The sequence below is a fragment of the Dendrobates tinctorius genome, unplaced genomic scaffold (genome assembly GCF_039654945.1).
Source record: "Dendrobates tinctorius isolate UK_male_01 unplaced genomic scaffold, ASM3965494v1 ptg000129l, whole genome shotgun sequence".
Lineage (NCBI taxonomy): Eukaryota > Metazoa > Chordata > Amphibia > Anura > Dendrobatidae > Dendrobates > Dendrobates tinctorius.
In genome coordinates, this window is record NW_027361797.1 from 31,858,922 (window position 1) to 31,931,010 (window position 72,089).

Genomic DNA, 72,089 nt, shown 5'->3' on the forward strand with positions numbered 1-72,089 from the left:
GAAAGTCAGTGGATCAGGGTAAAGGAAGTTTCATTATACAAACCCCAAGAAATTCTATTCATTCAGCAATTTACTAGTAATCTTCCCAATGCTTATCGCGCGTTCTGTTTGGTATGAATTTTTATATTTTCTAGAGCAAGCAAGACAAATCTGCAATGCACTTGAGTAATAACCCGCGCTGAATATCTATCCAGAATTTTCTTGTTGTAATTATTAAAGTCTTTCTTCTTATCTCCTATTAAGGTTCAGATAAGAACAAAATTGTAGTTTGGGCCACAGTGTTTAATTTAGATAAGCCATAGGCAGCCATTTGCTTCGCGCATATGGCACTGGCTGCTGGTATTAAAGTAAGACACAACTGCTTGATATGCAACCGATATTCTCACTAATAAATAATAAGACACAAAGAGGACAGACGCAAAAAAATAACTTGTTGTCTCCATTTTTTCCTGCAGTTTTAATGAGTATATAGACTCAGACTTGCATACTGTGCTACAGGTAGAAAAAAATGGGAATGTGGATAATAGTAGAAAAGATTTTTTAAAATAAAAAGCAAATTGTAAAATTTAGTGTTGACCATATATTGTTGGCACTCTATATGATTCGATTTGGGCTGATCTGGTCCGACGTCTATTCTAGTCCTACCTAGGAGCCGGTATTCACTTTCGCACACACCATCCTTGGACTGGCACCCTGGTCATCTCTGTAGCTCACTAAGCTTGATAGCCTAGTAGTCACCCACAATTTGTAGAACTTAATGGGTTGTCCTCTACTAGAACAATCCCTTCTCAACCTGAATATTTGCCCCAGTTGGAATAAAAAACTCACCTCCTGTGCCGGAGTCGTTCCTCGGGTTCATGTGAAGTTGTTATGTCAAGTCATCCCTGAATTCAGTCAGCGCCGGCGTCACCGTTCCTGTCTTCAAATTTCAAAAAAGTGACCAGCACATCCAAACATAAACTAGGTCTGAACAGGTGCTTACCTAGAGTCACCAACTCATATACAATCAAGCAAATAAAGCAGCACTCTGTAGAGTGATAGAATGCAAATATGAACTATGAAAATTGAATTGCATTACTGTACTGGAAATATAAAAAATTTAAAAAATTTGTATGCATTAACCCCTTAAGCCCCAAGGGTGGTTTGCATGTTAATGATCGGGCCATTTTTTACAATTCTGACCACTGTCCCTTTATGAGGTAATAACTCTGAAACGCTTCCATGGATCCCGGTGCTTCTGACATTGCTTTCTCGAGACATATTGTACTTCATGTTAGTGGTAAAATTTCATTCAAATAACTTACGTTTATTTGTGAAAAAAAACGGAAATTTGGAGAAAATTTTGAAAATTTTGCAATTTTCCAACTTTGAATTTTTATGCCCTTAAATCACAGAGATACGGCACACAAGAAACTTGATAAGTAACATTTCCCACATGTTTACTTTACATCAGCACAATTTTGGAACCAAAATTTTTTTTGTTAGGAAGTTATAAGGGTTAAAAATTGACCAGCGATTTCTCATTTTTGCAACACCATTTTATTTTTACGGACCACATCACATTTGAAGCCACTTTGAGGGGTCTATATGATAGAAAATACCCAAAAGTGACACCATTCTAAAAACTGCACCCCTTAAGGTGCTCAAAACCACATTCAAAAAGTTTAATAACCCTTTAGGTGCGTCACAGGGATTTTTTGAATATTTAAAAAAAAAAATGAACATTTAACTTTTTTCACAAAAAAAATACTTCAGGTTCAATTTTTTTTATTTTACCAAGGATAACAGGAGAAATTGGACTGCAAAATTTATTGTGCAATTTGTCCTGAGTACGCTGATACCTGATATGTGGGGGGGAACCACTGTTTCGGCACATGGCTGAGCTCAGAAGGGAAGGAGTGCCGTTTGACTTTTTCAATGCAAAATTGGCTGGAATTCTGATCGGACGCCATGTCACGTTTGGAGAGCCCCTGATGTACCTAAACAGTGGAAACCCCCCACAAGTGACCCCATTTTGGAAACTAGACCCCCCAAGGAACTTATCTAGATATGTGGTGAGAACTTTGAACCCACAAGGGCTTCACAGAAGTTTATAACGTACAGCGGTACAATTAAAAAATCACATTTTTTCCACAAAAATTATCTTTTCACCCCCAATTTTTACTTTCCCATGGGTAACAGGACCCTAAAAGTTATTGTGCAATTTGTCCTGAGTACGCTGATACCCCACATGTGGGGGTAAACTACTAATTGGGCACATGGCAGAGCTCGGAAGGGAAGCAGCGCCATTTGACGTTTTTGGCTGGAATTGAGATCGGACACCATGTCGCGATTGGAAAACCCCTGATGTACCAAAACAGTGGAAACCCCCCACAAATGACACCAACAGGAGAAATTGGACCCCAAAAGTTGTTTTGCAATTTGTCCTGAGTAGGCTGATACCCCATATGTGGGGGTAAAACACTGTTTGGGCGCATGGCAGAGCTTGGAAAGGAAGGACCACCATTTGACTTTTTCAGCACAGAATTGGCTGGAATTGAGATCAGACGCCATGTTGCATTTGGAGAGCACCTGATGTGCCCAAACAGTGGAAACCCCCAATTCTAACTCCAACCCTAACCCCAACACACCTTTAACCCTAATCTCAGCCCTAACCCTAGCCCCAACCCTAACCCTAGCCCTAACCCTAATGGGAAAATGGAAATAAATACATTTTCTTTTAATTTTATTATTTTTCCCTAACTAAGGGGGTGATAACGGGGGTTTGATTTACTATTTATGGCGGTTTTTATGTTTGGCAGCTGTCGCACGCTAAAAGACGCTTTTTATTGTAAAAATAGTTTTTGCATCACCACATATTGAGAGCTATAACTTTTCCGTATTTTGACCCACCAAGTCATGTGAGGTCTTATTTTTTGCGGGACGAGTTGACGTTTTTATTGGTACCATTTCCGGGCAGGTAACATTTTTTGATCGCTTTGTATTCTGATTTTTTGGATGCAGAATGAACAAAAACCAGCGTTTCATGAATTTCTTTTGGGGGGGTGCGTTTACACCGTTCCGCGTGCGATAAAATTGATAAAGCGTCTTTATTCTTTGGGTCAGTACGGTTACAGCGATTCCTCATTTTGGTCGTTTTTTTATGTTTTGTCGGTTTTATGCAATGAAATCTATTTTATATAAAAAATAACTTTTTTGGCATCGCTTTATTCTGCGAGCTATAACTTTTTATTTTTTCGCTGATGATGCTGTCTGGCAGCTCGTTTTTTGCGGGACAAGATGACGTTTTCAGCGGTATCATGGATATTTATATGCGTCTTTTTGATCGCGCGTTATTGCACTTTTTGTTCGGCGGTATGATAATAAATCATTATTTTTTGCTTCGTTTTTTATTTTTATTTTTTAAGGGGTTTGCTAAAGGGGTTAACTAATGGGACAGTTTTATAGGGCAGGTCGTTACGGACGCGGCGATACCAAATATGTTTACTTTTATTTTATTTTTTTTTATCTCCAAAAAATGAATTTATTGGGGGAATATTTTTTTTTTTTCTAATTTATTTGGCGATTTTTTTTAAATTATTTTAAAACTTTTTTTAACTTTATTACATTGTCCCAGGTGGGAGATCACTGTCGTGTGACAGATCGCTGATCTGTCACATCACAGATCACTGTGACAGATCAACGGTCTGTCACAGGCAGTGCAGCAGGCTTCCTCGTGCTTGCGCTTTGCAGGCACTGAGGAAGCCGGCTCCCTGCAGGCCCCCAAAGGCCCCCGTCGCCATCTTGGATTCGGGGGCCTGCAGGGAAGGAGCCCCCGCAGCAGCGCTGCACATTGCGCTGCCGTGGGGGGCTCAGGGAATCACGGAGGGAGCCCCCTCCCTGCCGATGCTTCCCTTTAACCCCCGGTACACCGCGATCGTGTTTGATCGCGGTGTGCAAGGGGTTAATGTGTCGGGTGCGGTCCGTGACCGCCCCTGACACATTGTGCCGGGTGTCAGCTGTGATAATCAGCTGACACCCAGCCGCGATTAGCGGCGCTCACCACGTGGGCGCCGCTGATTGCTATGACGTACTATCCCGTCCCTGGGAATTAAGTCCCAGGGCACTTGGATGGGATAGTACGTCTCATGGCAGAAAGGAGTTAACCTTCTGACTGAGCACTCCGCCCTTTAGCCTCAGGTGTTTTTAATCACAGTAGGACCCTACCCCTCCACAGAGATATAGATTTCAGTCCAAGAGAGGATTCACATTAGGTTCCCATACAGATGAAGACTTTAGTCCAAGAGAGGATTGGCATTAGGTTCTGGAAATGAGAATCGCCTTAACGTGACTTCCAGGTACACATGAATTGGCCAATTTATGCGCTAAGCATTTTCAATTTTTCATATTTTTAGTGCAGTAATGCAATTCAATTTTCATATTTCATATTTGCATGCTATAGCGCTACAGAGTGCTGCCTTATTTGTTTGATTGTTCTTGCCTTCAGACGTATAAATAATGAACAGGAAGTGAGTGGCCATGTGCAGCACTGACTTCCTGTTCGTTACTTATTCGCCTGAAGACAGGGAAAGTGACGCCGGTGCTGATTGGGCACAGGGCTCAAGTGACATAACGTCCTCACGCGAGCCCCTGGAACATGAGTGCTGACACTGATGGAACGACACTGGCACCTGCGGTGAGTATCGCTGTTTTTATTTTAACGGGGCAAACGTTCAAATTGAGATGTGGTTGTCCTATTAGTGGACAACTCTGTTAATGTTATAGCCTGTTGTATGTGGCTTTAAAGGCGCTGTCTCATTTTTCTGAAACAAAACCAGCTCATTGCTAAGCTAAGAGCCACAGGTCCATCTTCTACATTCCCTGCTGATCAGCTCCAGTGCTAAGCAAAGGTCCACTGACTATACATTTTGCCTACAGTAGTAGAAGCAGTGAAAGGTGGCCTTTTAAATAAATTGCCATTGGCCACATATATATTATGGTACATTAAACAAGCTTGGTCCTTCAATTTGGAAACAAGTTATAGAAGGAGTCCTAAGTAGAGTTGAGCGAAACGGGTCGAAAAATTTCAAAAGTCGCCGACTATTGGCAAAGTCGGGTTTCATGAAATGAAACCCGACCCTAGGATGAGGTCGGCCACGAGGTCGGCGACTTACGCGCCAAAGTCGCGTTTCAAAAGTTTGTTTTGCGCTCTTTTTCAGCCAATCAGGATCCACGGACACTGTGGGCAACGTGATGACATAGGCAGGGGTCACCACCATCTTTCAGAAGGGCATGCAAGTGATTGGCTTGCTTTGGTGGGCGTCACAGGGGGTATAAAAGGGCGTGCACGCCGACCGCCATCTTACTTCTGCCGATCTCAGTATAGGGAGAGGTTGCTGCTGATTCTGTAGGGAGAGCGTTAGGCAGGGAAGAAGACAAAAAAACTGCTTCTGCTGCTAGCGATTTGGCCTGCACAACACACCAGTCACTGTGTGTGCAGTGCAAGGGGAGGCTATATAGTGGTGTATCAGTGGTGTTGGTTGTTGGGCTGCCTTCTAAGGCTTCCTGACATTCCTGCATTGCTGTTTACCCACTGCTCCGCAAACTGCTTTTTTAAAAGCAATCCCAATTTTTTTTTTTGTCCTGCTGAGAAGAAAAAAAAACTGCTTCTGCTGCTAGCGATTTGGCCTGCACAACACACCAGTCACTGTGTGTGCAGTGCAAGGGGAGGCTATATTGTGGTGTATCAGTGGTGTTGGTTGTTGGGCTGCCTTTTAAGGCTTCCTGACAGGCTGGCATTGCTGTTTACCCACTGCTCTGCAAACTGCTTTTTTAAAAGCAATCCAATCTCCCTTATCCTCTAGTCACTTTTGTCACAGCTGTGCCATCGAGCCTGTGACATAGCGCTCAGATATCAGTGGGCCTCACACAATCCAAAAGTGTCCAGTGTCCACAAGTGTCTACAGAAATTCAAAATCTCCCTTATCCTCTCGTCACTTTTGTCACAGCTGTGCCATCGAGCCTGTGAATATAGCGCTCAGATATCAGTGGCCCTCACACAATCCAAAAGTGTCCAGTGTCCACAAGTGTCTGCAGAAATTCAAAATCTCCCTTATCCTCTAGTCACTTTGGTCACAGCTGTGCCATCGAGCCTGTCGCATAGCGCTCAGATATTCATTGGGCCTCACACAATCCAAAAGTGTCCAGTGTCCACAAGTGTGTGCAGAAATTCAAAATCTCCCTTATCCTCTAGTCACTTTGGTCACAGCTGTGCCATCGAGCCTGTCACATAGCGCTCAGATATTCATTGGGCCTCACACAATCCAAAAGTGTCCAGTGTCCACAAGTGTGTGCAGAAATTCAAAATCTCCCTTATCCTCTAGTCACTTTGGTCACAGCTGTGCCATCGAGCCTGTCACATAGCGCTCAGATATTCATTGGGTCTCACACAATCCAAAAGTGTCCAGTGTCCACAAATGTGTGCAGAAATTCAAAATCTCCCTTATCCTCTAGTCACTTTGGTCACAGCTGTGCCATCGAGCCTGTCACATAGCGCTCAGATATTCATTGGGCCTCACACAATCCAAAAGTGTCCAGTGTCCACAAGTGTGTGCAGAAATTCAAAATCTCCCTTATCCTCTAGTCACTTTGGTCACAGCTGTGCCATCGAGCCTGTCACATAGCGCTCAGATATTCATTGGGCCTCACACAATCCAAAAGTGTCCAGTGTCCACAAGTGTGTGCAGAAATTCAAAATCTCCCTTATCCTCTAGTCACTTTGGTCACAGCTGTGCCATCGAACCTGTCACATAGCGCTCAGATATTCATTGGGTCTCACACAATCCAAAAGTGTCCAGTGTCCACAAGTGTCTGCAGAAATTCAAAATCTCCCTTATCTTCTCGTCACTTTTGTCACAGCTGTGCCATCGAGCCTGTGACATAGCGTTCAGATATCAGTGGCCCTCACACAATCCAAAAGTGTCCAGTGTCCACAAGTGTCTGCAGAAATTCAAAATCTCCCTTATCCTCTCGTCACTTTTGTCACAGCTGTGCCATCGAGCCTGTGACATAGCGCTCAGATATCAGTGGGCCTCACACAATCCAAAAGTGTCCAGTGTCCACAAGTGTCTGCAGAAATTCAAAATCTCCCCTGTCCTATAGACACCTTGTACCTTGTTTTACATTACTATATAGTTTGTTGGATTTTGTCTACATTTATACCAAAAATGAGGAAGGCTGGTGGAAGAGGCCGTGGAACTGGGCGGGGGTTGGCAGCTGGTAATGATGGTGTTAGTGGTGGATCTGATGGTAGTGGCAAGAGCAAAATAGGACCGAATGCAGGAGGTGTTGAGCCTGCATCATCGTCTGGCTACATAAGGCCACAAACGCTTAGTTTTCTAGGAGTTGGCAAACCGCTTTTAAAGCCAGAGCATCAGGAAAAAGTTTTGTCTTACATTGCTGACTCAGCCTCCAGCTCTATCGCCTCCTCTTCTTCAGTTGTAAAAAGTAAAAGCACTGAGTCGTCATTGGAGGCTCATGTTCATGAACCACACCTTTCCTTGTGTCCTTCACCCCCAACCAAGATTGAAGGATGACGCAGGCCATACTACTGATTACTCCATGGAGCTGTTTTCACATACCATGCCTGGATTATCAAGTCAAATGGTGAATTACCCAGGCCAAGATGAATCTGACATGGAGTGCACTGATGCACAGCCGCTGATGGATGATTCTGCTGGTAGATTCACTCAGAGCACTACATTGTCCTCGCAGTGTACAGAGCCAGATTCTGACCCTGATGAGACTCAGGTGCCCCTTCCCGCACACTATACCACCATACACGGTGACACAGAGGAAGGTGCACATGACATAGAAGAGGAGGTGATGGATGACCCAGTTGTTGACCCAGATTGGCATCCATTGGGGGAAGAGGGTGCTGCTTCCAATAGCTCAGATGAGGAGCATCCACAGCAGACATCGACATCGCAACAGCTGTTATCTGGCAGGCCCGGAGCACTCCAAGACAGGTTCCAAACATCAAAAGAGTTGCTGGACAGCTTGTCCAGAGGGTCAAAAGATCACAGCGTGCTAGGCCGCAAAATGTCTGCCAAAGTAGGAAGAGTGCAGTGTGGCACTTTTTTGAACAAAATCCTCATGATCAGGCCAAGGTTATCTGTAAGAAGTGCGCAAAGACCTTTAGCCGAGGGAAAAATCTGAAAAATTTGAATAACAGTTGCATGCTTAGACATTTAACCACCATGCACTTGCAAGCGTGGACACAACACCAAACCTCAAGTGCCACATGTGCAACTGATCACAACGAAGGTAGTCAGCAACGCTACATTGTTTCCCCCACTGTAAGCCCACCGGTTAGCACAGCAGCAAATGTTGAGGTGTCGTTGCAAGGCCACAGCAGTCAGGGAATCCCACTGTTATATCAACGAAAGACTGATTCTAGGCCATCAGAAAGAACACCAACTCCATCACCATCATCAACCCTCTCTCAGTCCGCCCTGTCCACCGCTACTTCCACCATATGCAGCTCTCAAGTCCAGCTCACCCTCCCAGACACTATGAGTAGGTCAAGAAAGTACTCAGTCTCTCATCCGCGTACACTGGGTTTGAACGCCCACATTGCCAAACTAATCTCGTTTGAGATGATGCCCTTTCGGTTGGTGGAAAGCACAGCTTTCCGCGAACTCATGGCCTATGCAGTACCACGCTATGACCTACCCAGTCGCCACTTCTTCTCTTGCAAAGCCATCCCAGCCCTCCACCATCATGTGAAAGACCGCATTGTCCATGCACTCAAGCAGTCAGTGAGCGGAAAGGTGCACCTCACAACTGATGCATGGTCCAGTCGGCATGGCCAGGGCCGTTACGTGTCCATCACTGCGCACTGGGTTAATGTGGTGGATGCAGGGTCCACAGGGGACAGCGGTGGTGGGACAGTGCTGCCTAGCCCGCGGTATAGGAAACAGTTGGCTGTAGGCATTCGACCCTCCTCCTCCTCCTCCTCCAGAAGCGAAAGCTCGTCCACAGAGCGCAGTCGTACGAGCACTCCATCTGCAGCTGCCACTGTTGCACACGATGTGTCCCCCTATCGAGCAGCTAGTGGAAAGCGTCAGCAGGCTGTGTTGCAGATGATGTGTTTGGGCAACAGACACACCGCCGAGGTGCTGGCCGAGTACTTGAAGCGACAAACTCAGTCATGGCTGGGCAGTGTACACCTTGAGGCAGGCAAGGTAGTTAGTGATAACGGCCGTAATTTTGTGGCAGCCATAGCCCTTTCAAAACTCAGCCATATACCTTGCTTGGCTCACACCTTGAACCTGGTGGTGCAGTGCTTCCTCAAAAATTATCCGGAGTTAACAGCCCTGCTCCAGAAGGTGCGAAGACTGTGCGCGCACATCCGCCGGTCGCCTGTACACTCCGTTCGTATGCAGAAGCTGCAGCGATTGCTCCACCTTCCCAACCACCACCTCATTATCGACATTGCAACAAGGTGGAACTCCACCCTGCACATGGTGGAGCGGCTGTGCGAGCAGAGGCAGGCCATAATGCATTTGTGGGAGGATACACGGCCAGGCACTTTGAGAGCAGACATGGAGTTGACAGGTGTGCAGTGGTCGAAGCTGAAAGACCTCTGTAAAGTCCTTCAGTGTTTTGAGGAATGCACACGGCTGGTAAGCGCAGACGACGCCATCCTAAGCATGAGCATCCCACTTATGCGTCTGCTCATGCAAACTTTGACACACCTTAAGGAGCAGGCGTCTGCAGCCAATGTTGATGAGGAGGAAGAGGAGGAGGGAATCCTTGATGACATTCAGCCATTGCCTGCTCAGGGACCTCTCCTGGACGAGGTGGAGGAAGAAGAGGAGGAGGAGGAGGATGATGGGGATGATTACTTAGGGGAGGAGGATGCATCTCGTGGGGCAAGTGAAAATATTGGCGTGGCAAGGTCTGGTACAGGGTTTGTGCGTGACTGGAGGGATGTGGATTTGCCAGAAAGTGCTCCTCCAACCAGCACTCGCAGTGCATCATTGACACCGGGAACATTGGCCCACATGTCAGATTATGCCTTGCAGATCCTAAAAAGGGACCCACGCATTGCCAAAATGATGAATGATGACGACTACTGGTTGGCCAGCATCCTGGATCCACGCTATAAAGGCAAATTACAAAACATCATGCCACAGGAGAACCTTGACCTAATATTGGCTAATAAACAAGCAACTCTGGTAAATCGGTTGCTTGAGGCATTCCCAGCACACAGCAGCGGTGATGGTTCTCACACGAGCCGTACGGGCCGGGGGCAGCTTGGCAGAGGTGTTCGTGGTGCACACAGCAGAAGTGGCGTTGGAGACAGGGGTTTCATGACAATGTTGTGGACTGATTTTTCAAGTACCGCTCACACAACTGGTAATACTGCATCGATGGAAAGTGACAGGAGACAGCAGTTGTCAACTATGGTTACAAACTACTTTTCCTCCCATATCGATGTTCTCCCACACAGGTCATTCCCCTTTGACTATTGGGCCGCTAAACTGGACACCTGGCCTGAATTGGCACAATATGCCTTACAGGAGCTCGCTTGCCCAGCTGCAAGTGTGCTATCAGAAAGAGTCTTCAGTGCAGCTGGATCAATCCTGACAGAAAAAAAGGACCCGTCTGTCAACCCAAAATGTGGATGATCTAACCTTCATTAAAATGAACCACGCATGGGTTTCCAAGGATTTTGTCCCACCTTCCCCTGATGACACATAGGGTGACAGAAAAATGGCTTGCTTTGGTCCACCTCTTCCTGGGACTTGACCTATTTCACCTTTTGCATCAGCTGAATGTCCAACATCAACATATGCCACTTTCTAAAACTCCCTATCTGTGCTGCCTCCCCCCCCATGGCCGGGGTCACCACCTAGCGCATGACACCGTGCGAGTGCCGTTGCCCTGGACAGGTGGGTAGGCCAACTCTTGGGCGCGGGCACTGGCACAGGGTCCTTCATAGTGCAATCAAGTGTCTCTGACGGTGGTGGTGCACACCCGCCATCAGACACACCGCCGTACTATGAGGGGCCCAGTGCCAGTACCGAAGCCCACGAGTGGGCCCCCCTTGCTTGGGCAGGGCCCCAGCATTTGCAATCTTTACCTCTCCCTGCTCCGCTGTGTAGTCTGGGCCGTCAAATCCATACTGTGCCTGACACCGTCTGAGCCTGCCTCCTGATGTATAGACATATATTTTGAATGTGTACGCTATCCATACATGTTATCTGGGGATACGGTACCCTTTCTAACCTTTGTGCAATCACGTGCAATCCATACTGGGCCTAACACCGTCTGAGCCTGCCTCCTGATGTATAGACATATATTTTGAATGTGTACGCTATCCATACATGTTATCCGGGGATACGGTACCCTTTCTAACCTTTGTGCAATCACGTGCAATCCATACTGGGCCTAACACCGTCTGAGCCTGCCTCCTGATGTATAGACATATATTTTGAATGTGTACGCTATCCATACATGTTATCTGGGGATACGGTACCCTTTCTAACCTTTGTGCAATCACGTGCAATCCATACTGGGCCTAACACCGTCTGAGCCTGCCTCCTGATGTATAGACATATATTTTGAATGTGTACGCTATCCATACATGTTATCCGGGGATACGGTACCATTTCTAACCTTTGTGCAATCACGTGCAATCCATACTGGGCCTAACACCGTCTGAGCCTGCCTCCTGATGTATAGACATATATTTTGAATGTGTACGCTATCCATACATGTTATCTGGGGATATGGTACCCTTTCTAACCTTTGTGCAATCACGTGCAATCCATACTGGGCCTAACACCGTCTGAGCCTGCCTCCTGATGTATAGACATATATTTTGAATGTGTACGCTATCCATACATGTTATCTGGGGATACGGTACCCTTTCTCACCTTTGTGCAATCACGTGTAATCCATACTGGGCGTGAGAACGGCTGGCGAGCTGTTAAGCAAGCTACAGCACCTGTGGTTTGCACACGTAAGTTTTTCATTTTTTCAGGAATGACGGTTAGGCCTAATTCCGGAACTGCGGTTGACCTGCACTTACTGGGAAATCATTGTTCGCGGGTAATAATTGTAATCAGTGATCCCCATCACTAACGTTGTTCAGCGGGTTATGTGCACCTGTAAGCGACAAACGCTGGCCTTTTCAGTGTAGCGCACATGCAGCCACGGACATGTAAGGGCATGACACACCAGTTATTGGCCAATCTCATGTGCCAGAGCCTCACGTGTCCCTCTAGTAAGCCGGACTCGGACCGCGGGGCATGACGGAGTCTTGTTCGTTAACGGAATTAAGCTTGCAATGTGTGCATCTGTTCTGTAGCTGGCATGGTTGAGGTTTCCCAGGTGGAGTCGAATTTAACCGTAGGCTCCACTCCTGGTGGTGCCCTTCTGGACATTCTTTTAAGGTTCAGCTTTGCAACCATACTGCCCACGTAAAACAAACATTTTGCCTTCATGAACGCTGTTTGGAGGGTCATGACTCGTGGGAATAACGCCGCCCAATCAGTTAACCTGCTAGAGAGATCGTTCGTTGCTCCCAAGCATGACATCACACTCCCTAGGAAGAAGGTAATGCCACTGTGGCGACCGTACTCCTGGGGGCGACACAAGTGCACTGATGCCCAGCCACTGCTCGATGAATCTGCTGGTACATTGACCCAGACCACTACATTCCCCTCGCACGCTACACGACCTGAATCTGACCCTGATGAAACTCAGGTTACCCTTCCCATATACAGTTCCATCTTACACGGTGACAAAGAGGAAGCTGCAGATGAAAGTGCAGGTTCGGCCCACCCGCCATCAGACACACCACCGTACTATCAGGGGCCCTGTGCCAGTGCCATCGCCAACGAGTGGGCCCCCCTGCTTGCTCAGGATCACAGCACTTGCAAAGTTGAAATACTGTGCAGTGAGATGGAAGATGGGGACGACGAGGAGTCCAGACAAGTACAGGGATTCCCTAGCGAGGAGACTTATTTGATTGTTTTCAATGTTGGGACAGCAATTTTTGGGGAGCACTATACTCTGGAGAATGATAGATGGGGCCCACCATACACTGGAACATTCCAAAGGTGGACATCAGACACTGGAGCAGCATTTACAGGGCCCATTATACACTAGAGCATTAGAAATGGGGCCCATTATGTTTGGAGCATTATTTGGGCCCATAAGACAGTGGAGCTTCATCCATGGGGACCAACATATACTGTAGCATTATGTGGAGCTCATCATATACTGTTTCAAACATTATATGGGACCAATGATTCTGTATGGAGAAATAGATGGGCCTCGTCATGAGATGTAAAAAGTGAGGTATTTTTCATTGTACTATACCGCTATTTCTCTGCCGTATCGGAGCATGATGAGTTGTGGTATGTGTTAAAGGGGCGCTCTTTCGCCCAGGGCACATGAAAACCTGCAGCCAGCCCTCCCCCCCCCACAACTTTAGCCAAATAACCCCCATTTTTCAGTGCGTAACTTGTATTATGAAGTTAATTAAGGTTGACAAGCTTAAGAAAGAAGAATTGATGCTTTTGGCATTCAAATGGGCACTGTAGGTGTGTTTCCTGTCCTCCTCTCACTGCCGACTTTTATTCCCCATTGACTTACATTGGGTTTCGTGTTTCGGGACGACCCCGACTTTTCCCTATAATCGGACGATCTTGCTCGACCCGACTTTTGGAAAAGTCGGGTTTCACGAAACGAAACGCGACCCTAAAAAACCAAAAGTCGCTCAACTCTAGTCCTAAGTACTGGATCCCACTTCTTTTAGGCCCATATGCTCTAATGTGATATTTACCTTTAATATTGTGGCTTTCAAATTTGCAGTTTCACATTTTTTGTCACAATCCAATGTAGGTCAATGTGAAGATACCACAACATTTACATTGATTTCTAATAAATTGCAACAACTCAAGAGAAAGAAAATTGTGTTACTTCAACCATAGACAACAGCATTGATTGACTTAACTCATAAAGCGTTCCTACTCTGGGAACAAGAAGGCATGTATAGAAGACTAGGTCTGCTCCCTGGAACTTGGTGTGAGGCACTAGAAGAGACAATAGGCCAGGTAATAATAAATGGTAATAAGAAAAATAATAAAATGAATGACTTAGGGAAATAACATGATAGATAACAATAGTTTATGACATTTTTACTGGTAATGTCCTACTTTTATCTGTGATGTTATGTTTGGGGATTTATTTATTCTTGATGTATATATTCCCTGGGCCTGATTAGCCTGCCAGAGATACTGTATATAGAACACTTTTTATTACTTTTTTTTAATATAAAAAAGGTCATGACCAGGCCTCTGTAGACCTGCACCCATGTATTGACTCCTATCGTCTACTGATGATTTTCTTTCCTTTTTTATTATCTTCTTTTTTGTATCTAGATAAATATTAAAAACAAATCAGAGGGTAACATTTTGTGAAAATTTGAGAGGTGAGAAAGTAACAGAAAAACAAAAGTAGAAGGCTTATGTGAATTGCAACTAATAAGACAATCTACTAATATCATTCATAGAATTTTCTATTTAAATGGGTCTTGAGAATTTCAAGACTAGAAAAATGTAAAATAAAGGGCCAAAAATATTGACAGCAGGAAACAGTACTGTTATTCAGCTACCCCAACTCCAGTGCAAGATCCTGATGAGCGGCCATGGTTCTTGCTAAAAACATGTCTGGTTCTTAGAACCACATTGGATTTCTTTGCCTATCTCCATCTTCTGCCACAGCTTTGCTGGTTCCAGCTCTGGCGCTCCTTCTCAGGCTGTTCAGAGCCTTAAAGCCTAGCCGTCGCTTTAATTTCTATTTAAAAAAATCAATAATACATGTGAAAATAAGAAGCTTTGTAATGAATCTCATCAGTCAAATCTGCTTCTCCTTCAGGACTGAACTCTCATTTTTAAAAGTCTCAATTCCTGTGTAAAATCTGACTTCTGTGAAAACAGATTTTTACATTACTGATATAGGAGATTACAAATACTACTGATAGATTTTGAAATAACTGACATAGAATCTCGTCAATAGCAACTGCCATCTCCTATCGCTGTAACGTACAAATCTGTAGTCACTGAATACAGATTTTACACACGAATTGAGACTTTTGAAAATGAATGACCAGTTCAGGAGGTGAAAGAAGCAGATTCATCTATTATAAAGTTGTTTATTATTGATTTATGAAATAAAAATTAAAATGGCACCTACTCTTTAAACTATCCATACACAACAGATATCTCTCTCCTAAGTCCCCATGCATAGGAAAACTTGGTTGATCTGATCTCTTCTGTGTTCTCTGTGAGAAAGCCGCTGAAGGACTCTTTCTCGGCCATCGGAAATCTAATATGCTGAATCCTTCTATTTTCCAAAACAATCTATCAGAGAAGAGTAGGGAAGCCTCCAAACATATTAGAATGTTGGACGATTCTTCTAATATCAGGGTCTTTGGGCAATCTCTGGCTAAAATGATGTGTGGCTTGTTCCTCTATTTAAATGGGAGTCATCTTGCCATGCCCAGTCTGCAAATTAAGGTTCATACATGATTCCTATTCCAAATAAGAAACAATACCATTGCTTCTGAATTTCACTCTTCATTGACCTTGACTCGGATCTTGATCTTGTTCATGAATACCAGCTCTGCTTCACCCTTAGTGTTGTTTGTTTGGCACCAGTTGTTCAACTCCACGATCTAACCCTTGGATTCATTACTGAATACCCTCCACTCTCCAACCTGATGGTTCTTCTGGTGAAAGAGCTTGGCTCCCATTCTTTACTTTGCTTTTGCTTCATTAGTTCTACTCTTTCCAATGCATGTCTATTCTGGAGACCATAACCAGAAGATTCTTCTGCAGCAAAGTCCATAAAAATGTATAGGGTCCAAATATCCTGTACATGACTAAAACAAAGAAATAGGGTGGGGTGTTAATGTTAACATGCCTACATACTAGGAATGTAAGGTCTATCAATTTTTTACAGTGGATACCCCTAAAGGTCTTAAGGGGTCTTTACACATAGTGATATCGCTAGCAATATCGCTAAAGCGTCACCGATTTTGTGACGCAGCAGCGATATTGCTAGCGATATCGCTACATGTGATACTTACCTCCGACCGGCTCCTCCGCTGGCTATCGCTGATCGCGCGAGAACGTCCTGGGCCGTTTCTTGTCGGCGGCTTCCTACTGGCACCGACGAGCGACGCGTGGACGCGGGCGGAGAACGTCATCATCGCCGCCTCTGACAGGTAAGTAACGACTGCTGCTGTGTTGCTGTGTCGCTGCTGAGATCTGCCTGTTTGGCAGCTCACTAGCGACCATTTAGCGATGCACCAGCGATCCTGACCGGGTCATATCGTGGTCGGGATCGCTGGTGCATCGCTAAATGTAACAGGGCCCTTAGATATGATTGTCATTGCAACCTTATACACATGGAGGCTCTGTCTGTCATACAGTATTTAAATCTAACAAAGACAAAGTGGGATGCAGAGTCCAAGGGATTATCCATTCTTTACTTTAAATCCTACTCACGGTTTTGATTTCCTTGGAATAATTGTCAAGTTGCTGCCCTAGAGTAGTCTGCGTTTGCAACACAAGTCTTTGCAAGCACATTTGCACTCTGAAGTGAAATACCTCGATTTAGGCATAAGTGTAATTGTACAGAAGTGAGGTGAGAGCTAGTGGAACACTTGCAACATCAGGAACGGGCAAAATTGCGTAAGCATGAAAAATCAAGGTCAGACATGTCAGGCTCACCTGTTGAGGTGGTAACACAAAGCCCCAGGTTATTGTGGACAAACGAAACCAAGACAATGGCACAGCAAGCTGCATGGCATGTGGAACAGTAAATTTTGAACAACAAACTATGCTGGGTGGGTGAAGCAAGACACGTCGGAAGCCACATTTCCTGGAGGGCAGATGAAAAGGAAAACATCAGGTGTGAAGAAGCACTCAGATGAAGAAAGGAGAATCAACAGAAGAAACTGCGTAATGTGAACAGACTCTACAGTATATTGATGCTTGCAGCAAACGATGGGTTATCTATCCGCAGATGTGAACAGTAGAAATCACAGGAGTCTGAGAGATGATGGCAACAGAAGGAATGGGATGGCGGCAATCTTGAAACAAAAGGCTACTGAACACATTACAGTCTCAACACTCAGACATATGGGTATGTCTAAATGGGACTTAAAAAGCTTTGGGAGATGATGTCACTGAAGAACACCTGACCTCTTGTAAAACAATGGTCGATGGCTATAGGGAAAGGGAGCAAAGCTTGGGCCAGGAGACAGGTGTGTAACAAGACACAAAGTAAATGAAAATAACACCATCACACATGATCCATATGAGATAAGGTAGTCTTTCTTTTAACCAGGCTTCTCCTCTAAGGGATCAAGTGTTGCATGTACCTGATGGTGCAATGCAGGGCCGGACAAAGACTTAACCACATTGGCCATGTAAGTTGTCATTGTCCGGTTATACCATCCTTCATATGTAGTTGTACGATATACTGGAATATAGTGTCCATAATATTGTAGGCTGCTCCCCTTTTTAGAGTTGTACCTGCTGACACTTGGCATAGTTGCGATTTTTTAGGTAGTATTAGCGCAGATCTATATCCTGGTATGTATTAGTAAATTTACTTAGGAATTTACTTTAGAATTTAATCATGTCTTATTTATGGTTCAGTAGGCAAAAATGAATAGAAATATGAAATATATGCTAAATTAAATTCCTGTATAGATAGGGCAACCTTGATTATTCTAATTTCTTTTGGGATGCTTCATTTACTCTTTCATTAATGATTAAATAGGGTTAATGATTTTGTGCCTCATCAGTTGTCTTTGAACTGTAGTGTCCCCCTGTTGACATTTATAATTATGCAATGTTTTTAATGTAATGGTATATTAAATTCACCCTCTACAAAATCATTCATTTGCTATTGTTTATGAGTAGTACAGAAAACATTTGTATGTAGAAGCAGCCAACATTTAATTGTCACTTGCCTTTGCACGATTTAGCACCATATTCGTTTTTTGTGCATTGTCCGTATTGTCATTGTCAAGACATAAGTAGACACAAAAGCGTCTGGTTCAAAATGGATTTTTAATTTTTCAGGTGTGATCGTGGCAAAAACATTTAAAAATGCTAGTTAGTGAATTAAATATAGACATGTAGATTGTGATCAAATACCATGTATGCTCTCATGTTTTTTTCTTAAATGATGTGTCTATTTTTATATTTCTATTTATTATTCCAATGCACTTCATTAGATAAAAAATAAAGCTACTTTGGTAAATTATCTTAATGGAAAGAAAATATACAGTGGGGCAAAAAAGTATTTAGTCAGTCAGCAATAGTGCAAGTTCCACCACTTAAAAAGATGAGAGGCGTCTGTAATTTACATCATAGGTAGACCTCAACTATGGGAGACAAACTGAGAAAAAAAATCCAGAAAATCACATTGTCTGTTTTTTTTCATTTTATTTGCATATTATGGTGGAAAATAAGTATTTGGTCAGAAACAAGCAATCAAGATTTCTGGCTCTCACAGACCTGTAACTTCTTCTTTAAGAGTCTCCTCTTTCCTCCACTCATTACCTGTAGTAATGGCACCTGTTTAAACTTGTTATCAGTATAAAAAGACACCTGTGCACACCCTCAAACAGTCTGACTCCAAACTCCACTTTGGTGAAGACCAAAGAGCTGTCAAAGGACAACAGAAACAAAATTGTAGCCCTGCACCAGGCTGGGAAGACTGAATCTGCAATAGCCAACCAGCTTGGAGTGAAGAAATCAACTGTGGGAGCAATAATTAGAAAATGGAAGACATACAAGACCACTGATAATCTCCCTCGATCTGGTGCTCCACGCAAAATCCCACCCCGTGGGGTCAGAATGATCACAAGAACGGTGAGCAAAAATCCCAGAACCACGCAGGGGGACCTAGTGAATGAACTGCAGAGAGCTGGGACCAATGTAACAAGGCCTACCATAAGTAACACACTACTCCACCATGGACTCAGATCCTGCAGTGCCAGACGTGTCCCACTGCTTAAGCCTGTACATGTCCGGGCCCGTCTGAAGTTTGCTAGAGAGCATTTGGATGATCCAGAGGAGTTTTGGGAGAATGTCCTATGGTCTGATGAAACCAAACTGGAACTGTTTGGTAGAAACACAACTTGTCGTGTTTGGAGGAAAAAGAATACTGAGTTGCATCCATCAAACACCATACCTACTGTAAAGCATGGTGGTGGAAACATCATGCTTTGGGGCTGTTTCTCTGCAAAGGGGCCAGGACGACTGATCCGGGTACATGAAAGAATGAATGGGGCCATGTATCGTGAGATTTTGAGTGCAAACCTCCTTCCATCAGCAAGGGCATTGATGATGAAACGTGGCTGGGTCTTTCAACATGACAATGATCCAAAGCACACCGCCAGGGCAACGAAGGAGTGGCTTCGTAAGAAGCATTTCAAGGTCCTGGAGTGGCCTAGCCAGTCTCCAGATCTCAACCCTATAGAAAACCTTTGGAGGGAGTTGAAAGTCCGTGTTGCCAAGCGAAAAGCCAAAAACATCACTGCTCTAGAGGAGATCTGCATGGAGGAATGGGCCAACATACCAACAACAGTGTGTGGCAACCTTGTGAAGACTTACAGAAAACGTTTGACCTCTGTCATTGCCAACAAAGGATATATCACAAAGTATTGAGATGAAATTTTGTTTCTGACCAAATACTTATTTTCCACCATAATATGCAAATAAAATGAAAAAAAAACAGACAATGTGATTTTCTGGATTTTTTTTCTCAGTTTGTCTCCCATAGTTGAGGTCTACCTATGATGTAAATTACAGACGCCTCTCATTTTTTTAAGTGGTGGAACTTGCACTATTGCTGACTGACTAAATACTTTTTTGCCCCACTGTATACAGTATGTCTACAGCTCATTTCAAATCCTATGTGTTTCTGTTGTGAAATAATACATGCTTTATGTAGTCTTTTTCTTGTAGTCACGTTGCCTTCCATCCTCTAATCCTTAAAGCACCACTTCAGTGGGTTTTTTCATGGCTGGAGTGGTGCTTCTAGTGGAAGGTCCCGGTCCCCGATTTTATAGTCACCCTCCGGCATCTTCAGCTTTTTTCGGCGCCGCTTTGTTTCCGAGGCGCAATCTTGTGACTATAGCTTCTAACTGTCCGAAAGTCAGAAATCATGTTACAAGGGCTGAGTGCAAGTATATGAGATCCAGAATGAAGCTTTCATAGACTTACATTGAAAAGTGGCCTCTGGTGCCCCAGGAAATACTGGAGCAATAAGGCAGGTCACAAACTGCTGGTGACTGACGGGTACGGCTGCGATAGAAGAGGAAGACGGCAACAGGTGAGTTTAAGAGTAGGGTCAGGGAAATTAGAAGTACAACTCCAAAGGTAAAATAAAAACAAAGAAAACCTGGAGTGGTGCTTTACATACTGTACATTTGGCACATTTGCAATAAGTATAGATTGACATATAGAAATATGGCTGTAAGATTTGCCTATTGTGTTAGTAATTTGTTACATAAACCTGCTCACATAGACGAAAATGAAGTTGCAAAAATGAGACCTAACTTGCAACATATTCACGTGTTCCACCTCCAGCACCAGCCGCCAACACTGTTGGGCGCTGCTGTGATTCTATGGGAGTGCTGACGGCAGGGCAGGCAACCATGAAGTCATCATGCACTTGGAGTGAGTGCCATCCAGCCTTGAATAATGATAAAATCAAGCATGGTCTTGTTGTACAACCAATATCTAGGGCAGGTCATCGGGCGGTGCCCTATTTATATTATTTCTCCCTATCACTTGTGAGTTATTGCTTAGCATTGCATTTCCATTAGCTCTTTGTGGTCTGACTTGGATCTTGCAACTTGGCTAGTCTGCTGACTAACAGTTTGATTGCCTTTTTAATTTGAACCTGGCAAGTGTGATTATTCTTCTGTCTCGAGTCTTTGGACTAGCCTATGGGCTTGACCCTGGCTGCCCCCCGACTATACTTTTGCTTATGATTCTATTATTGTCCCTGGTACTAAACCAGTTATATGACCGTTGTTCACTCAAGTCACTCCACCAGTTAGCAGCTACTTTTTGGGCACATCCCCAACTTCTGCAGTGAAGGCCAAATTCTTTATAGATGTGAAAGGTTGAAAATGAGAGAAAAGCAGAGTGGCTCTCGCCATGTCTGTCTGTGTGAGCCCTTTGGACTTTTTTTAGCTTGTTAATGTTGCAGATTAGGCTAATTTTGAAATCCATTTGGGTTCTCTCTGGGAAAATTACTGCAATGTAAGGAGTGACCCACTAATGAGAAGATTGTACTCCTTCGTTGAACATATGGACTTTATCTAGAAGCCCCTACAATGTTCCTTACATTTTATGGTCATGACCATGATCATAGAACAATTGTCCTCATATTAATAATTACTCATTTATCTGTAAATTACAATGGAACATTGGGTGCATTTATCGCATGTTGCGGTGGTGGATGGCCTCCCTCAATTCCAAATAAAGATGCAGTTTGTCTTTTGTCCTACAATGGAAATCAATGAACCCTAATACTTTTCTGCTGCCCCAGAGTAGGTAGGAAGAATGGGGAGAAAACAAAAAATCTCACTTCTCTGTTGTGCAAAAACACACAAAAATTGAGCTTAGTTAAAGTTGATATACATGCAGCATATAAATGCATGTTCACTTTGGCCCTAAAACATTGAAAAAACCTACAAGAAGCAAAATAAAAATCAACCCTGCTATAACTAAATAAGTAAAAGGGAAAAGCAGGATTCTCTGTTGTGTGTAGTTTTCTATAAATCTGAGTGCCAGTTATCGTAGTTCCAATGTGACCTTACGTTGTGGAAGCAATGACCATAAACCAGTGAGCATGTAGACCCCTGCATGGGAGCTTATGAAAGTAACACAAATTACCTCCAGCATTTATCTCTGCTAAAGTGGAGAGAGTCCGAGTTTGCAACTGGTGGAATGGAAATAATTGCCTGTGTCTCCAATTTGCTTCCTAATTTGTCCCCTATTTTCTAAAAGTTCTGCTTTGCCAAGTTCCAAACAAAAGAGACAGACCCCCAGGTTGCTGTTTCCATCTCTAAACATAGTTGAAAGTTCGTGTTTTCTGTATGCAGGTCAACAAGCAGACAATTTTTAATAAAATGTTAAGTTACTTGATCTTTAACTTTAGCTCTAGAATTTATTGGATATTTCTTTTACAATCATAACTCATAACACCTAAATTATGTATTTCTACACTATAGAAGCTCTAGAGCAAATTTCCCTAACAATTATTTGATGATAATTGCTATTTCATGCTAAACATCAGAAAGGTGAACTAAACACATCTCTAGGGTCAATGCCCTTTTTACATTATGCAGAAATATTCACAAGTATCATCAATATTTGTGTGGCTAAAGAAAACACAGTGGTCTTAGGACTCACCAAAAAGGGATGAAACCTAACTTTTATTCATAGCAACAATTAAGCAACCCCAATAATTTACTACAGTTAGCGCATTAAAGTACCCCAAGTCCTCGTTAGACAATATGTCACTCATCAAATGACTAATGCACATAAAAAACGACGTACAAAGAAATACCCTAAGTCTCTAAAACCTAATAGGTTGTGTACATGAAGGCCCCAACTCTCCTTTAAAGGTCTCTGCCCGCTTCACGTTTTGTCATCCCACTGGTGGACGACTTATCAGGAGACATCTACTGTATAACGAAGACCTATTATAATATTTGAGACTATCTTATATCTCTTATAGTATTAGAGACTATCATAAAATACCATTAAAAAAATTCTAAAGAGAATGCTCCTAAGGCGCAATAATATTAGATCCTATACACATTCTCTTTAGGATATTGTAAGGGTATTTTATGATAGTCTCTAATGTTATAAGAGATGTAGTATATGATAGTCTCAAGTATCATAATAGGTCTTCACTAATAGATATCTCCTGATGAGTTGTCTACTACTAAATACGTACAGACCAGAGACCTTTGAAGGAGAGATGGGGCCTTCATGTGCACAACCAATTAGGCTTTAGAGATTTAGGGTTAAACCAGAGACTTTTGAGTGAGAGTTGAGGCCGTCATGTACACAACCTATTAGGCTAGTTTCACACTAGCGTATGGAGAAGCTGCGGAGGGATGTGGGCATCCTACGTGAAGCTCCGCCCATGGCCGCACCTCCTCCGGTCGGCTCCGCCTACGTCGGCATGCAGCCTGCATACCCTATCTTTAGCATTAGGTACGCAGGCCATGCCGATGTATGCGGATGCCTCCGCATGCATCGTTTTGATGGTGCGGCGACCTGCGCCAAACGCAACATGTTGCATTTTGGTGCGGTCGCTGCACCGTAAAAACGACGCATACAGAGGCATCTGCATACATCAGCCGACTCCCTGGATAAGGCAAGTATTATAATGCCCCCTTATTACCCCTTAAAACAAATTATGATGCTTCCTGAGCACCTCATACAAAAATAATAATGCCACCTTTGTGCCAAAAAAAGTACAGACTGGGCTGACACAGATTGAGCAATGCTGTTGCCTCCTGTGCCAGGATGCCAATGTCGTATAGACTGTAGGCCTACAGTCTGGAGCATGAAAAAAAAAAAGTTTAAAATTAATTAAAACATGACATTTATTTGTAGATGAAAAAAGTAAAGTTTTCCAAACATGTTAGTGCAACGGTCAACGCGCTTCGAGCTACACTACCTCTAGGTCATGATTAAGAGCTAGCGTAGCTCAAAACACGTCGACACTTTTTTTAAAACTTTACTTTTTCATGTTTTAATCTACAAATAAATGTGATGTTTTAATGAACTTTGTGGTTGCAGGATTTTCCATTGTTCACTAGCTCACCAAACCAGCCTGAAGCCTCCATGCACCGCACCCTCATTCCAAGCATTTTGCAACCCGGTGAGCTGATTATTGCTTCATTGTGTGTTTCTACAGCCTGGAACATGCACAGTTGTGGGACAAGTAGTCAACGGTTCTACCACAAAGTGAAGATCTAGGGCATCCGGCCAAAACTCCAGGGCATGTGCACTGCTCCAGATCTTTCGCACCAGCTATGCGTCTGCTGCTTATTTTATTTTTTTAGGTATGAATCTACTACTTTTTTCTAATTTCGCAACCCTATGAAGCACCCCTTGTGCCCCAAGGGCAACCACCTCTGTAATCTGTACCCCCAATCTACAGCAATGCAGTGTGGTGACCACTTATGCAGCCTATGGGTCTAGTAAAATATTAAGCTGTTTTTGTGAAGAAAAGATGAGAACTATGTGACCTGCAGAACAATTCAGGGGGATAAGTCATTGTCTTTTTTTTAATAAGCGGAGTCAATATGTGCTCTTGGGGGTTTGGAGGGATAAAGTGATGGCTCTCCTCCTATGGAGGTTTTACCGCAGAAAACGAGGAGTCCAGGTCTTGTAACGAATCACAAAGAACTACATTACGCTGCCATTTCATAAATTCTAAACTTCTCTTCTATACAAAAGTTAAGGAATGTACAACACTTCAAAAGTCTTTACGTGAAACACAGCACACTACTGGGAGAGCCTAGTCAACAGCCCCAGCTTTGATCTCCTGTAAATCCAACAGCTAGCTGCAATCAATTGCCCTGCCAAGAAAGAATCAATGATATTTTACTGTCTCTGCAGGGAAGCTATTAAATATAAATGCAAAAAAAAAATGTACTTATGCTATAAATAAATAAAACACTACAGGGACCCTATTTCCATGCAAGACATGTATGTGGACTCAATCAAATAGTTTCACGCATGTAAATAAAAAGATATATAGTACCTGGAGACTTAATTAAAACATAGAGATGCTGAGGAAATAAAAGCAGGATTTATTTGTGGACATTCATTAAAAAGGCAACTATTTTTTTTTGGAGGGTATACACTCAGCCTAATTGGCGTGGAAGAATAACAAGTAGTTTCACTGCTGTGTAAAGGGCTGGTTTGTGAAAGAGGTAAATAGTTACAAATACTGTCCCTATATAGCAATGACATTATATACTGTACACATAGCAATTAGCTGCATTGCCATTGGGAAGGCAGAATGTGAAGAAGTATAGGATGATTGATAAGGAAATGATGGATTTACAATCCAAGGGAGGTGAAAAATGACTCTGGATACATGTCATTTGCATAGTAGAATGCATAATATTATTTGTTGGATATCCTTGATTGAACCAGAAGGTCAGTTGACATGGGGATCGAATAGTAAGCGAGTCTACAGGTTGTTAAAACTAAACAAAATGCCAAAATATTCATTTATTGAACTTGCCCTTTATTCAGATTTTGCAAAATAAAATGCAGAAATTCTTAAAACAAATCTATTGGACCTTATGGGGCTGGTGTAGTTACTTAAAAAAATTGAGGCAGTATGATCATTTCTAAAAGTTTTACTGCCTGATGTTAATATGAGCATTTTATAAGTTCTGTTCTAGCTCTAGACTGATTTAATATCAGCAATTATGCCATGGATTTTCAAAGTAAATACATCAAGCTTATCAGGTCTAAGAATTATTTTTAATGTATGCAGCTAGTTGTCCCTTCTAACACCACCTGTTGCTTGACAGGCATAGCCATTTTCTTACAGTGCATTCTTACAGTTCATTAAACATGACAGCAGTGATCCTAAACCTTTTCATTCCTTTGTGATATAAATAATAATACTGAATTAAAATGATCACTAAAAAAATAACGAAGTCACATGGACTTTATCTTAGTGCCAGTTACCAGTGATATGGTTTTTAGCCTTGCACCAAGTTAACACTCTGAAAATTGCCAAATAAGCACACTCAATATCTGGGAGTGTGTGACAAGGTCGCCTTCTTGAAATCAATGTTAAAGGGGTATTTTCAAGAAATCTCTTGATCAGCTCAGAGATTTACAGCCTTCTTACTTTCTAGCTTCTGGAAGTGCAGGCTCTTTTCCTTATGATCAGGAAACCTGCTTTGAGAGAAACTGTTGGTAAGGGCTGGTGATTTTGTGAGATTAATAACAGCAGCTTGTCAGGAGCTAAGAGGTAAGGGAGGTAGTGAGCAGCTAACTGCTGTACAGAAATCAATTAGCTGAAAAGAGATGGCTGGGATATAACTACTGCACAATCTTGGCCAGAGTCTGGGCAGGAATTGGTGGCTGAGCACCATGGAAACGAGCTGTGCACTATGAAAAGATAAAAGCTCTCACTTAAGGACAATGCCAGCAGATAGAAAAAGTTTTTTGTTTTTTTTTATACCTTGAAAAAGCCACCATTCCTGCGGTGAAATGCATTGGGCAATAAAAATCTTCATTTTATACCATCAAGGATTCTTCATTCCCGCAAGTGCAGCCCAGTTACTGTGATCTATCCACTGAAGTTAATTGCTATCTGGTAGAATTTTCCCTCCAGCTATGAAGCTGCAGCCCTGTATTCTAAAGGTCCCGTTACATTTAGCGATGCACCAGCGATACCGACGATACGACCCGGTCAGGATCGCTGGTGCATCGCTAATTGGTCGCTAGTGAGCTGCCAAACAGGCAGATCTCACCAGCGACGCAGTGATGCGCGGCGGCCTCTACTTACCTGTCAGACGGCAGCTCTGGTGACGACTTCCTCCCGCGTCCATGGAGTCGCTCGTCGGCATGAGCAGGAAGCCGACGATGAGAAATGGACCAGGACGATTTTGCGCGATCAACGATATCCAGCGGGGAACCGGTCGGAGATAAGTGTCACATGTAGCGATATCGCTACCAATATCGCTGTTGCGTCACAAAATCGGTGGCGCTTTAGCGATATCGCTATATGTAAAAGGGCCATAAGGCTTTGTGTGTGTTGTGTCCATACACAACCGCCCCAGGTGAGCACTATCATCAATCTCACCTTCTTTGATTTATTTTGCGCAATTTCCCTATTGTGTACTTCTGTCCTAACCAGGCCTCAGCAAATAGAAAAAGCATGTCAATTGCATTACTTATCTTCATGTGTTCTAACTTACTAATTAAAGAATTTTAATAACATGAAAATATCCCTTAAATTGCTGACGTGCATTCTTTAATGTTGTTATTTTTTTTTAACTAAAAACCAAGAACAAAACACAAAACACAAAAAACCTAGAAAAAAAGATTAAACTGCAAAAAATGCATGAAGGTAATAATAATAAGGGTATTTAGTAAACATAATTTTGAACAAAAGAATGTACAAGCCATCCCGCCACATCAAAGCAACCCTTGTGGGACGTGGCGGGATGGCTTGTACATTCTTTTGTTCAAAATTATGTTTACTAAATACCCTTATTATTATTACCTTCATGCATTTTTTTGCAATTTACTTTATATTTTAGGATATTTGTGTTTTGTGCCTTGTCTTTGGCTTTCTCTGTGTAATGGTCATGTGTTAATATGCATTTACATTTTGCATACACATTAACTTGTTTTTTCAGATCAGACCTCAGTTTTTTATTCAGTTCAATGTGCATCCTGTGCATATATGGGTGTTACCGCCCTGTGTCTGAGCTGGGAAATCCATCCTGTCTCGCCTATGCTTTTACTGGTGGTTCAGTTCCTCGGTCCTTGTTCACATTTACGTCACTTGACAAGTGGAAAGGTTTTAATACAAGAGTTAGGATTGTCCCACAAGGGTTGTCTTGACGTGGCGTGCTGGCTTGTACATTCTTTTGATCAAAATTATGTTTACTAAATACCCTTATTATTATTACCTTCACGCATTTTTTGCAGTTTATTCTTTTTATTTTAGGTTATTTGTGTTTTGTGTTTTGTTCTTGGTTTTCTCTGTGTAATGGTCATGTGTTAATATGCATTTACATTTTGTATACACATTAACTTACTTTTTCAGCTCAGACCCCAGGTTTTTAAAATATAAACAGATTTAGATTCTAGACACCATTGACATGGAAAAAGGATTTTGGAGACATACAGTAAAATCCCTTTCTCATGGCCATCATAGGAGTACACAGGAAAGCATGGGTGCATGCTGCTGCCAAAATAAGGATGACACGAAGAAATACACTGAAACAATAATGTCAACTCATCAACAGGCTTAAGGCCCCGTCACACTAAGCGATCTCGGTAGCGAGGTCGCTGCTGAGGCACAACTTTTGTGACGTAACAGCGATCTCACCAGCGAGATCACTGTGTGTGACAGCGATCAACGAGCGGCCCCCCTGCCGGTATCGCTGATCGCTGGAAGAAACCTCTGGACACTTCTTTGGTCTTTGGTCTCCCGCTGGTCAGCCCGCATCGCTGTGTGTGACAGGCGGGAGACCAGCGATCAGGTGTAAAAAAATAATAAAAAAAAAATATTTAGTTATTCTCACCTTCCGATGTCCCGTTCAGCCATCCTGCCTCTCTCCACGCTCCGGTCCCAGTGATCCTTTGCACGAATGACCGCGAGACTTTGTTATCCCTCGAGACCGTGACATCTCGCGGTCATTCTCGCATAGGATCACTGGGACCGGAGCGTGGAGAGAGGCAGGATGGCTGAACGGGACGTCGGAAGGTGAGAATAACTATATTTTTTATTTTGATTCTATTTTTTACAGGGATGGCCAGCGATGCCGGGCGCTCGGCATCGCTGTGCTGAACGCTGGTGAAGCTGTCTGTGTGACAGCTCACCAGCGATCACATAGTGACTTACCAGCGATCCTGACACCTTGACATCGGTGTCGGGATCACTGGTAAGTCGCTTAGTGTGATGGGGCCTTTACACCAGCCTACTGATATCAAGCTACTCTGATGGTGAGAAAGTAGTTGAAGAAGTATAAGACACAATGGAGAATAATCACAAATGAACACAAACAAGGCAAAAAAGGAAAGGTGGGTGCTAGGTTCCCCAATAAAGACTACGAGAAAGGGATTATACATAATGTCCCGAAAATTTTCTTTTTTCAGATGCTTCATTGGAGGACACAGGAAACCATGGGATGTCCAATAGCAGTCCCAAGAGGAGGAAAATCAGTGGTCTGAAGAGAGATGACTGGGATATTAGGAATTAAACCCTCTCCTGCAATGTAGCTGCTGCGAACTCTCAGCTTGAGTCTAAGCAGACACTATTGTCTGAGCTACATGGAAACCAGCTGGACACTATGTCAGATAAAAGCTTTCATTGCAGGAGAATTAGAGCAGATAGAAAACTCAAATCAATTGCCAACTTCCTTTATTCTTGGTAATTAATTAAAGCAATTTCATACATTGACAATACACCTGTATCAATCAGACTTGATTTTTTAACTTTTATGCCGTATTTTACTGATATGTCACAAATGGCTGAAATGGGAACATCCCTTTAATCTACCAGTTCTATGACTAAATGCACCTTTAGTACATACAGTTTTTTGCCTTACACCTTGGTTAAGAAAGTTTGAAAAATATTTTGCTCACAAAGTGATACTTTTTAGTGTCACCTATGAAAATAATGCAAGTACTTATGAGTTGCTATTGACTTGTGTACAGTACATTTTATCTGCGATGCCCTGAAAGTTGAGTGCTATCATTTATCTTCTCATGGCAGTGACATTTTTCTAAATCTCGCTGAGCACCAAACCTTGCAGACTTTCATTTCAGACTTAGCTATGTTTCACCTTGCCAAAATCTCTGTTTTTATCAGGATGATTGCACTTTGGATGAGCTGGATACACAACGTAATAAAAAGAAATTATAAAACCTCTTTGGGATTACTTATGTTCATTCAATTAGAGGCTCAATTCCCATTTTAATTAAATATGCTTGATAAAATACTGAAAATGTTTTTCTCGTATTTGTTCTTAAAGATTTTTTTATATATTACCAGTGACCTTTTTTATATTATAGTTGATGTACTTAGCATGATGCATATGTAGGTTATGGAAAGTATACCAAAAATATAGAATCTTAAATATTTATATAATTTAAAAACTAATTATTTATTTCATACATTTTTCTACACAGGGGATTCATATAGGTCTATTTCTCAATGGAGCTTACAATCTAATTTTAACTTTATTGCAAACCAATTAAACCCTATCTGTAAGCTTTCGACTATCGGAGGAAAATAATTACTCATAGAAAGCACCTAAAAGAAATAAAAAAATAGCTCTTTTCTGTGAGAAAATGTCTAAAACACATTTAAAACACAATTTGAACGTTTTTTTGCGCTGAGTTTGGAGCGCCCATGAAACGCATGTCAAAAGCGCATGCAAACGCTGCATTATTTTGTATCATTACTGTGCGCATTACAACAAAAAATCTCAGCGTTTTTATGCGTTTGTAAGCGTTTTTCATGCGTTTGCATTTTTTATGCGCAATAAACAAGAGAAAAAATCCTTGAAAAATTCTTGCAACACACTCCACCAATGGGACACCAGTGGGCGTGTCTATGGAAATTCTTTATATAGACCCTGTTTGCACCTGAATTCTTCACATTTGCTTGCATTTGACTTGAGAAACATGGATCTGCGCTGGAAGAGCTTTTACTTTGACTTGGATCTGGACATGAGGACGGCTCAGGCTTATGCCGTTGCTTGCCATGAACAGAGGGAGAGAGAGAGGCAGCGAAGATGGCAGCAGTGGCGTATGTGGATACATCCCACTATTGAACTCCGGGAGAGCCGTGGAGCGTACCACACCCTCTACAGTGAGCTACAGGCAAACCCGGAGAAATTTTCGGATTATACCCGGATGACCCAAGAAACCTTTAACTATTTGCTTGGTCGGGTCAAAGAAGTCATCCGGAGACAGGACACGCAGCTCCGGCGTGCGATTACTCCTGAGGAACGGCTCCTGGTCACATTAAGGTAGGTAGTTTTGCTAAACCAATGCCTGTTGATTTTTCTTGCTTGTGACATGTACTCTTCCAAATATGGCATAATTACAGTTCTGCCATGTCGGTAACTACAAGCTGCGTTAATTTTTGGATGGCATGTATTGAACCAAAGGCTGCAGATTTTTTTTTTTTAATTTAACGTGTTAAAAAAATTATGTATACACATATTAATTATTGTTTTCTTTGTGTCACAGATTCTTGGCTACTGGAGAGACCCTCTCGTCACTGCACTTCTAGTACCGGATTGGAATCTCCACGTTGTCTGGAATTGTAGCGGACACCTGCCGAGCTCTCTAGAACGTTCTTTGTCCCAAATTCATGCCCATGCCAACTGCAGAAAAGTGGTTGGAAATCGCCGAAAGATTCTGGACTGTCTGCAATTTCCCTAACTGTTTGGGAGCGGTGGATGGGAAACACATCCGGATTATCAAGCCCAAAAGAACAGGCTCTGAGTTCTTTAACTACAAAAAGAAATTTTCTACTGTACTGATGGCCATTGCGGATGCAGACTGTATGTTTATTGCAGTGGACATTGGGGCATTTGGCCGTGGGAATGACTCCCAGGCTTTTAAGACCTCGGACATGAGCAGGAGGTTGTATGGCAGCAACTTCAATTTCCCCATGCCACGGCCTCTTCCCAACACCGAAGGTCCGCCACGGCCATTTGTAATGGTTGGTGATGAAGCGTTCCAGATGTGCCAAAACCTGCTGAAACCCTACTCCAGCCGGGACTTGGACCACAACAAAAGAATTTTCAATTACAGGCTCACCAGGGCCAGGAGAACAGTAGAGTGTGCATTTGGTATCCTTGTATCTAGATGGCGCATTCTTGGCACAGCTATTAATCTGAAACTGGAAACCGTGGATGAGGTGTTCAAGGCCTGTGTTGTTCTACATAACTTTGTACCTTCTCGAGAGCACCCAAACTTTGATCTTGATGATGTTGATCCTAATCCATTGCCTGAATTTACACAGCACCCTCTCAGGTCATCCGTTGAAGTTGGCCAAATGAGGGATCAATTTGCGGCATACTTCAACTCAGATGTAGGACGGGTGGAATGGCAAGAGCAAATGGTTTAAAAAATTTTTATTGCATGTTCTTTGTATGTTAATAAAAAAAACTGTTTTGATACCTGTACTGAGTGCATTCTCTGTTTTTACACTCCCAATACCATTAGCAAGTAGCCAGGTGTATCAGTGAATTTATGATGCTGTGTTTTGTGCATCATGATTTCACTAATACTCTAGAGTAGGTGACTATATAGATTATGTGGTTATTTACAAGGTATATCTATAGTTCCTTGCCTTTCATTGGTCTAATAGTTAAATGAGAACAATAGATATGCCTTGTACTCAACACCATCCTCTATAGCCATGGTTTTCAAAATGTAGTCCTAAATGTCAACCAACATATCATGTTTACTTTTTTACATTTTTTTTTAACTCAAATGTAATTACTAAAAACATGCTATGTTGGTTTGCTTTGAATACTGTAGTTGGGAAACCCTGCTCAAATCAGTGTGTGAAATACACCAGATATCTCGATTACTGACGTTTCTTGTGTCAGTCTTGGAGATATGTTTTGTCAATGAAACCAATCTACATGACTTGTCTTTTTCAAAGCAGTGTCGACATTTTAGTAATATTGCACAGACAGACTGGATCCTACAGGGTTCCTGTTATAAATGGGTCACCGAGGAGAAAAAAGCAAAACAAGTTAAGTCCCAGAAAACCAGAGAGGTTGGTTACTGTTATGAGTTCATTTTCCCCTTCACCATTGAGGTCTGATGAACTCCCTCTTCTGGTGAAGGAAGGTAGTGAGGCTGATTACCAAGCACCTGAGCTGGGAGAGGATGACTGGGCGACGGGGATCTCTGACTGGATATAAGGCAGCCGACGCCCTTCTGCCTCGCTGGTGATTTCTCTGTGGAATTCTAGGAGACCAGTCTGATTCCTGCTCCTCAAAAGCTAAGTTTTCTGCTTTGCCTTTTTGCATTTGTGTTTTGGTTTTAGTTTGCCTTGCTTTTCTGGATTCTGCCATTCCCTGCTGGGGTGAGCTGAATTCCTTTTTGTCAGTTTGCTCTGTCTTCAGAAAATACCTGAGTACTGACATAGTCTTTTTGAAGCCTAGCGTCTTCAGGGCCTTTTTCCCTGTCAGTCTGTTGGCTCTTATTTTGATAGGGTTTTTCGCGGATTGCAGACAGCAGCCTTCCTATCCTGTGCTATCTAGTTAGCTTGGGCCCCATCATTTGCTCAGTCTATCTTTCTATCTGTGTTAGTGTTTTTTCTTCTTGCTTCACCGTCATTATATGTTGGGGGCTGCCTATTGCTTTGGGGTCTGCTCTGGGGCAGTTTAGATTTCCCTTTCTGTCTTTAGGCTAGGCAGTTCTCCAGCTGTGATCCAGGGGTCTAGGGCATCGTAGGAACCCCCCACGGCTACTGCTAGTTGTTGTTGATAGGTTCAGGGGTCTGCAATCCGATAGCTGCCAACTTCTCTGGTTTTCTGGACTTAGCTAGCATTTCTGTTTTTGCCTCCTACGGTGACTCATTCATAACAGAATCACCAGCCTTACGCAGATCCTAGGGTACTCAATAGCAGGAAAGAATAAAAAAAAAAAGTGTGTATATTTTTTCCTCTATATCTCTGAGGCCGTAGGGGGAATTTTTTTTTCTCTCAATGGAGATAAAGCAATTGTATGATCGTGTGGAGCAGCTCGCTGCGGAAGTGCGGGGAATTTCCGCCTACCTTGCTCATTCACATGCTGCTGAACCAAAGATCCCTACTCCTGATGTGTTTTTTGGGGATCGGTCTAAATTTTTGAATTTCAAAAATAATTGTAAATTATTTTTTGCCTTGAAGCCTAACTCGTCAGGGAGCTCCGCTCAGCAGGTTAAAATTGTCGTCTCTTTGCTGCGTGGTGATCCCCAGGATTGGGCGTTTTCTTTGAAACCTGATGATCCTAGTCTGACTAATGTGAACGCATTTTTTCAAGTCTTGGGGTTGCTGTATGACGAACCTAATGCTATTGATCAGGCTGAAAAGACCCTGTTGGCCTTGAGCCAGGGTCGAGATTCTGCAGAATTGTACTGTCAAAAATTCCAAAAGTGGGCGGTCCTTACTGCCTGGAATGATAATGCCTTGGCAGCTCTCTTTCGGAAGGGTTTGTCAGAAGCCGTAAAAGATACTATGGTGGGATTTCCTGTTCCCTCTGGTCTGGACGATTCTATGTCATTAGCCATTCAGGTTGATCGGCATTTACGTGAACGCAGGACTGCACGAGAGGTGTGGCCACCTGTTGAACAAGTGTCTGAACCTATGCAATGTGATAGAGTTTTGTCCAGGGAGCAACGTCAGGAGTTCAGAAAGCGTAATAAGCTGTGTTTTTTTTGTGGAGATGCCTCGCATATTATTTCTGTCTGTCTTAAACGAGAGAAACGTTTTGCACACACGTTTTCTGTGGGTGGTGTTCAACCTAAGTTTCTTCTGGCAATTACTCTGATCTGCTCCCTGTCCACATTTTCCGCCAAGGCTTTTGTGGATTCGGGAGCAGCCCTGAACCTAATGGACTTGGATTTTGCTAAACGTTGTGGATTTCCTAGGACACCTCTGCGGATGCCTATCCCTTTGAAGGGGATTGATGCTACTCCTTTGGCAAAAAATAAACCTCAGTTTTGGACCCAGGTGGTAATGCGGGTCGCCCCAAACCATCAAGAAAATTGCAGATTTTTGGTGTTGCATAATTTGCATTATACCATTGTTCTGGGGTTTCCCTGGTTGCAAACTCATAATCCAGTTTTGGACTGGAAATCTGTGTCTGTGGTGAGTTGGGGTTGTCGGTGTGCCCTTAGTGAGGCTCCGGTTTTTTCCACCTCTCCTCAGTCGCATGATGTTCCTGACTATTTGGCGGACTTTTATGATGTATTTAGTGAGAATGAGTCTGCGTCTTTGCCTCCTCATAGGAGTTATGACTGTGCAATTGAACTGAGCCCGGGGTGTAAATTTCCCAAGGGTCGGCTCTTCAATTTATCTGTACACGAGCACGAGGCTATGCGATCCTATATTAAGGAGGCGTTGGAGAAGGGTCATATTAGACCATCCTCTTCACCATTAGGTGCTGGTTTTTTTTTCGTGGCCAAAATGGATGGTTCATTAAGGCCTTGTATTGATTATCGTGCCCTCAACAAAACTACTATTATGCTATTATCCGTTACCCCTGATTTCGGATCTATTCTCCAGAGTTAAAGGTGCTTGCTGGTTTACCAAGCTTGACCTCAGGGGGGCGTATAATCTTATCCGCATTAAGCATGGGGATGAATGGAAGACGGCGTTTAATACTCCAGAGGGACATTTTGAGTACCTGGTGATGCCTTTTGGGCTCACTAATGCCCCTTCTGTCTTCCAATGCTTCATGAACGACATTTTCCGAGACTTTGTGGATAAATTTTTGATTATCTATCTGGATGATATTTTGATCTTCTCCAAGGATTGGGATTCTCATGTGGAACATGTTCGGATGGTGTTCCGGATCTTGAGGGAGAATTCCCTGTATGTCAAAGGATCAAAATGCCTTTTTGGGGTACAGAGGATTTCATTTTTGGGATTTATTTTGTCTCCGTCAACTATTGAAATGGATCCGGCCAAGGTACAGGCCAAATGATTAGGTTCAGCCCACTTCTTTGAAGGCCCTTCAGAAGTTTTTGGGTTTTGCTAATTTTTATCGGAAATTTATAGCAAAATTTTCTAGTATTGCCAAGCCATTGACTGATCTGACTAAGAAGGGTGCTGATGTGTTGAATTGGTCTCCGGAGGCTGTTTCTTCCTTTCAGGAGCTGAAGCGAAGATTCACTTCTGCCCCTGTTTTGCGGCAACCTGATGTCTCACTCCCGTTCCAGGTAGAGGTGGACGCTTCTGAGATTGGTGCAGGAGCTGTTTTGTCCCAAAAGGATCCTGTAACATCTAAAATGAATCCCTGTGCTTTCTTTTCCCGAAAGTTCTCCCCATCTGAACGTAACTATGATGTGGGGAATCGGGAACTGTTGGCCATGAAATGGGCATTTGAGGAGTGGAGACATTGGTTGGAGGGAGCTAAACATCAAGTCGTGGTCCTCACTGACCACAAGAATTTGATTTACCTGGAGTTGGCCAAACGCTTGAACCCTAGACAGGCTAGATGGGCCTTGTTTTTTACACATTTTGATTTTGTGGTCTCTTTTCTTCCTGGCACTAAGAATGTCAAGGCTGACGCTCTTTCTAGGAGCTTCTTTGCTGATTCTCCTGTGGTGACCAAGCCTGCTACCATCTTAGGCGAAGGGGTAGTTCTTTTTGCCATCTCACCCGATTTGAGACGTGCTCTGGAAGAGTTCCAGGAGGACAAACCTGAGCGTTGTCCCAGTGGAAAGTTGTATGTTCCTGACCAGTGGAAGAAGAGAGTGATGTCTGAAGTTCATTGCTCTGCATTGGCTGGTCATCCAGGTATTTTTGGTACTAGAGATCTGGTGAGTTGCTCTTTTTGGTGGCCCGCCTTGTCTCGTGATGTCAGGAATTTTGTGCAGTCCTGTGGGACTTGCTCCCGGTCTAAACCTTGTTCTCGCTCTAGTGGGTTGTTGATGCCTTTGCCGGTCCCCAGGAGGCCATGGACCCATATTTCAATGGATTTCATCTCTGATATGCCTGTCTCTCAGAGAATGACTGTTATTTGGGTGATTTGTGATAGGTTCTCTAAGATGGTTCATCTTGTACCACTCCCTAAGTTGCCATCTTCCTCTGAGTTGGTGCCCCTGTTTTTGCAACAGGTGGTTTGCTTGCACCGGATTCCTGAGAACATTGTATCTGACAGAGGAGTTCAGTTTGTGACTAGATTTTGGAGGACTTTCTGTTCCAAGCTGGGAATTCAGTTGTCCTTCTCCTCTGCGTTTCACCCTCAGACCAATGGGCAGACAGAGAGAACAAACCAGACCTTAGAGTCGTATTTGAGATGTTTTATTTCCGCTGATCAGGATGATTGGGTTTCATTTTTGCCCTTGGCCGAATTTGCTTTAAATAATAGAGCTACTTCTGCCACTTTGATGTCACCTTTTTTTTGTAACTTTGGGTTTCATCCTCGATTTTCTTCAGGGCAGGTGGAGCCTTCTGCCTGCCCAGGTGTTGACACTGTGGTGGAGAGAATGCACCTGATCTGGGACCAAGTGGTGGATAAGTTATCTCTCTCCCAGGAAAAGGCCCAGCGGTTTTCCAACCGACATAGGACCGTTGGTCCCCAGTTTAAGGTGGGTGATATGGTTTGGTTATCATCAAAAAATATCACTATGAAGGTAGCTTCTCCTAAGTTTAAGCCTAGATTTATTGGGCCTTACAAGATTTTGGAGATCATTAATCCGGTCACTTTTCGGTTGGCTCTTCCTGTCACATTTAAAATCCATAATGTGTTTCATAAGTCCTTGTTGAAGAGGTTTGTTGAACCAGTAGTTCCTGGGGTGGCACCTCCGGACCCTGTATTGGTTGAAGGTAACATGGAATATGAGGTAGAGAAGATACTGGATTCCCGTCTGGCTAGACGGAGACTCCAGTATTTGGTTAAGTGGAAGGGTTATGGTTAGGAGGATAATTCCTGGGTCTCTGCCTCCTGATATTCATGCCAAAAGATTGGTGAGTGCCTTTCATCGGGCTCACCTGATCGCCCTGGTGGCGTGGATGAGGGTTCGGTGACCCCTCCTCAAGGGGGAGGTACTGTTATGAGTTCATTTTCCCCTTCACCATTGATGTCTGATGAACTCCCTCTTCTGGTGAAGGAAGGTAGTGAGGCTGATTACCTGAGCTGGGAGAGGATGACTGGGCGACGGGGATCTCTGACTGGATATAAGGCAGCCGACGCCCTTCTGCCTCGCTGGTGATTTCTCTGTGGAATTCTAGGAGACCAGTCTGATTCCTGCTCCTCAAAAGCTAAGTTTTCTGCTTTGCCTTTTTGCATTTGTGTTTTGGTTTTAGTTTGCCTTGCTTCTGGATTCTGCCATTCCCTGCTGGGGTGAGCTGAATTCCTTTTTGTCGGTTTGCTCTGTCTTCAGAAAATACCTGAGTACTGACATAGTCTTTTTGAAGCCTAGCGTCTTCAGGGCCTTTTTCCCTGTCAGTCTGTTGGCTCTTATTTTGATAGGGTTTTTCGCAGATTGCAGACAGCAGCCTTCCTATCCTGTGCTATCTAGTTAGCTTGGGCCCCATCATTTGCTCAGTCTATCTTTCTATCTGTGTTAGTGTTTTTTCTTCTTGCTTCACCGTCATTATATGTTGGGGGCTGCCTATTGCTTTGGGGTCTGCTCTGGGGCAGTTTAGATTTCCCTTTCTGTCTTTAGGCTAGGCAGTTCTCCGGCTGTGATCCAGGGGTCTAGGGCATCGTAGGAACCCCCCACGGCTACTGCTAGTTGTTGTTGATAGGTTCAGGGGTCTGCAATCCGATAGCTGCCAACTTCTCTGGTTTTCTGGACTTAGCTAGCATTTCTGTTTTTGCCTCCTATGGTGACTCATTCATAACAGGTAACTATGCAGATTGCAGATCCATGATCCTACCACACAACTAGCAGCAGCCGTGGAGCGTACCTACGATGTTCCTAGATGCTTCGTCACAGCCGGAGGACTAAATAAACCTGAAGCATGAAAAAGGGAAAACTAACTGCCCCAGAGCAGACCCCAAAGGAATAGATAGCCCCCACACATGTATTGACGGTTAAACAAGATGAAGGCACAAACACAGGCAGGAAAATAGGCTGAGCAAACGATGGGGCCCAAACTAACTAGCCAGGAAAGGAAAGACACTGTCTGCAACCTGCAAAAAACGCTACAAAAATAATGTCCAACACTTCTGATAGCAAAATTAACACTGAAGTCACTAGACTTCTCCCACTATATCAGCACTCTGAAATATTCTGAGACAGAGCAAAAAGAGACCAAACTAGTAAGGGACAAAAAGCAAATTGGCAAAATACTCATAAATAAGAGTGGAAATTCAGCACAGCCCCCAGCCGGGGCTGGCTGACCACACAAAAAACTGAATAGACCAACAAAATCAAGTGTGAACATTAGCAGAAAAACTTAGCTTTAGATAACTGGAACAGAGCTGAAAATCAAGAGCTGACAAGCCAGAAGGAATCACCAGCAACTGAATAGGGCGTCGGCTGTCTTAAATCCAATCTGAGACTCCTGAGGTCCAATCGTCATTCTCATTCTCAGGTGGCAGATCTCCACCGATCAAATCAGCCTCACTACCTCCTGTTACCACCAGAGGGAGTCTGGAAGGAGAACTCACAACTGGTGAACCAGAGAATGAACTCACAACAGTACCCCCCCTTGAGGAGGGGTCACCGAACCCTCATCCACGCCACCAGGTCAATCAGGATGGGCCCGGTGAAAAGCACGAACCAATCTATTGGCATGAATATCAGAGGCAGAGACCCAAGAATTATCCTCCTGACCATAACCCTTCCATTTGACCAAATACTGGAGTCTCCGTCTAACCAAATGAGAATCCAATATTTTCTCTACCTCATATTCCACATTGCCTTCAACCAACACAGGGTCAGGAGGTGCTGCATAGGAACCACTGGCTCAACAAACCTCTTCAACAGAGATTTGTGAAATACGTTATGGATCTTGAACGTAACTGGAAGAGCTGTTGTGAGTTCATTTTCCCCTTCGTCACTGAGGTCTGGTGAACTCCCTATTCTGGTGAGGGAAGGTAGTGAGCCTGATTATCAGGCACCTGAGCCTAATGATGATGACTGGCTGAGTGGAGTCACTGACTGGATATAAGGCTGCCGACGCCCTTCTGCCCTGCGGGTGATTTCTCTGTGGACTTCTAAGACACCAGTCTGATTCCTGCTCCTCTAAAGCTAAGTTTTCTGCTTTGCCTTTTTGCATTTGTGTTTTGTTTTTTGCCTTGCTTTTTGGATTCTGCCATTCCCTTCTGGGGTGAGCTGAATCTCCTTTTTCCGGTTGCTCTGTCTTCAGAATATTCCTGAGTACTGACATAGTCTTTTTGAAGCCTAGCGTCTTCAGGGCCTTTTTCACTGTCAGTCTGTTGGCTCTTATTTTCATAGGGTTTTTCACGGATTGCAGACAGCAGCCTTCCTGTCCTTTCCTATCTAGCTTGGGCCCCGTCTTTGCTCAGTTTATCTTTCTGTCTGTGTTGTGTTCTTTCTTCTTGCTTCACCGTCATTATATGTGGGGGGCTGCCTTTTGCTTTGGGGTCTGCTCTGGGGCAGTTTAGATTTCCCTTTCTGTCTTTAGGCTATCTAGTCCTCCGGCTGTGATCGAGGGGTCTAGGACATCGTAGGAACCCCCCATGGCTACTGCTAGTTGTGTTGATAGGTTCAGGGGTCTGCAATCCGATAGCTGCCAACCTCTCTGGTTTTCTGGACTTAGCTTGCATTTCTGTTTTTGCCTCCTGCGGTGACTCAATCATAACAAAGAGCCAATCGAAACGAAACAGGATTAAGAATTTCCAAAATCTTATAAGGACCAATAAATCTTGGCTTAAATTTAGGAGATGCAACCTTCATAGGAATATTCTTAGACGACAACCAAACCATATCACCCACTTTAAACCGGGGACCAATGGTCCTGTGCCGGTTGGAAAATCGCTGTGCCTTTTCCTGAGAGAGTGACAACTTATCCACCACTTGGTCCCATATCTGCTGCATTCTCTTAACCACAGTGTCCACACCTGGGCAGGACGAAGATTCCACTTGCCCTGAAGAGAATCGAGGATGAAGCCCAAAATTACAGAAAAAGGATGACATCAAAGTGGCAGAACTAGCTCTATTGTTCAGTGCGAATTTGGCCAAGGGCAAAAATGAGACCCAATCATCCTGATCAGCAGATATAAAACATCTCAAATAAGACTCCAAGGTCTGGTTTGTTCTCTCAGTCTGTCCATTGGTCTGGGGATGAAATGCGAAGGTGAAGGATAACTGAATTCCCAGATTGGAACAAAAGTCTTTCCAGAATTTGGAAACAAACTGGACTCCTCTGTCGGACACAATGTTCTCAGGAATCCCATGTAACCGAACCACCTGTTGTAAAAACAAGGGCACCAACTCAGCAGAAGATAGCAACTTTGGGAGTGGTACAAGATGGACCATCTGAGAAAATCTATCACAAATCACCCAGATAATAGTCATTCTCTGAGAGACAGGAAGATCAGAAATAAAATCCATTGAGATATGGGTCCATGGCCTCTTGGGCACCGGCAGGGGCATCAGCAACCCACTAGAACGAGAACAGGGTTTAGACCGAGAACAAGTCCCACAGGACTGTACAAAATTCCTAATGTCACAAGATAAGGCAGGCCACCAAAAGGACCGACTCACCAAATCTCTGGTACCAAAAATACCTGGATGACCAGCCAATACGGAGCAATGAATTTCAGACATCACTCTCTTTCTCCACTGGTCAGGAGCAAACAATTTTTCTATATGGCAACGCTCAGGTTTATCCTCCCGAAATTCCTCCAGGGCGCGTCTCAAATTGGGCGAAATGGCAGAAAGAACTACCCCCTCACCTAGGATGGTAGTAGGCTCGGTTACACTAAGAGAATCGGCAAAGAAACTCCTAGAAAGGGCGTCTGCCTTAACATTCTTAGTGCCCAGAAGAAAAGAGACCACAAAATTAAAACACGTGAAAAACAAGGCCCATCTAGCCTGTCTAGGATTCAAGCATTTGGCCGACTCCAGATAAATTAAATTCTTGTGATCGGTGAGGACCACAACTTGATGTCTAGCTCCCTCCAACCAATGTCTCCACTCCTCAAATGCCCACTTCATGGCCAACAATTCCCAATTCCCCACGTCATAGTTGCGTTCAGATGGGGAGAACTTTCGAGAAAAGTAGGCACAGGGATTCATCTTAGAAGTCACAGGGTCTATTTGGGACAAAACAGCTCCTGCAACAATCTCAGAAGCATCTACCTCCACCTGAAATGGAAGTGAGACATCAGGTTGCCGTAAAACTGGAGCTGAAGTAAATCTCTGCTTAAGCTCCTGAAATGCTGAGATAGCCTCAGGAGACCAATTCAGCACATCAGCGCCCTTCTTGGTCAGATCAGTCAGTGGTTTGACAATACCAGAAAAATTACCTATAAATTTACGATAGAAATTAGCAAAACCCAAAAACTTCTGGAGGGACTTCAAAGAAGTTGGCTGAACCTAATCATAAATGGCCTGTACCTTGGCCGGATCCATTTCAATAGTCGATGGAGATAAGATAAATCCCAAAAATGAAATCCTCTGTACACCAAAGAGGCATTTTGATCCCTTAACAAACAGGGAATTCTCCCTCAAAATCAAGAACACAGTCCGGACGTGTTCCACATGAGAATCCCAATCACTAGAAAAGATCAAAATATCATCCAGATAGATGATCAAAAACTTATCCACAAAGTCACGGAAAATATCATTCATAAAGTACTGGAAGACAGAAGGGGCATTAGTGAGCCCAAAAGGCATCACCAGGTACTCAAAATGTCCCTCCGGAGTTTTAAACGCCGTCTTCCATTCATCCCCGTGCTTGATGCGAATAAGATTATACACCCCCCTGAGGTCAAGCTTAGTAAACCAGCAGGCACTCTTAACTCTGGAGAATAAATCAGACATCAGAGGTAGCGGGTGCTGATATTTAACCGTCATCTTGTTAAGGGAATGATAATCAATACACGGTCTTAATTAACCATCTTTCTTCGCCACAAAAAACCCCCCAGCACCTAAAGGTGACGAGGATGGTCTAATATGACCCTTCTCCAATGACTCCTTAATATAGGATCGCATAGCATCATGTTCGGGTACTGATAAGTTGAAAAGCTGACCCTTGGGAAATTTACACCCAGGCATCAACTCAATTGCACAGTCATAACTCCTATGAGGAGGCAAAGACGCACACTTGCTCTCAATAAATACATCAGAAAAATCGGCTAGATAATCAGGAATATCATGAGACTGAGGAGAGGTGGAAAAACAGGAGTGTCCCTAAGAACACACTGACAACCCCAACTCACCACAGGCCCAGATTTCCAATCCAAAACTGGATTATGAGTTTGCAACCAAGGAAAACCCAGAACAATAGTATCATGCAAATTATGCAGCACCAAAAATTTACAAATTTTCTTGGTGGTCTGGGGCAACTCGCATTGTCACCTGGGTCCAAAACTGAGGTTTATTCTCCGCCAAAGGAGTAGCATCAATACCCCTCAAAGGAATAGGCATCCGCAGAGGTGTCATGGAAAAGCCACAACGTTTAGCAAAGTCCAAATCCATCAGATTCAACGCTGCTCCTGAATCCACAAAATCCGTGGAAAACGTGGATAAGGAGCAGATCAGAGTAATTGCCAAAAGAAACTTAGGTTGTATACTGCCCACAGCAAATGTGTGTGCAAAATGTTTCTCTCGTTTTGGGCAGACAGAAATAGTATGAGAGACGTCTCCACAGAAAAAACACAGCTTATTACACCTTCTAAACTCCTGACGTTGCGCCCTAGACAAAACCCCATCACATTGCATAGGTTCAGACATTTGTTCAAAAGGTGGCAGCGCCTCCCGTGTAGTTTTACGTTCACGTAAACGCCGATCAACTTGAATGGCTAATGACATAGAATCATCCAGACCAGAGGGAACAGGAAATCCCGCCATAACATCTTTTACGGTCTCTGATAAACCCTTCTGAAAGAGAGCTGCCAATGCACTATCATTCCATGTAGTAAAGGCCGCCCACTTTCGGAATTTTTGACAGTATAACTCTGCAGAATCCTGACCCTGGTTTAATGCCAACAGGGTTCTCTCAGCTTGATCAACAGCATTAGGTTCATCATACAACAACCCCAAGGCTTGAAAAAATGCATCCACATTAGTCAGAATAGGATTTTCAGGTGTCAGAGAAAAAGCCCAATCCTGGGGATCGCCGCACAGCAAGGAGATGACAATTTTAACCTGCTGCACAGAGCTCCCCGATGAGTTAGGCTTCAAGGCCAGAAATAATTTACAATTATTCTTAAAATTCAGAAATTTAGACTGATCCCCAGAAAACACTTCAGGAGTAGGGATCTTAGATTCAGCAGCACGTGACTAAATGAGGTAGGTTGAAATTCCCTGCACTTCAGCAGCTAGCTGCTCCGCACGATCAGACAATTGCTTTATCTCCATTAGGAAAAAGAAAAAAAAATCCTCCTACAGCCCCAGAGAAAAAAGAGGAAAAAATATATATAAAAAAAAAATTCTGCCACTTTTTTTTTTTAAAACAACTTTTTCCTGCTTTTGAGTACCCTAGAATCTGCGGTATGGCTGGTGATTCTGTTATGAATGGGTCACCGAGGAGAAAAAAGCAAAACAAGTTAAGTCACAGAAAACCAGAGAGGTTGGTAACTATGCAGATTGCAGATCCCTGATCCTACCACACAACTAGTAGCAGCCGTGGAGCGTAACTACGATGTTCCTAGACGCTTCGTCACAGCCGGAGGACTAAATAAGCCTGAAGCATGAAAAAGGGAAAACTAACTGCCCCAGAGCAGACCCCAAAGGAATAGATAGCCCCCACACATGTATTGACGGTGAAACAAGATGAAGGCATAAACACAGGCAGGAAAATAGGCTGAGCAAGCGTTGGGGCCCAAACTAACTAGCCAGGAAAGGAAAGGAAAGACACTGTCTGCAACCTGCAAAAAACCCTACAAAAGCAATGTCCAACACTTCTGATAGCAAAATTAACCCTGAAGTCACTAGACTTCTCCCACTATATCAGCACTCTGAAATATTCTGAGACAGAGCAAAAAGAGACCAAACTAGTAAGGGACAAAAAGCAAATTGGCAAAATACTGATAAATAAGAGTGGAAATTCAGCACAGCCCCCAGACGGGGCTGGCTGACCACACAAAAAACTGAATAGACCAACAAAATCAAGTGTGAACATTAGCAGAAAAACTTAGTTTTAGATGACTGGAACAGAGCTGAAAACCAAGAGCTGACAAGCCAGAAGGAATCACCAGCAACTGAATAGGGCGTCGGCTGTCTTAAATCCAATCTGAGACTCCTGAGGTCCAATCGTCATCCTCATTCTCAGGTGGCAGATCTCCACCTATCAAATCAGCCTCACTACCTCCTGTTACCACCAGAGGGAGTCTGGAAGGAGAACTCACAACTGGTGAACCAGAGAACGAACTCACAACAGGTTCCCCAACTCCACTCCACAAGGTCCACCACCAGATCATGTTGTAATGAAATCCATAGCTCCGTTGATAACTGTTTCACAAGAGCCCAAAAAAAAGAGGATTCCATACAACATGATCTTTTGGTGGACCTTGAGGACTGTAGTTGGGGGACCCTGCTGGATCGAGTATGTGCAATATTACTAAAGTAGAATGTAGAGACTGTTGTTGAAAAGGCAAGTCATGTAGATTTGGTTTGTTGACATCACACATATCTCCAAGACTGACACAAGAAACATGTCTCACACAAGAAACAGTAATGGAGATATATGTTGTTGCTAAAACGCTAAATGTACAGCACAGTGTGTGTACGGTGCAGTGTGTGTACGGCGCAGTGTGTGTAGTCGGCGATAGACACAGTAACCATTCCAAATTTTTTGAAAGCACAAGTGCACATTTATTTTGTAACAAAAAAGAACCAAAAATTTTTTTTATTAGGAATGACGTTTGGGGAAGTTTGGGAGACTTTGGGTGTGTGGAGAGACGAGGAACGACTGGAGGTAGAGGAAGGGGTTCTAGTAGAAGGGGCGACAAAAGTACTGGGGGAAGGGAGCTCTGGAATGGACATTGAGCCAGCTTGAGACACATTAGGAGGAGGCGGTGGATGGACAAACAAAATTTTTTTTTTTCCTCTTCTTTGGCGCAGGAATATCCTGCCCGGACCGACTTGCAGCCTGTGACCGCCTTACTTTTGTTGACCACCTGGTGACGGTGGACTGTGGCGTTGCCCTGTAAAATAGGGAATGCGGATCACCCCTTTGCTGCTTTGTGGTGGCAGTGGTGGTTCTCCTAGGAGAGAAATTTGGGTCGGTGCTCTGAGCAGGAGGCTGCCTGTCTGGGATCTCATCCAAAGTTCTTGGGGGACTCAGAGGAGGAGAATTGGTGGCGGTTATGTTGACATGAGGAGTGGTGGTGGTACTCCTTTGCTGCGGCCTTCTTTTATTTGCACTCCTCCTAAACCATGTTGCTTGTTTAGGGGGAGTTCTAGACCAGTGTCTAGACATTGTTTACTCAAATTGCGTGCGTGCACAAGGTGCTGACGTGTGCGGTGCCAAGCGCTTGTCAGCGACCACATAGACTGTAATGCTATTTTTGTGCGCACACCGAGTGCACAAGTGCGGGCACAATTTTTTTAACGATGTCGCCGGAAAAAAAATGCATTATGTAGCGTACAGCGCGTCTGGACGCACACCTGTAAAGTGCGCAGCGCACGCTAAACGCTGAAGAGCGCGTACATTCGCAAGACCCTGCGATCACCATATTAAACATAGGGGAACATTGCGCGTGCGCCCAATAGTGCACGATGCGCTGCACGATGGAACGCTAGTGTGAAACCAGCCTTACACAGTATTATCCTCCTATTGAAGCACATAGATTCCCCTTTCATTGCCCACATAAAGTATGATGCCAACACAAGTGCCACCCAAACAAAGTATGATACCCCCACAGTGGATTCTTCCACAGTACCCTGCACAATCACAGTTCTCTGCCATCCAGCAAAGTATGGGGACCAATCAAGGCATAATGCCCCAACTGTGACCATATCAGAGCTATCCACACAATATAATGGCCCCCACATGACCCTCCATTTAGTGTAATAGCCCTCACACCCCTCCACACAGTGTCTTAGCCCCAACACAACCCTCCACATAGTATGATGGCTCAACATAACCCTCCACACAGTGTAATGGCCTCAAAACAGTATGTTGGACCCCACACAACCCTATACACAGTATGATTAACCCCACATTAACCATCACACTGTATAATGGCCCCAACTAGCTCTTTAAACAGTGTAATATCCCTCACAAGTTCTCCAGACAGTAGACTAGAGTTGGAGACAAGGATGTGGTACATCCAAAATGGGCATGAAATACAAAAGGGCAGTTAATGGGAGAGTCCCATAAATCAACATAGAAGGCATAAACGGGCTCAAAATTGTGAAGCGCTTGACATCAAAATTATAACACGGGTAGCCAATGAGTGTCAATAAAACCTAGAGCTTATTAAAGGTGAAATTAGAAGTGTAGAATAAGGAACGTGTCACGCCGCCTGTCACGCAGCTCTCACCCGGGGGCGGGACCTCAGGCGCGATGTCACCACTTCTGGTGCCGCGGCCGCTCCGGGGTTCCCGTCGGGTGCGTACGCACACCTCTCGTACCTAGCTCCATAGCTGCACAATGTTCTTAGTGCCACGCGTGCTCTTCTCAGCTCTTTCTCTAGTTTTGTCCTCTCTATTGTTCTGGAGAACCTGACCTGGAAGTCCAAGTGCTGATGTGCTATATCAGGCTACCTCTTCCTATGGGAGGTACCTAGTTATTGTTGTGCTTCCTGGCTTGGTCTGTTTTGTCTTTGCTTGGCTGCGCGCTGTATTTGGGTCCCCTGCCTTGTGCACGTGCCTGTACTCTGCCTTGTGCTCTGTGTCTGCACTCTGCCTTGTGTTTCGTTCCTGTACTCTGCCTTGCCATGCTTCCTGGCACATGCTCCGAACCTACATTCTGCTCTGTGCTCTGTCATGCTCCTTAGCACACCCTCAGTGTTGTGAGTTCATTTTCCCCTTCGTCACTGAGGTCTGGTGAACTCCCTATTCTGGTAAAGGAAGGTAATGAGCCTGATTATCAGGCACCTGAGCCTAATGATGATGACTGGCTGAGTGGAGTCACTGACTGGATATAAGGCTGCCGACGCCCTTCTGCCCTGCGGGTGATTTTTCTGTGGACTTCTAGGACACCAGTCTGATTCCTGCTCCTCTAAAGCTAAGTTTTCTCTTTGCCTTTTTTGGCATTTGTGTTTTGTTCTTGTTTGCCTTGTTTTTCTGGATTCTGCCATTCCCTGCTGGGGTGAGCTGAATCTCCTTTTGCCTGTTGCTCTGTCTTCAGAATATTCCTGAGTACTGACATAGTCTTTTTGAAGCCTAGCGTCTTCAGGGCCTTTTTCACTGTCAGTCTGTTGGCTCTTATTTTCATAGGGTTTTTCACGGATTGCAGACAGCAGCCTTCCTGTCCTTTCCTATCTAGTTAGCTTGGGCCCCGTCTTTGCTCAGTCTATCTTTCTGTCTTTGTTGTGTTTTTTCATCTTGCTTCACTGTCATTATATGTTGGGGGCTGCCTATTGCTTTGGGGTCTGCTCTAGGGCAGTTTAGTTTTTCCCCTTTCTGTCTTTAGGCTATATAGTTCTCCGGCTGTGATTTAGGGGTCTAGGGCATCGTAGGAACCCCCCACGGCTACTGCTAGTTGTGTTGATAGGTTCAGGGGTCTGCAATCCGATAGCTGCCAACCTCTCTGGTTTTCTGGACTTAGCTTGCATTTCTGTTTTTGCCTCCTACCGTGACTCAATCATAACACCTCAGTCCCTGCCTTGTGTCCTGTCATACTTCTTGGTGCACCCTCTGCATTGCTCTGCACTCTTGCGTGCTTCCCAGCACGCGTTATGCCTAACCCTGTGCTCTTGCGTGCTCCCTTGCACACTCCCTGCTTTGCCCGCGCCTGGGCGTGCTTGTCAGTGCGCGCCATACGTATTCCCGTGTATCTGCCTTGCACTATGCAGTATCTAGTGCACTCCCCTGTACACGCCTTGTATTGTACAGTGTCCTTCTTACTTCCGTACACTCGCCCTGTATTGTCCTGTACTCTGCGTACTCCTGTGTCCATGCTTTGCCCACTCCTGTTTCCTGACACACTCATCCGTGTCTCCTGTGAGAGGCCACCTGGTTCCAGCAGTCGTGGTACCTTACCCCCTTGGGCTTGCCCTTGACACTCCCTGTATAGGGGTGGTCCTCACTAGGTCAGCTTGCCCTAGGTGGGTTTGTGCCACGACCCAGAGGGTCCACTCCACGAACCGTCACAGAATGTCATGGGACCAAAAGAGAAGAATGTGTCCTGGATGTATGAACAAAAATAAGCAAGGTGCAAATAAATGGACAGCAAATTAGAAAAAGAGCTGCAGGTCATCATAATCCCTATTGAGGTGCCTTGGGGAAAGAGATTGTAATTTGTAGATCCAAAAAGCCTACCCACGCTTCAATAAATGGAGGTTATCACCACCTCGACGGAGATGGTTTATTTGATCTATGACTTGAAATTTTAGATGGGTAATGGAATGTCCTGCAGTGATGAAATGGTGGGGTACGGGTAGCAATAGATTTTTACAATGAATGGTGGGTATTTGCTTGGAAATACGATCCTGCTGGGTTGTTTCCCCTATGTATAGAAGCCCACATGGACATTTAATCAAATAAATCACATTAGAAGAATCGCAATTTAAAATTCTTTTATCTGGTAGCGCTTTCTAGTATAGGGGTGATGTATCTTTTCCCCATCTAAGACCATTGTTGCATTGATGGTAATGGAGGCAGGGGAGGTATATCAGTTTCCTCCTCAGACAACACTCATTACTCTGGAAGTGCTATATTGACGATAATTTTTGCATATGACGGCTTGTTCGACTCTCTTAATGAGTTTCACTCATTCTCAAACTCAGCATGGCTAGGTCAAAGGTTCACTATGAACTTTGACAGACAATGTATTAATTTTATTGACACTTCTGTACTTAAAGGCACTCTACATTAATTTTTTTCATCTTTATAAACTCTGAGGTCCAAGTTCCATTACTAATCATGACTTATCTTACTTCACTATACTCTTCCTATGCAGTACAGACAATCAAAGCCAATATAAAAGACTACAGAGAGGACCTGAGAGCCCAATTAGAAAGAGAATAAGCTAAAGTATTGTACAACTAATCCAGACAGAGTGTGGTATACAACTGCAGTTCTGAAGATAGAATGTGAGAGTCAAGGTTGCTAACTGTCCAGAAATACCTGGACAGGTGTAAAAGTAGGCCACTTTTTTCCACTATCTATAAAAAATTTTTTGATGCATCAGAAACTTTTTGGAAGTTAGAAAAGCTTGTTTAAATTTCTATATTACCGTAATTATCATCATTTTACGATTTACAGTGAATGCAGGTGATGTCTTCATATCAGTATTATGAGTTGTAGACATGGATCACTTATAATCAGAATAATCTAATACAGTTTTCCATTGTATCTAAAAAAAAAATTGTCTGTGATTTTTTGATAACCTGTCCAGAAAAAAAATAAAAAAAATCAAGTTAGCAACCCTGGTGGGAGCAGTAGTCTGTGAATAATACATAGATTCCACTGATGGGGACAGAGACAGATAAGAGAAGTTCCAACAGCAGCAGGGCCTATTATTTGCTACAAAAAGCAATGAAAACAACACGATTACCCCAAAATGGTATCAATAAAAATATGTCGGCTAAGGGCATAAGGACAAGCACTCACATGGGTCCAGCCACTGAAAATTGAAAATGTTGAGTCTTGGAAAATGGCGACACACGCGGAAACTTTAATTTTTCCTTTTTAAAATTCCACTTTTTTTCCACTATTTAAATAAAGGAAAACCTATGCATATTTGGTATCGGCAACAAAAACCCCATAAATGTAATGAGGTGAAATGGAGATGGGGGAAAGCAACCCACTCCAACACCATATGCACAAGCTCAATCAAAGCTATGAATTTTAGGAGAAACAACAAGAGCATACAATCAATTTGCATATAAAAAATATCAAATTTTTTCTAGAGAAAGTACTACAGGTAAAAATCTCAAAGTGACAGAAGTGCTCATCAGATAATGTAGACAGTATTAACCCAAATGTCCCCAACTCCTCCCACCTAGATGGAAACAAACCCGGTAAAAATCCCCAATATGGTCACACATACAATAACCCATATCATGATGCCATAGTAAAATCAAAGGGCTATGTAATAGGATCAGAGACAAAAAGATGAGACCATCAGAAACAAGTGACTGAATGGAGATGATCGATCTGAAAGATCGTTTTCTGACAAGGGGCTAGAGTCGCAGGTGTGTGAAGGCAGGTTACAACAGGGTGAGACCTACCCCAAGCAGCAGTCTTTTACAATCCTCCCAGAAGAGTGCATTGTCAAATGGAGATGGACCTATACGGTTCATATAATTACTTAATGGATGTATCGCCATATATTTATCTTTGTATATGTGTATGATTCATTATCTTCATATGTATGCTACCTCATGGTGGCTATTTATATATTAATGTATGATTTTGTTCTGTTATTTATATATGGCGGTAATGTATTGACTTTTATGGCGTTTCTCTAGCTTATGATATATGCCCTTCATTGGGATCTGATTTACGCTTCTGTTGCATTTATCCACTTTTTCTTTTCACAACCCTGAGGCCGTGCGCATCGCTCTGGTATCTGCGGCTCCACACTGCGGCCGGCATCTGTATGCACTGCGCTTGTATCCGGGCATATGCCCGGCGCGTGCGCACTGTGCATGATGCCTGTGCTGCAGTGGAGGACCGGCAGATGCCAGGGTGCATGCGCCAAAGGCGCCATCACCATTGGTGGATTCCGGTCATGTGACCGGGTTCAAGGGCTAATTTAAGGTCCTACAAGGACGCTTCTAGCAACTTCCTCCTTGACAAAGCGGCCTGGTGCGCCGCGAAATGCGCGTCGGGGGTGACACTGCCGGGCTCTCCTCCTCCTCCCCTCCCTGGTAAGCTCCTTCAAGGGCATTTTTAAGCGGATCTTTTTAACTTGTCACTATGGATTATCCGTACCATTCAGTCACTTGTTTCTGATGGTCTCATCTTTTTGTCTCTGATCCTATTACATAGCCCTTTGATTTTACTATGGCATCATGATATGGGTTATTGTATGTGTGACCATATTGGGGATTTTTACTGGGTTTGTGTCCATCTAGGTGGGAGGAGTTGGGGACATTTGGGTTAATACTGTCTGCATTATCTGATGAGCACTTCTGTCACTTTGAGATTTTTACCTGTAGTACTTTCTCTAAATAAAATTTGATATTTTTTATATGCAAATTGATCGCATGCTCTTGTTGTTTCTCCTGAAATTCATATTTGGTATCGTAATGATAATCATACTGACCTGAAGAATTATATTGCCAGGTCAATTTTACCAAATAATGAATACTGTAAATAAAAAGTTGGGCAACTTTCCTGCACTTGGAATTTGTCTCCTGCTTTCCAGGACATCACAAAATATAATGGATGATATCATTCAAAAGTATAACTTGTCCAGAAAAAAGTCCTAATACAACTTTGTCGAATGAAAAATAAAAAAAAAGTTATGCCTCTTGGAAGAAAGGGAAGTAAAAGCAAATAAAATAAAGGAAAATGACCATGTTCTGAAAGGGTTGAACTGAAAATTACATATTATTTTTCTATTCTTACATATACTTACTTAAAAAAGTGCAACCTTCGCATTTGTCTACAAGATAATTTCAACCTAATTTTGTAGCCTTTACCAATAATGGAATTTTCTTTTTGCAGCTAATGGAAAGCATTAAGCTTTGCTTTGATTATCCCTTTATTACGGCCCTCGTGGAGCCATCCATAAAAGTAAATATCCAAAGGCAACACTGTTTCCGTCTATTCTTATATGCTCATTTATTTGTATAATGGTCCATTTATGAGAATGAACGTTCGTAAAATTGAAGATATTACTATCGTTGTGATGATGGAACTATTGTTCAGACTACAGTGTCAAGAATGGATTGTGCATCCAAGACACTAGCGCAAATGTTAGTCCCATTTATATTCTGAATTTTTATTGCCGGTACATTCTCTATGTTCTTATCAGGACAGTTTTAAAATATGCAAACTATTGTCAGTTTGGAAAAAGAAGAAGGAAATATGTGTGAATAATTCAGCTTGAAGCCTGTTTGGTGTTTTAACTGTAGTCACTGTCATTTTTCATCACGGTGTTTGAATGACTGGCTGCTCTCTGTCCTCCTCTCATGCGGTGACCTTCCTGTAATGACACAGAGGTTTCTTTTTCTTTCTACCGTAACCTTTCAAAAGCTATCACTTCTCTGCTGTGCCGTTTTAAAGGCAATACAATGAATAATAAATGTATCACATCACATGATATTTCTTTTGCATGGGCCCTACAGGGCTTTTTTCTTCTTTATCTTTGAATGACGTTTGGTCATATTTGGTGCGTTTGATTGAATAATGTGTGCGAGGTCTCCAAGGCTCTAGTGGAATAGGTAAATGTAGAAAATCAAAAAGCAATAGGCTTCTTTTTTTAAATTGCTTTGGGCACCAGATCCCTTAATTGTGAATGTAAAATGCTTGGGGCTTATATTTTTCTTTTAGAATATTAAAATAACAATGAATTCATAGAGGAACCAATGTTTTAATTGACTTACACGAACCTTGACTATCAATTACAATGGACTGAGAAAAGAGAGAGACACAAAAGCGCAAATAGGGTCTTATCAAATGTTACACAGAGTTGTCCACCAAAAGAACTACTCACCTGGTGAGAGAGAAGGAAAGACATATATTAATGGTGGCTGCTGCAGATCCACAGGTCAGTGAAGGACCTGGTTGAAGCATACACTTAGGTAGGAAGGAAGGATCATCCCCTTGCGGCAGCGCGGGGAGGATCCTTTCTTCCTACCTAAGTGTATAAATTACAATGGACTAAAATTCTAGTGAGACAAAATATAATTATATTTATTCATGCACTCAACTTCTGAATACAGGATGATATTGTATCCAAGCTTTTCTTCACCCAGGGCAAAAATTTGGTTCACTTCCTTAGTCCTGTATCAAAGTATCTTGGCCAAGGGAGCAGAACAGCTTATTGGCACCATCCTTGGAACTCTAGTCACTTACCAAACCAGGCCTCTAACAGTGCCATTGACTTTTGAAATGGTATTAATCTAAGCTAACTCTCCCAAAAATTTGACTAATGTCATATTATCAAAAATTACCATTAGTAAATTGTGTTATTGGTTCTGGAAAAGGATGTTAATAGTACCATGGATGGCAAGAAGAACAAATATACTAATTTTTTTCAAAAAATAAAGCCAGACATGTCACTCGAACCAAGTATCAGATCACTAACCTATGACTTGCCTACTTTGGACACATTATACAAAGATGGCAATCACTGGAGAAGAACATCATGGTCTGAAAAATAGAAGGAACAAGGCGAAGAAGAAGACCAGTAACCCGATGACTTGATACTATCAAGATAACAGCGGAGAAAAATCAGGTGGACTTGTCTAGGCTTGTACAAGATCAATCTTCCTACAGATCATTCGTTCATCAAGTTGCCATGGCTCAAGATCGAGCATAAGGCTGTTAAAAAAAGTTATAGATTAAAACCATTATTATTAGTGATGAATGAGTATTCTCGTTGCTCGGGTTTCCCAGAGCATGCTCGGGTGGTCTACAAGTATTTTGAGGTGCTCGGAGATTTAGTTTGTGTCGCCACAGCTGCATCATATGCGGCTACTTGACAGCCTTAAAACATATGGGGATTGCCTGTTTGTTATGGAAGTCCCACATGTATTCAGGCTGTCAAGTAGCCGCAAATCATGCAGCTGCGGCGACAGAAACTAAATCTCCGAGCACTTCCAAATACTCAGAGATCACCCAAGCATGCTCGGGGAAACCCGAGCAACAAGTATACTCGCTCATCACTAATTATTATCATTAATTAATGAGTCTAGGTTACTATATATTCTTTCATTAAGTTACTTACAGTGGGGCAAAAAAGTATTTAGTCAGTCAGCAATAGTGCAAGTTCCACCACTTAAAAAGATGAGAGGCGTCTGTAATTTACATCATAGGTAGACCTCAACTATGGGAGACAAACTGAGAAAAAAAAATCCAGAAAATCACATTGTCTGTTTTTTTCCTTTTATTTGCATATTATGGTGGAAAATAAGTATTTGGTCAGAAACAAAATTTCATCTCAATGCTTTGTGATATATCCTTTGTTGGCAATGACAAAGGTCAAACGTTTTCTGTAAGTCTTCACAAGGTTGCCACACACTGTTGTTGGTATGTTGGCCCATTCCTCCATGCAGATCTCCTCTAGAGCAGTGATGTTTTTGGCTTTTTGCTTGGCAACACTGACTTTCAACTCCCTCCAAAGGTTTTCTATAGGGTTGAGATCTGGAGACTGGTTAGGCCACTCCAGGACCTTGAAATGCTTCTTACGAAGCCACTCCTTTGTTGCCCTGGCGGTGTGCTTTGGATCATTGTCATGTTGAAAGACCCAGCCACGTTTCATCATCAATGCCCTTGCTGATGGAAGGAGGTTTGCACTCAAAATCTCACGATACATGGCCCCATTCATTCTTTCATGTACCCGGATCAGTCGTCCTGGCCCCTTTGCAGAGAAACAGCCCCAAAGCATGATGTTTCCACCACCATGCTTTACAGTAGGTATGGTGTTTGATGGATGCAACTCAGTATTCTTTTTCCTCCAAACACGACAAGTTGTGTTTCTACCAAACAGTTCCAGTTTGGTTTCATCAGACCATAGGACATTCTCCCAAAACTCCTCTGGATCATCCAAATGCTCTCTAGCAAACTTCAGACGGGCCTGGACATCTACAGGCTTAAGCAGTGGGACACGTCTGGCACTGCAGGATCTGAGTCCATGGTGGCGTAGTGTGTTACTTATGGTAGGCCTTGTTACATTGGTCCCAGCTCTCTGCAGTTCATTCACTAGGTCCCCCCGCGTGGTTCTGGGATTTTTGCTCACCGTTCTTGTGATCATTCTGACCCCACGGGGTGGGATTTTGCGTGGAGCACCAGATCGAGGGAGATTATCAGTGGTCTTGTATGTCTTCCATTTTCTAATTATTGCTCCCACAGTTGATTTCTTCACTCCAAGCTGGTTGGCTATTGCAGATTCAGTCTTCCCAGCCTGGTGCAGGGCTACAATTTTGTTTCTGGTGTCCTTTGACAGCTCTTTGATCTTCACCATAGTGGAGTTTGGAGTCAGAATGTTTGACGGTGTGCACAGGTGTCTTTTTATACTGATAACAAGTTTAAACAGGTGCCATTACTACAGGTAATGAGTGGAGGAAAGAGGAGACTCTTAAAGAAGAAGTTACAGGTCTGTGAGAGCCAGAAATCTTGATTGCTTGTTTCTGACCAAATACTTATTTTCCACCATAATATGCAAATAAAAGGAAAAAAAAACAGACAATGTGATTTTCTGGATTTTTTTTTCTCAGTTTGTCTCCCATAGTTGAGGTCTACCTATGATGTAAATTACAGACGCCTCTCATCTTTTTAAGTGGTGGAACTTGCACTATTGCTGACTGACTAAATACTTTTTTGCCCCACTGTATATGTTCATAAGACATAGACTGTGCTTAAATCTTTTAACCACTACACTATATGACCTATGACATATACAGTAGGTATGTCATAAGTTGCCTTCCTCTCTTTGATGCAGGCTCCGGCACTGAACCCGCATTTTTTCTGCCTCCTAAGTAGACTATTGAAGCAAGGGAAAGTAAAAAAAAAGTTAAAAAAAAACCTTTTGCCACATTCAAAATAAAACAATAGAAAATACACATATTTGGTATCACTGAGTTCAAAAACACCAGATCCATCAAAATATAAAAAGAATTAATTAGATTGGTAAACGGCATAATGAGAAGAAAAATCAAAACGTCAGAATTACTGTTTTTTGGTAGTCGCAACATTCAAATTCAAACATTAAAAAAAAAGCCCTCACATGGCCGTATTGACAAAGGTATGGTTATGGGAAGAATGGGAGCAAGAAAGGAAAATGCAAAGACTGAAAATCCCAAGGTGGTGAAGGGGATAAATAATTTATTTTAAAAAATTTGTCGTCTCACCCTCATCACGCCACAACATTTTGGCAAGAAGGTGTCTCACTGTTGTTAAATGTAATACTTCTCTGGAGTCTTGAAATGAAAGCGGAAAATGAGGAAAACTAAGTCCCCGGCTGCCAGATAGTGCTGGTAGAATGTTGGAGAAGAGTAACCATACACTCAAAATAGGTTGATGGCAAGTTATGGAGAATGAAAACTGGTACATAGGCTAGTACATGCATCCAAAGGCTTTTTTTAACTTTAGGCAATGAGGGCAGCAAGACTGCTTTTGGTATAATTTTGTGTAAAAGGAGAGATGTGTTTTAAATAATCACTGAACTCTATTTTGAGTTTCAATATATTGATAGAGGTCTGGGAGCTATGGTTGTGATGTGGTCATTAAAATGCAGATATGTTCTTGAAGTCTGAAATACAGCTATTATAGGTGAGCAGATCAATTTGCGAGACTCTGGTTAAGGATCCAGGTCAGTGATACCTGGCAGCTAGACAGGAGGTCCGCAGATCTCCTGCCTTCTGGCATTCCTGGAATTTGAGCTGTGAGTGCGATCGCCTCCAGGTGTTCAACTGACATGACAGCTGACACCCCGCACTCACTGTCAACTCTCTAAATGCTGCAATCTATAGTGATCACAGCATTTAGAACCCAGGCAGAGGGAGGGAACCCCCTCTTCTCTCCGTGGGGGCCCAATCGTTACCATGGTGACCCAATGTCATCATCTTAGTCACCACAGCTAGCAAGCTTGTTACACCATGCTCAGAGCATGGGGTATCAAGCTTGTATGTCAGTACAGAACTGACAGTTTATAAAGTATAGCAATGCTTGTTCATTGCTATGCTTTATAAGCGATCAAAAGCGATCAGAGTGAAACAAATCCCATAGATGGACTAAGTAAAAAGTAAAAAAATGCAAAACTATGTAAAAAAATAAATAAATCACAAAATAATAAAAATATATACAGTATATTGTACATATAAATGAATATATATATTTTTTTAAAACGCTGCTGCCTCATTATAGTGAATGAATCACGTCACTTGGAGATTTAGATGGAAACCCAAAGTGCTCAGCATAGGGTGCTTGATAAATATGAGCCCAAATTTTATGTAAAAAGTTACCAACAAAAGCGTCAAATCAATCCACAAAAAAAGCAAGTCCTTACTCAAGCTCGTCATCTGTTAACAAAAATATAGGGGGCTTCCACACTGCTGGTAGTAAAGGCTCTGGGAAAGTGAAATATCTCCTTCCCTCCCAAAAGAAATTCAGCAAATCCAAATGCCCCCCTCACTTCCGAGCCACACAGTGTACCTATACCACATTTAGAGTCCACGTTTGGCATTTTTGTAGCGACAAGATCTCACCTAATTTACAGGTGTGTGTCTGCAGAAGCACAAGCTGGGTACTACAACGTACTGGTAACTAGAATGTACTGGGCAATATCCACTGCTGCTTGTTTCTGGAAAATACCCATGGAGTCAAAATCATCACTGGACTTGTAGATAAATTCCCAAAGGGGTGTAATTTCCAAAATGGGATCACTTGAGCGGGGATTCTGATCTTCTAGAACTTAGGGGCTCTGTATATAGAGTCTAGAAACTATTCTAGGAACATCTGAGCTCCAGGAGGCAAATAGCGCTCTGTCCCTCCCAAGTCTCGCGGTGTGGCTAAGCAGTACTGTACAGCCACATACGTGGTATTTCTATATTCAGCAGAAATTGTGATACAAATCTTGATGCTGAAAATCTATTTTTTTTTTCTTTACTGCCCAATGGTATAAAGTTTTGTGACACACCTGTGGTGTCAATACGCTGTATGAATTCATTGAGGTGTAGTTTGTAAAATGAGGTACCTTATGGGGGATTCTGCTGCTCTTGCTCTGCAAGGGCTCTTCCAGTGGGACATGACACCCGCAAACCATAACAGTAAAATTTGCACTATAAGGTAAAATTTTCCCTTCTGAGCTTTGTACTGTGCCTGAAAAGTATTTCCCAGTTACATGTAGGGCATTTGCACACTCAGAAGAATTTTTTACAACAAACTAAAGTCCATTTTTTTCCTACTAGCCCTTGGAAAAATTAAAAACTTGAGGCTAAAATAACATTTTATTGATAAAAATTTAATTATTCATTCTTCACCGCCCAATAGTATAGAATTCTGTGAGGCACATGTGGGGTCAATATGATCACTGCACCCCTATATGAATTCACTGAGAGGTGTAGTTTGCAAAATGAGGTCACTTTCAAAAATGGTGTCACTTGTGTTTTATTTTTACTATTTAGGCACAGGAAGGGCTCTCCAAATGTGACATAGGGACTGCTGATGATTCCAGCTAATGTTGCATTAAAAAAGTAAAAAAGGTGCTCTTTCCCTTTCGAAACTTGCCGTGTGCCCAAACAGTAGTTTTCCCTCGTATGGGGTAATGGCGTGCTCAGGAGAAATTGCACAATAAATTTTTGGGTCCATTTTCTCTTCTTACCCTTGTGAAAATAAGAAAATTGAGGCTGAAAAAATGTGATTTTTTTATTTTCATGACTTAACGTTATGCATTTCAGTGAAGCACCTGGGGGCTTAAGGTGCTCACTACACATCTAGATAAGTTCCTTGAAGGGTCCAGTTTCCAAAATGGGGTCACTTGTGAGTGGTTTCCACTGTTTAGGCACATCAGGAGCTCTGCAAACACGACATGGCGTCCGCTTTCGATTACAGGCAACTTTGCGTTCCAAAAGTCAAACAGTGCTCCTTCCATTCCGAGACCTGCTGTACATCCAAACAGTTTTCCTCCACATATGGGGTCTCATCATGCTCAGGAGAAATTGTATAACAAATTTCGGGGCCCATTTTCTCTTGTTACCCTTTTACAAATAAAAAAAGATTGAGTCTAAAGTAAAATTTTGGTGAAAACAAATTGAATGTTCATTTTTTCCTTCCACATTTCATTAAATCCTGTGAAGCACCTTAAGGGTTAATAAACTTCTTGAATATGGTTCTGAGCACCTTGAGGGGTGCAGTTTTTAGAATGATGTAATTTTTTGGGTATTTTCTGTCATATACTGTAGACCCCTTAAAGTCACTTCAAATGTAATGTGGTCCCAAAAAAAATAGTTTTGTAAATTTTGTTGGAAAAATTAGAAATCGCTGGTCAACTTTTAACCCCTCTAACTTCCTAACAAAGATAAAGTTTTGTTTCAAAAATTGTTCTGATGTAAAGTAGACATGTGGGAAATGTTACTTATTAGCCTTTTTGTTTGACATAACTCTTTGGTTTAAGGGCGTAAAAATTACAAGTTTGAAACTTGCAAAATTTTCAAAATTTTCAACAAATTTCTGATTTTTTTCACTAATAGACGCACATCATATGAAACAAACTTTACCACTATCATGAAGTACAATATGTTACGAAAAACATTCTCAGAATTATGGGGTTCTTTTAAGCGTTCCAGAGTTATTACCTCATAAAGTGACACTGGTCAGAATTGCAAAATTTGGATTGGTCATGAAGGTGAAAACACTCTTGGTGGTTAAAGGCATTAAAATGCTGTTCCATCTGTCTTTTGTCACAAAAAGATCTCAGCTACTCAAAAATACATAATTATGTGTTGATGGAACTTTTGAGTTGCTTTGTTGGTTCTACCATGCTCATAAAAAGACAATAAGGATAAAAAAATAAAAAAATAAGCTATAATGTAGTTTTAATAAGAAAAAAATACTGTAATATTATAATTCGTTTTGATTGTATCATTGAAATCCCTTGTGACTAGCTTTTGGCAGTATCATTCACAATAAGTGCTCGTGCATATGGCACAGGAAAGATGTATATCTTTGTACCGTGCTAGCCAGTAGATAGAAAAATATTCAGAATTGAGAGTCCTCAGTGGTTGATACCTTTTAATGGCTAACTGGTTACCATCTTTTCAGTTAGCCATTAAAAGGTATCAACCACTGAGGACTCTCAATTCTGAATATTCGTGCATATGGCCAAATTTTCGGTCCAACTGCAATCCGACAATACATCGGACCGCTCTCGGGCCAATGTTTTTCTACGGTGCCATACACATGTCTGATTTTTTCCTCAAACTGAGCCGATACAGATAAATAATCACAGAATGTCAAAGTTGGGTCCAATTGGATCGCACAAGTCAGTGAGTCCGTTGAGAAAATCAGACTGCACACAGATGACAGACAGAATGGAGGCCATGAAGATATTTTTTCCCATCTTATTGTCATCCGAGAAAATCAGATAACACTCTGATCACACTCTGATGAATCTCTGACCAGAGTTTGATCAGAATGATTAGGATAAACTTCCCATTTGTCTTGGATGAGAGAAAATATGCGGCTGTGACCTTAGCCTAAAGGAAGCGTGTAGGGTTGTTTATATATAAAGAAAAATGCGTTTATTCAGGTTTTTTAGAATTCTCATCAATGAAAATAATTCAAGATTGCCATTTTTGCAAAATTGCCTTTGATTCTTTTATTTTCAAGTACATTCATTTACATGATGTCCCATGTTCTTCTACAGGAATAAATGTAGACATACAATGTCACACCGCCAGTGTGTTCCTTCCTGAATCCCATAGGATGGACATTATTGACTGTGTATTTGTCCCGTCTTAGTCATCCACCTCCAACCGAACAATTTTCCTGAGGCAAGATCTTATTGGATGCACTTTGATAAACAATGCTGAGATGACAGATTTAGGGTCTAAACGAAATTGTGTTCCATAAACTGTGAAACAAAGTCTCATAACTCACCTTCACCACATACATTGCAGTGAAAATTATCTCTCATGCTTTGATCTATACTGTATCATTTTACTGAGTGGCCTCGTGTGCATTATCAATCAATCTCACGGAACATGCCTAAGAATCTCATTTAAAATTGGCAAACACAAATCATAGATTTACCTGCAATAAAAAACACAATAAAAAACAAGGAAAATGTTCCATTAAGTCATGATTTCCATCATCACTGATTATAGCTGAATCATTTTTGGGAAGACAGTATGTAGTTGAAGTGGCCACGGAATTCCCACATGTTATGCAATAAATTACTCGAGAGACTTGCTTTGTGGATGTTGGTGGTGCAGAATTTATATATAATATATGATCCCATGCCGGGGAGGAAACTATGCACATGTTAACAAATTATACATACATTAGGGCATTATGCCCATGTGCTGTATTAAAGATGGGCACAATATTTTGAGTAAAATTTACCGTAATTCTTATCGAATTTTACAAAAATTCTCCAGAATTCAACAATTTTGCACAGATTCAGCAAAACGATCACTGGCCAACATTTTGCTGAACTGTTGAGGGCCAGCAAAAAAGTTAAATCACAAAGCAACTAATTCTCACCTCATCACTCAGCAGGCCACTTCCACTGCTTACTCTCCCCTGTAGGTACTCGGCACATCTTCTTACCAATACATCTTCACTTTAGGCCACGGCTAGACTATGGATGATTGTGAGCATCTGCATGGTCCCAGCCTAGACTGCATGTCGTAGGGTTACGGCGTAGGTCAAAACATCAGTACGTTGCTGAGACCTTGCAATGTGCATGTGCAGAGACTTTCTGGGCCTAGTTGCGACTAGAAGTCCTCGCCTAGAGTGTGCAACTAGGCCCGGGATGTCTCTGCTCATGCACTTTGCTAAATTGTGCCAATGATGTTTTTTCTGCGTCTTACATTTTTTACTTCTTGGGTCTTTCCAGACTCCAGGGCATAATACATTCAATACACAGATAATAAATTTGCTGCTAAAATCTCTGCATTTTGCTGAATTTGAATGTCATCAGATCTGCTCATCTCTAATGTTTATACAAACTCATAGCAAACACATAATTACACATTATGTACAGAGGTACACATTACAACCTTACATGTATACACATTACATACGTAGACTATTTTCCCATAATACCAGGAAATAAAGCTAAAAAACATAAACTGTGTAGGCATTCCTTAATAGGAAAGGCTGCAGTGTGTCAAAAATTTTGTACATTAACTTTTGTGTAAATCATGTTTTTTGAATTAACAATATTAAAATAAAACATTGCTTTCAACAATATCATGTCTGGTTCTTGAATGAAAAACAAATTGCATATTAATTCCATTGTTGGGTACTTGACACCAATATTATCTTCTAATTGGAATAACAACAAGTATTAATACCATTCAGTCCAGAAAATTGTCATACACAAAACAACCTCTGTGTTGTGTATTCTCATGAAAATTCAAATAGAGGTTTGATGAACAACATTAAAATAACAGGAAAAAAAATGAAAAAGAAGTCACAGAGAAGAAAAGAAGGAAAGAGAGGAAGGAAGAGGGGGGAGAGAAGAAAGAAAAAAAAAGGGTGAAGTAGAGGTAAGGAGATAGTTATAGGTAGAGGGTCAAGTATTCCAGACCTCCCCCTTGAGCACTTTTGTGTCCTCAGTCCTACCACAGAGGAGATAATAAATTGGTCAAGGCCATTTTAAGCCAAAGACAAACAGATCAAACCAAGTGATCAAGATCTAGTGTGTACAGAATATTTCTGATGCTATCCTACATATAAATCAAGGTCCCGATAGCCAGATATCTAATTCCGGGGTTTCCCTGAATGCTAGCCAAGAAGCCCAAGTGTTATATAGTCTGTCAGGGTTCCCTGTGGTTTGGGTTAGCAAATAATCCATTCTTTAAATATCATTGAGTTCTACAACAAATTCAGAGCGAGAAGGGTATTTCTCTTGCTTCCAAAACCGGGGGATCAGATTCCGAGTAGCCGTGAGAAAGTGCCTGAGGAGATTCTTCTTAAACCTGGAAATCGACATATCACATAAAGATAAAAGTGCAAGTTCCACTGTAGGTTGAATTTGACATATTGATAGCCTGTTGTAGAGATCAAAAATCGACAACCACAATTTCTTTATAGGCGGCCAGTCCCACCATATGTGAACATATGTTCCTTTATCCTGTAAGCATCTCCAACATGTGTCTGCAATCACCAGAAACATAGAATGCACCATAGAGGGACACCGGTACCACCTTGTTAAAATCTTGTAGCTCCTCTCCTATGATACCGAGTGTAACAACGTTCTAAATGTAAATAGAAGTACCCTGCCCCTCTCCTCTTGAGATAAGGATCTCCCCAAGTCATGCTCCCATTTTGAGAAAAATAATGGGAAGTCATGTGTTGGAGTCTGACTTTTTTGGAAAAGATTGTACAGCAAAGAAACCATGTGGGCCGGAGGGTCCCCCATGACACAGAGCTCCTTGAAGGGAGTTAAAGGTCTCCTGATATCATTTTGTTTGGATATAGCAGTTATAAAACTTCTTAGTTGTTCATAAAAGAGCCAGGTACCTGTGGGTTGTACTCCACCCTGAAATATCTCATCTAATGACCTCATATCAGATCGATCCATGAAATCATAAACAATAGGACGTGAACTCCTACACTTATCTAGATAGAATTTCCTATTAAAGTACATTAACTTCTATATTGATGGAAATATTTTTAGGTTCTGACACCCAGAAGAATATTTTTATTTTCACCTTCTCAAATCCTTAGCTAAAATATCCATAACTTTTTTTAAATTTTACATAAATTTCACTACACATATTATATTTGAGAAAAAGAAAGAAAGCAATTCAACATAGGTACCAGAAACATGCTAGATTATATATATATAAGAAAGCAATAAATTAGGTACAACTATCATGGACTAAAGTGTGGACAGATCGCAGTATAAAACCGCACAACACACAGAAAAAATTACGACCATAAGTCCAAAAATAATATGAAAAATTCATACAGAAAATCCTTTATTAGATAAAACATACAGGTAAGGTATAACACCACTTTTGTGCAAACAGCAAGAATAATGACTACGTTCGGACGTCACACTAAAGCCTCATCATTACAACATGCAGTAAAAAACGGATCATCATAAATATAATTATAATCCCCTGAGTCTGACACAATGGAGGAAACACCCAGTCACTATAGAAACTATTGTGCCAAAAAGTAAGGCTCAGCCAGTACATGGGTGAAAGTGAGCACTTACTAAACAATCGCAGGCAAGAAATATCCGGCAGCGATCATACCTTATAGGCAAAATGACCACAGGGGGCAAGAGGCCACAGCGTTCGGCGTCCAAGCGTCTCCCCGACGCATATTATATTTGCTATTACATTTGTATTAATTTTTATTAGAAGTTAACTGGGATAAAAACACGTGCCATTTTTCTTAAACTATTATTCTTTTGCCTTAAATAATATATTTAATGTATTATACCCGTTGTTATAATTACAGGAATGCACAATAAGTCAATTGCATTTATTGGCTTGAGACTTTATATTTAAAATAGTGTATTATTATTATTATTTATTTATATAGCACCATTAATTCCATGGTGCTGTACATGAGAAGGGGTTACATACAAAGTTATAGATATGGTTAACAGTAAACAAATTTACATTGACAGACTGGTGCAGAGGGGAGAGGACCCTGTCCTTGCGGACTTACATTCTACGGGATAGTGGGGAAGAGCCAGAAAGTCGGGGGTGCAGCTGCTCTGGTGGTGATGAGGCAGCAGCTCGGGCGGTTGTGAGGTGGCAGAATGTTTATGCAGCAGCTCTGGTGATGATGAGACGGCAGCTCGGGCGGTGGTGAGGCAGCAGAATGGTTAATGCAGGTTGTAGGTTTTCATGAAAAGATGGGTTTTCAGGTTCCGTTTGAAGGATCCGAGGGTGGTGGATAATCGGACGTGTTAAGGCATGGAATTCCAGAGGATGGGGTTTTTTTGGGAGAAATCTTGGAGGCTGTTGTGTGAGGAATGAATAAGTGTCGAGGAGAGTAGGAGGTCTTGGGAGGATAGGAGATTAAGTGAGGGAAGATATTGGGAGATTAGTTCAGAAATATAGGGAGGGGACAGGTTGTGGATGGCTTTGAAGGTCAATGTTAGTAGTTTGAACTGGATTTGTTGGGGAAATGGGAGTCAGTGGAGGGATTTGAAGAGGGAAGAAACAGGGGAATAGCGAAGAGAGAGGTGGATTAGTCGGGGAGCAGAGTTGAGGATAGACTGGAGAGGTGTAAGAGAGTTAGCAGGGAGGCTACAGAGGAGAGTTTTGCAGTATTCAAGGCGGGAGATGATGAGGGCATGTACAAGAGTATTAGTAGATTGAGGGCTGAGGAAGGGACGGATTCTGGAAATATTTTTGAGCTGGAGGCGACAGGAGGTGGCAAGAGTTTGGACGTGTGGTTTGAAGGACAGGGCAGAGTCAAGAGTTACTCCGAGGCAGCGGATTTCAGATACGGGAGAGAGCGTGATGCCATTTACCATAATAGATAGATCAGGTAGGGAAGATATGTGAGATGGAGGAAAGATAATGAGTTCAGTTTTATCTACATTGTGTTTTAGGAAGTGAGAGGTGAAAAAGGAGGATATGGCTGATAGACCCTCTGGGATTCTGGACAGCAGAGAGATGAAATCTGGGGCAGAGAGGTAGATCTGAGTGTTGTTCGCATACAGGTGGTACTGGAAGCCATGGGACCTTATAATAATCTTTATTTTTATATAGCGCTAACATATTCCGCAGCGCTTTACAGTTTGCACACATTTTCATCACTGTCCCCGATGGGGCTCACAATCTAAATTCCCTATCAGTATGTCTTTGGAGTGTGGGCGGAAACCCAAGCAAACACAGGGAGAACAAACAAACTTCTTGCAGATGTTGTCCTTGGTGGTATTCGAACCCAGGACCCCAGCGCAGCAAGGCTGCAGTGCTAAACACTGAGCCACCGTGCTGCCCTTATGAGTTGTCCTAGGCCAAGGGTATAGATGGAAAAAAGTAGGTGCCCAAGGACAGAGTCTTGGGGGACTCCAACAGAGAGAGGGCAGGATGAGGAGGTAGTGTGGGAGTGAGAAATGATGAATGTGCGGTCAGAAAGGTATGAGGCAATCCAGGACAGGGCAAGGTCATTGATGCCAAGGGAATAAAGAATCTGTAGCCGTAGTCAGTGGTCGACTGTGTCGAAGGCAGAGGACAGGTCGAGAAGGAGGAGGATGAAGAACTGTCTGTTAGCTTTGGCTGTGAGTAAGTCATTAGTAATTTTGGTCAGGGCAGATTCAGTGGAGTGGTGGGGAAGGACACCAGTTTGGAGGATGTCAAGGAGGGAGTTAGATGAGAGGTGGGAGGAAAGTTGAGCATGGACATTCTGTTCAAGGAGTTTGGAAGCAAGCGGGAGCAGTGATATGGGGCGATAGCTGGGCATAGCAGTTGGGTCAAGGTTTGTTTTTTTGAGGATGAGTGTGATGGTGGCATGTTTGAAGGCAGAGGGGAAGGTACCAGAAGATAGCGATAGGTTGAAGAGATGGGATAGGGCTGGAATGAGCATGTTAGTGAGGTTCGGGAGCAGGTGGGAAGAGATGGGGTCAAGTGCACAGGTGGTGAGGTGTGATTTGGAAAGGAGAAGAGTAAGCCCTCCTTCAGTGATGTTGGAGAGGGAAGTTATTAGGGAAGGGCAGAGGTCTGGTATGTGGAGTGGTTGGTAGAGTTGAGCGACTTTTGGTTTTTTAGGGTCGAGTTTCGTTTCGTGAAACCCGACTTTTCCAAAAGTCGGGTTGAGCAAGATCGGCCGATTATAGGGAAAAGTCGGGGTCGTCCCGAAACACGAAACCCAATGGGGAAATAAAGTCAATGGGGAATAAAAGTCGGCAGTGAGAGGAGGACAGGAAACACACCTACAGTGCCCATTTGAATGCCAAAAGCATCAATTCTTCTTACTTAAGCTTGTCAACCTTAATTAACTTCATAATACAAGTTACGCACTGAAAAATGGGGGTTATTTGGCTAAAGTTGTGGGGGGGTAGGGCTGGCTCCAGGTTTTCATGTGCCCTGGGCGAAAGAGCGCCCCTTTAACACATACCACAACTCATCATGCTCCGATACGGCAGAGAAATAGTGGTATAGTACAATGAAAAATACTTCACTTTTTACATCTCATGACGAGGCCCATCTATTTATCCATACAGAATCATTGGTCCCATATAATGTTTGAAACAGTATATGATGAGCTCCACATAATGCTACAGTATATGTTGGCCCCCATGGATGAAGCTCCACTGTCTTATGGGCCCAAATAATGCTCCAAACATAATGGGCCCCATTTCTAATGCTCTAGTGTATAATGGGCCCTGTAAATGCTGCTCCAGTGTCTGATGTCCACCTTTGGAATGTTCCAGTGTATGGTGGGCCCCATCTATCATTCTCCAGAGTATAGTGCTCCCCAAAAATTGTTGTCCCAACATTGAAAACAATCAAATAAGTCTCCTCGCTAGGGAATCCCTGTACTAGTCTGGACTCCTCGTCGTCCCCATCTTCCATCTCACTGCACAGTATTTCAACCTTGCAAGTGCTGTGATCCTGAGCAAGCGGGGGGGCCCACTCGTTGGTGACGGCACTGGCACAGGGCCCCTGATAGTACGGTGGTGTGTTTGATGGCGGGTGGGCCGAACCTGCACTTTCATCTGCAGCTTCCTCTTTGTCACCGTGTAAGATGGAACTGTATATGGGGGGTAACCTGAGTTTCATCAGGGTCAGATTCAGGCCGTGTAGCATGCGAGGGGAATGTAGTGGTCTGGGTCAATGTACCAGCAGATTCATCGAGCAGTGGCTGGGCATCAGTGCACTTGTGTCGCCCCCAGGAGTACGGTCGCCACAGTGGCATTACCTTCCTCCTAGGGAGTGTGATGTCATGCTTGGGAGCAACGAAGGATCTCTCTAGCAGGTTAACTGATTGGGCGGCGTTATTCCCACGAGTCATGACCCTCCAAACAGCGTTCATGAAGGCAAAGTGTTTGTTTTATGTGGGCAGTATGGTTGCAAAGCTGAACCTTAAAGGAATGTCCAGAAGGGCACCACCAGGAGTGGAGCCTACGGTTAAATTCGACTCCACCTGGGAAACCTCAACCATGCCAGCTACAGAAAAGATGCACACATTGCAAGCTTAATTCCGTTAACGAACGAGACTCCGTCATGCCCCGCGGTCCGAGTCCGGCTAACTAGAGGGACACGTGAGGCTCTGGCACATGAGATTGGCCAATAACTGGTGTGTCATGCCCTTACATGTCCGTGGCTGCATGTGCGCTACACTGAAAAGGCCAGCGTTTGTCGCTTACAGGTGCAGATAACCCGCTGAACAACGTTAGTGATGGGGATCACTGATTACAATTATTACCCGCGAACTATGATTTCCCAGTAAGTGCAGGTCAACCGCAGTTCCGGAATTAGGCCTAACCGTCATTCCTGAAAAAATGAAAAACTTACGTGTGCAAACCACAGGTGCTGTAGCTTGCTTAACAGCTCGCCAGCCGTTCTCACGCCCAGTATGGATTACACGTGATTGCACAAAGGTGAGAAAGGGTACCGTATCCCCGGATAACATGTATGGATAGCGTACACATTCAAAATATATGTCTATACATCAGGAGGCAGGCTCAGACGGTGTTAGGCCCAGTATGGCGTGCACGTGATTGCACAAAGGTGAGAAAGGGTACCGTATCCCCGGATAACATGTATGGATAGCGTACACATTCAAAATATATGTCTATACATCAGGAGGCAGGCTCAGACGGTGTTAGGCCCAGTATGGCTTGCACGTGATTGCACAAAGGTGAGAAAGGGTACCGTATCCCCGGATAACATGTATGAATAGCGTACACATTCAAAATATATGTCTATACATCAGGAGGCAGGCTCAGACGGTGTTAGGCCCAGTATGGATTGCACGTGATTGCACAAAGGTGAGAAAGGGTACCGTATCCCCGGATAACATGTATGGATAGCATACACATTCAAAATATATGTCTATACATCAGGAGGCAGGCTCAGACGGTGTCAGGCACAGTATGGATTTGACGGCCCAGACTACACAGCGGAGGAGCAGGGAGAGGTAAAGATTGCAAATGCTGGGGCCCTGCCCAAGCAAGGGGGCCCACTCGTGGGCGTCGGTACTGGCACTAGGCCCCTCATAGTACGGCGGTGTGTCTGACGGCGGGTGTGCACCACCACCGTCAGAGACACTTGATTGCACTATGAGAGACCCTGTGCCAGTGCCCGCGCCCAAAAGTCGGCCTACCCACCTGTCCAGGGCAACGGCACTCGCACGGTGTCGTGTGCTAGGTGGTGACCCCGGCCATGGGGGGGGAGGCAGCACAGTTAGGGAGTTTTAGAAAGTGGCATATGTTGATGTTGGACATTCAGCTGATGCAAAAGGCGAAATAGGTCAAGTCCCAGGAAGAGGTGGACCAAAGCAAGCCATTTTTCTGTCACCCTATGTGTCATCAGGGGAAGGTGGGACAAAATCCTTGGAAACCCATGCATGGTTCATTTTAATGAAGGTTAGATCATCCACATTTTGGGTTGACAGACGGGTCCTTTTTTCTGTCAGGATTGATCCAGCTGCACTGAAGACTCTTTCCGATAGCACACTTGCAGCTGGGCAAGCGAGCTCCTGTAAGGCATATTGTGCCAATTCAGGCCAGGTGTCCAGTTTAGCGGCCCAATAGTCAAAGGGGAATGACCTGTGTGGGAGAACATCGATATGGGAGGAAAAGTAGTTTGTAACCATACTTGACAACTGCTGTCTCCTGTCACTTTCCATCGATGCAGTATTACCAGTTGTGTGAGCGGTACTTGAAAAATCAGTCCACAACATAGTCATGAAACCCCTGTCTCCAACGCCACTTCTGCTGTATGCACCATGAACACCTCTGCCAAGCTGACCCCGGCCCGTACGGCTCGTGTGAGAACCATCACCGCTGCTGTGTGCTGGGAATGCCTCAAGTAACCGATTTACCAGAGTTGCTTGTTTATTAGCCAATATTAGGTCAAGGTTCTCCTGTGGCATGATGTTTTGTAATTTGCCTTTATAGCATGGATCCAGGATGCTGGCCAACCAGTAGTCGTCATCGTTCATCATTTTGGCAATGCGGGGGTCCCTTTTTAGGATCTGCAAGGCATAATCTGACATGTGGGCCAATGTTCCTGGTGTCAATGATACACTGCGAGTGCTGGTTGGAGGAGCACTTTCTGGCAAATCCACATCCCTCCAGTCACGCACAAACCCTGTACCAGACCTTGACACGCCAACTTTTTCACTCGCCCCACGAGATGCATCCTCCTCCCCTAAGTAATCATCCCCATCATCATCCTCCTCCTCCTCTTCTTCCTCCACCTCGTCCAGGAGAGGTCCCTGAGCAGACAATGGCTGAATGTCATCAAGGATTCCCTCCTTCTCTTCCTCCTCATCAACATTGGCTGCAGACGCCTGCTCCTTAAGGTGCGTCAAAGTTTGCATGAGCAGACGCATAAGTGGGATGCTCATGCTTAGGATGGCGTCGTCTGCGCTTACCAGCTGTGTGCATTCCTCAAAACACTGAAGGACTTTACAGAGGTCTTTCAGCTTCGACCACTGCACACCTGTCATCTCCATGTCTGCTCTCAAAGTGCCTGGCCGTGTATCCTCCCACAAATGCATTATGGCCTGCCTCTGCTCGCACAGCCGCTCCACCATGTGCAGGGTGGAGTTCCACCTTGTTGCAATGTCGATAATGAGGCGGTGGTTGGGAAGGTGGAGCAATCGCTGCAGCTTCTGCATACGAACGGAGTGTACAGGCGACCGGCGGATGTGCGCGCACAGTCTTCGCACCTTCTGGAGCAGGGCTGTTAACTCCGGATAATTTTTGAGGAAGCACTGCACCACCAGGTTCAAGGTGTGAGCCAAGCAAGGTATGTGGCTGAGTTTTGAAAGGGCTATGGCTGCCACAAAATTACGGCCGTTATCACTAACTACCTTGTCTGCCTCAAGATGTACACTGCCCAGCCATGACTCAGTTTGTCGCTTCAAGTACTCGGCCAGCACCTCGGCGGTGTGTCTGTCGCCCAAACACATCATCTGCAACACAGCCTGCTGACGCTTTCCACTAGATGCTCGATAGGGGGACACCTCGTGTGCAACAGTGGCAGCTGCAGATGGAGTGCTCATACGACTGCGCTCTGTGGATGAGCTTTCGCTTCTGGAGGAGGAGGAGGAGGAGGAGGGTCGAACGCCTACAGCCAACTGTTTCCTATACCGTGGGCTAGGCAGCACTGTCCCACCACCGGTGTCCCCTGTGGACCCTGCATCCACCACATTAACCCAGTGTGCAGTGATGGACACGTAACGGCCCTGGCCATGCCGACTGGACCATGCATTAGTTGTGAGGT